Here is a 72,089-nt window from a genome sequence, read left to right as displayed (position 1 = left end):
TTAACAGTTTTTGGCACTCTTTCCGAATGTCCTTAAAGGCAGCAAGGTTCTCTATATTTCCTTTTCTACGATTCTTCCTATGGTAGTATAGTTTTCGCGGTAGAGTTTTTTAATATTTGCTGAACCAGACCGGGTATGGTGTATTTTTCGTGTTCTTGACAATATCGCTATGTTCATATTGCGCTTTCTTGGACTTGCGCTTTGGAATACAGTTCACTAAGTTAGTTTTTACTCTACGAAAAAAGTAGTAGTATCTATGTCATTAAAATGATGAAGGCGAGACCAATCCGGTGCAATCAGACACGTATAAAGCTTATGGTAGTCACCTTTTTAAAGTCATAGTTCAGACCAGAGCCGCAGATACTGGGACGAGTTGTTGAGGCATTCATGGCGAATTCTATTTCAATAGAAATAATAATAAAATGTTATGAAAAAGTGGTTTATTGTGCATTAAAACAATACAAGGGCGTATCAGCGAGTTAACAGTTTTTAAATAGCATACATTATTTAAAAGGTTCAACAGTTTTTACAAAAAGGCGGTGCATATTGGGGAAAATAAAACACATTGTTAAATGAAAGAATTTATACAATTAAAAAAATTCCAGGGAATTACAAATATAATTGATAGTTTTAACATTGCATTTGTTTTAAAATAGAAACTGAGTAATTGTAAATATCGATTTTTCGCTATATATATTTGCAGTGTTTAAGGCCCTTTTAATGGGGTTTAATTGGTTCTTTTCGGTTTTATAACGATTAAAATTTCTTGTTTGATAATTAGGCACACAAAGTAACATTGGGTAAAAGATTTGGACAGGAGGTTCTATTGTTTACTAATTTATATAGGAAAATTAGTTCGTTTTATTTTCGAAAATTCGATTAAGTGTCTAATTTTAAGTGTTTAAGAATAGTTAGATAGTTATTCCTGCAATGTTTGTTTTAAAAAGTATTGATACAGGTGATTAACAAATTTTCTTTGAATATTTTCTATTATTGATTGTAAATAATTATCGCAGCCGCCCAAGGCTAATGAACCGTACATTGCTTTGGATCTAATTAAGGCAATAAAAAGTAAAACAAAATGGCGGCTGGAATTAATATTTCTGCTAATTTTAAAAGTCACGCCTAATAACCTAATACATGAAATATAGGTGCTTTGGATATGTTCTCTGAAGTATAGTTTTTTGTCGAAAATTACTCCTTAGATTTTAGTGCTAGTTTTCCTAATGGTTTCGCCATTTAAATTTTGTAATTATATTGAATTAAATTAGTTTTTCTAGTTAATGAAATAACAACTGACTTTGCGGGATTTATAGGTAACTTATTACTGTTACACCATGAGTTAATTTTAAGTAAGTCATTTTGAAGAGCGTCGCAATAACTAACCTCACTCACTACTCGACATAACTTATCGTCGTCGGCGAATTGGTATAATTGGGTCTAGAGGCCTGCGCCGATCTGATATGTGTCGGCGGCGGCGTTTGACCCAAAATATAACGGCGGCGGCGGCTTACGCCGGCGTTTAGGCCTACGGCGGCGTCTTCGGCGTGGCCAAAATGGCAGGCGGCGGCGGCGTACGCCGGCGTTTGTATAAATTTTAGAGCTATTTCTTGTAGCGACAGTTTAAAAAACACGCGACCAGAAATACCAACTCGTACTAGTCCTTCGCACAGGGACGCCCCATTCCGGAATATTTGCTTCGGGCGATTGTTAAATGTGCGCTCTGACGGCGGAGTTAGGAACTAACTAACTAATGATAACCATATAGTATATGTGATAACCGAAGAAGGAGGAAAAGGGGTGAGGGGAGTGGAAATACAAATGTATAGCTCAGCAGCTGGAAAACACGTGGGACTGGCTCAATTTGTAAAACGTTTGTTTTAATGTGCGAAGTACATTAATTAGTCCCTGGTCCTTCCGAGGTAGGCCACTGGCCTGACGTCAAACAACATCCAAAATTATTTGCAGTTATCCCGGGTCGAAATTCGGATTAAGGCTCGATATTGGCTTTTTATTTTTTTTGTCGTGCTACACGATAACGCTCTGCAGTGGCGTAGACAAGGAGGGTTGAAATTTAACCCCCTGGACTGACCTTGACTTTACTAAATTGACACCTCCTTTAATATTAACATTCTTGGACCCCCTTTGACGAAATTCTGGCTACGCCACTGACGCCCTGAGCTTTCCAATCAGAAATAAATCCGAGTTACGAATAATATCATTTTTTTCTGCCGAAGGTTATCATCGCACGGGGAACATAGATATTGCTATTTGATATGTTATTTTCCATTTAAATATAATTTATGGTATCATGATGTGATTTTATAAACGTATTGGACGTCTAAAATGCTTCATTTAATGAATTTAAAGTAAAAAATTATTATAAGTCTCGGATTGGCCATAGAGGTAACCTGCCCGATGGCGTGGATCCCATGGACCGTTCATGAAGTGGGCCTCCGTAAACATGGTAGCGTTATAGGTGTTAAAGCTGGGGCAATTAATCACCTAGCAACCAAAAATATTAGACCCAGTCCGCCACTGATTATTATAATGCGATTTTAGAAAAGATATCGATAAACCAAGCAACATTTAAATTTAAAGATAATTAAAATGTGGATAAGCCTTGGTTATATTAGTGACTCTCTCTATAGCCAAAATAGCAATGATGGTTTCTATTGACGCTAAGTGAAAATTCTATTACTCTGCGTCGAGCGAAATCCGAAAACCAAAATTGGACGTTCGACGTCGTGATCAAATATAGTTATTTTCACGTAAATGAAAACCAAAAAAAAATATAAAGAAAAAAGAAACGGCGGCGCGCCGTTCTTTGTATCGGCGGCGGCGGTGGCGTGCGCCAATTTTAGAGCAATCGGCGGCGGCGCGATCGGCGCGTTTAAAATTATCGGCGGCGGCGGCGTTTAGCGGCGGCGCAAGCCTCTAGCTCTACTCTCTACTTCTAATACCCGAGCTCGAAGACCCGTCAGATGACCACTAACGTTGCTAGCTCCATCATAACACTGCCCGCGGCAGTTAGTGATATCGAGGTCGCAACGTATCAGTACATCGTTAAGAATAGGAAATAATGTTTCAGCTGATGTTGACGGTGTCTCGTAGAAGCCTACAAAAAATTCTTGAACATCAAAATTTTCATGAACGATACGAAAACAGAAAGCCACTTGCTCTTTTACTGATAAATCAGTTGTTTCGTCCATTGAAATACTGAAATAGTAGAGATAAAATCTCGTTGACCACATCGTGTGATGTCCACTTCGTTTTACGTTCTAGCCATTGCTTTAGATTTGGATCATCTTCCGACCGTATAAGTAGAAGTAGGTATAAATTAGAATTTTGCTCCGTATGTCCTCTTAAGGCTATACCTTGCTTAGACAAATACAGTATAGAAGTAAAAAATTTCATCAAGGATTCACGAGCTTGTTTCATGTGTTTAAGTTTCGTGGCTGATAACGCGGTAGAAACATTTACATTCTTGTTAGTCAAAGCGGTACTTGTAGCAGCAGCTTTCTGAAACGTACTGCTTTCGTGTATTTTGATCTTTTCGATGGCTTTCTTCCAATTGCAAAATCCACCCTTAACAAATGTATTGATAGTTTATATTACCGTAGAAGAATTGCTACCTACAACAACCATTTCAGTTTCAGCAGATTGACAAATTTTACAAAAAACTTTATCGAAGTTTTTTTTGGTAAGAAAGCAATGGGAATGTTTTAATCCACTGAGTTTGGAACTTTCGGTTTTTCGTACACGCATTTAAATTAGTTGAGTTGCCTTCATTTGAAACAGTAGAAGAGCACGAGGTGATTGAGCTCGTCGTATATATAGTTGGTTCAATAAGATTCTGAGGTTCTTCAATATTAGCTGCTGTTTCATCTTTCGACTCTATTCGAGGAGTTAACCTCCATTTTTTTATATATTTTTCCATTTTATGTAACACGGCAAATCAAAATGATTTTTCTTAACCAAAAGTTAAGAGTAGACATTAAAAATATACAAATAAAATTTTAAAAAGTTAGTTATGCTTGAACTCCTATTGCGATATTTTTTCTCGTCGCGTATTCATTATATCGCACCTATGTTTTAGTCCTGTTCAAACACTTTTATATTTTCGTCGTGTACCCTGCTTTAGTTAAATGTATTAAAACTGTATCGGAAAATTTTCGTTAGCCCTCGAAATGAAAGCGAGCTTAACAGATTTTTCTCTATTAAGCTACCAAGGAGGATAGGAAGGGAGGCGAAGTAGTTGGGATGAAGGCGCCAGCATCCTTGTAAGAAGCTTAGTGCGCACTCGGCGGGAAAATTTCAGAAAAATGGCGGCAACACGTGGCGTAGCGGCCGCAATCTTGCCGCCATTTTTCCGAAATTTTCCCGCCGAGCGTGCGCTAACTTCGCTAAGCCACTGCCTACTAAATACTAGGCCTGGATATGCCGCCCATGGGTATTTTTAAATTGACATTCTCAACCTGCGCCTATTCACCGTCAGGTGTCACTTTCCTGAGGTGACGACGTAGATAAAATCATAGAGAATGATAAAATCGTAATCGTGGCTCGGTGCACGGTGTGACCTCAAGTATTTATGATTTTTTTAAATTATTTAAACAAAATAAGTAAAACTCTCAAATATAAATAGTTATATGAACAGTATTACTCAATATTATTAATTAACTGATGTTGTTTCCCCAAGAATTGTAGTCTAGGCACAATTATTTCCCTTAAGCCTTGCCAATAGATTTAATGTCATTTTTATTTTAAGGAATACCTCTGATGACTTGTCCGAAATTGATCGTTCCTATTTTAAAATGTTTTTAAAAAGTTCCTAATTTTATTACTTAAAATGGTAAACTCCTGTATCATTAAGAATTGTTCCTCTAAAGGCTGTAGTAGTAACTTGGAAAGTACAAATACGACATCACACATATTAAGTTATCATTGTGCCAAAAAAAAGCAGTTGCGTGATAAGTGGGAGGCTGTTCTTTCTAGAAAACTTCCTGAATATGCCAAAATCTGCAGTAAACATTTTAAAGACTGATTTTAAAATCTCGACAAATAAAAAGAGAAGACTATTACCAAATGCAATACCATCAGTATTAGATGGCGAACCACTCGTTAAGAAGTCAAAACTAGCGAAAGAATCTCGAGTTGCAATTTTTGGAATGCACAAGTTAACAACTCCCGTGAAATGTACAAACACCAATACAAATCAGTCACCACAATTAATCAAAACTCCACTTAAGATTAGGTCGCCTATGACCCAAGTACAAATATCCACTTCAGTTGTTACTAGCAAAGAGGCCACCAATACTTTCTCTCGTAAGAAAATCTTCCATGAAAACCTAATTGAAGCTGCGAATATCAATCTAAGTCCTACAACGATAAAAAAATCCAAGACCATTCTAGCTTTCTTGTCACCAGAAAATCAAAAGAGGAAAATTCCAAATATAACAAGAGAGTTTCAAAAAGTTCACTTATGTCCAGATCTCATAACTGAGGGCAAAGAGAACTTCAGTGATATTACTAGTTTATTTAATGTTGATTGTAATGAACAACTTCCTATTTTCAAAAATGTATCGCACACTCCTAAAACTGTCAATGTAGGTATTCAAGTTTCAAGCTTCGTAAGAAGATCCAGAAATCTAACGAAAACATCATCTCGTAAACAGGGGGCGAATGGTGGAAAAACTAAAAAAATAACAGAGGCCAGAGCTGAGAAACTTGAATTAAAAATTAAATCATTGCAAAACAAAACCACGATTTAAGGTAATAGCGTAATACCGCAATTAGTTAAAATTAACAATGCTGTTAATGAAGGAAATTTAAAAGCAAACTTTTCAATTGAGCAAGTCTTTTGCTTTGGAAAAAAGAAAGACAAATTCCAAGAATTAACACTGAAAGTCAGCGTGCTGTGGAATCAGAAGTCTCCAGCTGCGTATCGTTATGTCAGGGAGTTAGGCATTTTACATTTACCCCACCCACGTACCATAAAACACTACCTTGGTTCAACAACAGGAGAAACCGGTGTAACTTAACTTGTGAAATTTCGTCTTAAGGAAGAATATAAACGTTTAGAAAGCCCACATCAACACAGAAATGCCTACACAGAACCAGAGAAAATAGATAAATTTACAACCAAGATTAAGACATCAAAAGAATCAGTACCATCAAAACAAAATATTACCTCAATGCCAATTGAAAACCAAATTAAATCATTGCCAGAATGTGTACTGAATATCCTTAAACGCATTAGTACAATTTCACCACAAGATTATGTAATGCTCTCCTTAAGAAACACAGCAGTTGCATTAGTAGGCGGTTACATTGTTCGAGTCACGGAGGAAAACAGCAAATGTGAGATGTGCCTGGAAAGAGTTTCTCAACCAAGATCTAGTTCAAAAGCTCTAAGTCTAATAAACTTTTTGGATCGTGGTGGATATAGATATCCCAGCAATTTTTAAATTAATGTTTTGAGTGTAATTGCAGATTTTGTAAAGGAAGTTATGCCTTTTTTTTTAAATGGTTCTTTGATGATTCTTATCCATATCATCAAACCTTACTTTTCAAAAGCTTTAAAGTGTAGCTGTGATACATATCTTACACTAAGTGATATATTGTTAACCAAATTTGTAAGACCATTGCTAGATAACTATGCAAAAGACGTCAGAGATCAAAAAGAAAAATACAAAAAACTTTACTCAAAACCTCTTTCACGCAAAACAGTAAAACTGTAACTGTGATGTTTTAGTCAAATAAACCTTTATTGAATTTTAATATTTCTCGTTATTTGAATTTTAATATTTCTCGTTATTTGAATTTTAAGGTTCGGTTTTACACTCAGGCTTTCCCCTCTTTTTCGCTTCCATACATGTAGGAATTAGAAAAATGTACTCTACCTTTAATAAGAAATTCAAAATTCCCGCTTTTAGTTTCCGCAGAAAGGCGACACCTAGGGACGTTCTGGAAATCTATGGTTCCACCCCCTCTATTTCCAGGCCTAGTATTTTGTAAGCAGTGGCTAAGCTTCTTACCAGGATGCTGGCGCGTTCATCCCTCCTACTTCGCCTCCCTTCCTATCCTCCTTGAAGCAACTGATATTAATGTAAAACCCTAACTCTATTGCAAATAAGCTTTTCCAATGTAATTAGGCCTATATTATAATATTTTGTACGTGTTTAACTAAAAATTACTTACACCTCTCGTGAATCTGTGATATCACAAAGCGGGAAAGGGCTAAAAATCGATTCTCAACAATACATGTCTGTAAAGCATAGAGTCCTGTAGACTGTCATTGTACATATATTAAATAAAATACTCCTAAACTTAGTTTAAGAACATCTAATGTTTACTTAACAAACGAATAAAAGAGGTTAAAGAGCCACGAGCGCCAAAAATCCGGACGACGATACGCAATCGCGGATTCAACCATTGAACTGGGAAGGGTTGTCACTGGCGAACCTTCGTCACCGGCTGCGTACCTTCGTACGAAAAAACTACGAGCTCCTTAGAAAATGTAAAGCAAAGTCAAATCGCACTATTGCTTAAATATGCGACAAAAGCTTTGTCCGTCAGTCTCACTAAACAATTTTAAATATACTTACACATTTTTTTACAGCTTAGTAAGTAAATAATCACCTGAAGCCTTAGGATTGACGTGTTCCCAGGGGGCTCAGCCCCCCTGGTTTTTTATAATTAATTTATAGGAATAATAGGATTACTTGAGAAACTACACTTTTTATATGCAAATTGTTTACGCTTCAAACAATCTATAGAATGACTTGAAATTATCACAAGCCGTCTGAAATAAAATGTTGATGCCCCAATTCTGTCGGCAAATACATGTTACTAGATGTCAGATCAAACATTTATCTTGGTGGTTCAAAATTTGAACAATTACCTTTTATCGCTTGACTACAAGTCGATTTCTTGTTTTTGTTTTGATCAGGTTAATTTTACTAAACACCCTTTCACAATCTGCATTGGCATGGGGTAATGACAAAACGCGAAATACAAATTCTGTTAGGACGTCAAACTCCTTAAACCCATTTTCATCACATGTCTGGGAAATCTTGCACCAAAAATAATCCAAAGATTTTTCAATTTTAACATCTTCTGGCAGTCCATATACCATAAGGTATCTCTTTTGATTATCAAGTTTCTGCTAGTTTTCTTTATTGATTAATCTTGGTTAAGCTTGTGCTAATGGAAGAAATGATTGCACATTTCCATTTAACACAGATTCGGGTTTCGAAATACTAATTCTTGATAAAACTTGATCAGCAAAATCATATCGTTTCTGGATTTTTTTACAACCAACAAATAAAATGTTTTGGCATGTAGTTAGAAAATCGTCTTTGAGTTCATTATAGTCCGGTCGTTTGAGTTATGTGGAAACCTTTACACCTAGGTAAATTTGATTTAGTGGAATTGCCTTAATATTTAAAGAAATATCGATGAGATATGCTGGTGTTCTTAAAATATAAATTCTTTCCATTACAGATAATAGTAGATCTTTAAAAGCAGTCTCAATTTTTTCTTGGAGATCTGTGATGACTACTTTTTTAGATTAGAAATAATCGTTTATTGGCATAAACAACTTCACAATTGCATCATTCAAGCTCTTCTGAATTTCTTCAGCTGCTACCAGTAGTTCACGGTTCCATATATTGTTGAAAAACATTTGCAACGGTAACCAGTGCTCAATAATTCTATTCACAACTGCAGTCAATGATAGCCAACTAGTTTGAGACGGATGTAACATTGTGTTAATTTTTAAACCCAAGATACTCTGAAACTGTTCCAGTTCAGCTTGTCTCTTGTAACTTCCTTTAAGAAAATTGTAAAAATTTCCTGCCAAATCTTCGCATCTTGGAAGCTGCTTACAGGCTTCACTAGCACAGAGGTGTAGTGAGTGACAAACACACTTCATAATAAATATTCCAGGACATGTTTCTTTAAATCGACTAGAAACGGAATTGGTTGATCCCATCATTACGTTGCAACCATCAGAACCAAATCCAATAATGTTTTCAAAATAGACTTTACAATCGCACTGAAGAGGTTTTCTGCAATGCCACTTTTCCCTTTATCTAGCTGAACTAGCTCCTAACATGTCCCTCAGACTTATCAAAAACCTTACTACAACACATGAGCTTTTCACTGCTGAAATATCTCTGGATTCATCCGTTAAAATGCTAAACTGTACACTCCTTAAAATTTTCACCAGCTCATTGAAATGAACTTGTCCGATAACGTTAGTTGATATTGCAGTAGCTTTGGTACGCTTAAATTTAACTTCCTTAACAATTTTGGAATCGGGAACTCATTCCTTGGCCATTTCTGTTAAGTGATCGGCTGCTTTAAAAGCAATATTATGTACTATTAGAAAGCCACACATTTTAAGTTTTGCTCTTTTTACATCATTTGAAACTTTAGGTTTTTCTATAGATAAAAAGCTTTTGAGAGATGATGACGTTGTATCATTAATTTTTGCAACATGCTTCTTGCTTTTGCTGCGTAGTTTTATGATATGAAGCTCCGATAACATTGAGATATTGCAAAACGTACAGGTTGTTTGATTTTAATCAGAGTGAGGTTTTAACTCTAGAGAAAACTCGGGGATGGTTTCCCAATGCTTCCTATATTTTTGAATTCTTCGCTTCCTCTTTTTGGCATTAGTGGTTGTGCTTTGGCTCGGAGATAAATAGTCATCTGATTCACTAGAATGACTTGATATTTCTAAAAGAAATGGCAATTAAAAAAAATCCGGCACTTGTCATAAAAATGTAATAATTTACCCATTTTCTGCACTTCGTATTCCAAGCGGCAGCACAGCTAACAGCGACTTCCCGCCAACCGCAGGCACGTGATGACCAAAGACTATAGAAATTTTAATGTAGTCTTTGGTGAGGACAGAGTCAGACAGTGGACTGACAAACTGACAGAGACAGTGACTCACTGTCAGTCTCACGGAGAGGTCAACGTTCCAAAGACCACACATAAGCCTTCCCTATATTATACACGTTTGGACTAGAAGTCAACAGCGTAATGAAATATTTTTTTAGTAAAAAAATTGTAAATATAAAAATAGTACCATTATAGTAAACTAGGTTGGAATAATTTTACATTTTGGTACTATATAGTACGCTCTCAAAATAATAGTACCATTTATAATATGATGCAAAATTATAGTATTTGTGCTATAATTATAGTACGAATGGCAACGCTAGACTGCGACTCCTCGGGTGTTCTTTTTCGAGATTACGCTGTAGTCGCGAAAAGGTTAATTTTTGTTTAGACGATACTAGACGTACTAAGTGAGCGCTATTTTTCTGTGCTCTCTCCACCATGGCTACATACTCTGAGTCTCTCACCCCAACAGGGGCTTACCCTTAAATGCTAAATACTCAATAATAATATCAAGATGAATATTCCAAGTTTTTAAACCATTTAAATACCAGAAATATTAACTACAATCACCCCCGATATTACTCAAATTATAACCAAACCGCTCCACATACCAAGAACTCGCTAAGACCTGAAAACCCTCGACTAACAAACAAGCGAATCAACCCACAACCATCGATTCCTCAACCCCAACCAATACCAAGAATACACGCTTTCGTATTGGAAGGTATTCCCCAATTGGCAGTCTAGACTATAAGAGCGCTATTGATACAGCCCTTGGACAATATCAACAATAAATTTAATTTATAAGAAAGGTGATCCCCATAATTTACAAAACTGATTTTAAACTACTTTCAAAATGCTTCTGTTAAAATTAGGCCGAAACTAACTCGCTACCCAACAGGACTATATATAGCAACATAAACACCGTAAGAGACGTACTAGGTTATATATCCGACTTCCCTGATGAAGAACTAGCCATTGTATCCCTCGATCAGTCGAAAGCCTTCGATAGAGTGGATCACGAATACCTACTAAACATTCTCTCGCAGAAGGGAATTTCCGGTCATCTGTTCAAATATATTCATTCCCCGGAGTTACAATAACGCTGCAGCGCGTTTTAAAGTTAACGGTACTCTAACCTCCAAAATTACAGTTAAATCCGGTTTCAGACATTGTGATCCACTATCAAGTCTTTTATTCAATTTATCGCTCGAACCATTTCTATGAATCTGAAGCAAATCCGTTGCGAAACTAAGCTTTAAACCACCTCTACTTACTAAAGAACTAGTATACTTATGCTTTGCTGATGACTTTAATTTACTCATAAAAGCAAACGAGGGCTTCATTGCGCTTAATAAAGAAATCTCCCGTTAGTGCGCGGCACAGCACCGTCCCTTGGGTGGGGCAGCGGCCCAGGGCGCAAAAATTGTAGGGGCGCAAAATCCAAGATTTTCATTTTAATTACATATTGAAAAATTAAAAAAATTATTAAAAATAAATTGAAAATATTTCACTAAAACTCGAAAATAATAATATATCTGTATTAGAATTGTCCAAATATGAATTAGTATAGTTATAGCCGTGAGATAGAAGTCCGCCCGACTCCGTCGAAGGCCTTGTCGATCGTGTTCGCTCGTAACGGTAACGGATAGTTGGATACTCTGTAGATCACTTATTTGACGGTACTGTTGACACTGAATTGTGACTGACATTTAAATTTGTAAGTTCTTTTTGTTTTATGTATTTTTTAATTTTTAATACATCATTGGTTTTGCATTAATTTGATAATAAATATAGTAATTGGTTTACAAAGTTTAATAATCCTTAATTAACTGTTTAAAATCGAAAGAACCAACCGGGGTGATCCGTGTGAAAGTGAAACTAAACCTTTATCGTTCCCTCATACGTTCCATTTTTTTGTGATGTAGTAGGTTGCACGACCACACAAGACTAAATAATAATTTATTTAGTTAATACTAATATACCGTTATATATAATCCGTTTTAGTTTTTAGTAATTCTAAGTTTCTACGTAGGCTATGATGGAAAAATAAAATTTTAAAACCTATAATAGTTATATAGGTAATAAGGTTTAAAAAAAGAACTGTTACTTCACGGAATTCAAAATATTTAATCTAATTAAAAGCCGCTACATATTTAACGGCTGACGAAGGACTACGGTCCGAAAGCTTCCAAATAATTTAATTAGATTACATATTTTTAAGTCCATGAAGTAACAGTTCTTTTTTTAATAAACCTTTTTACCTATTTAAATTGAACCGTAGATTAGAACTTTAAAATTCAATACTATATAGTTATTCCCTATGCCGAAACTTCAAACGTGTGCGAACAATGTTAGTAAGTTAGATAACGTTATCACATGTGCCCCTTGTTATTTGCACTTTTAACGAGTTCTACTCTACTTCACTTTAACTTTGATGAATCGAAGTGGATTTTAACCTTCTGAGATACGTACAGTAGATGAAATAAGATGCCACCAAAAAGAAGTCAGGTCATGAATTTAGGAAGATAAGAGAGGTCAAAGAAGCGGAAAGAAATTTACTTTCAAATAAATTGAGTTCCTGGTTTTCAAATACTACCAAATCAAAATGAAGTTGACCTAGAACAAAAAGACGTACCAAAAGATGTAGATGTGGAAGAAGAAGATGGACATCAAAAAGAAGTCGACCAGGAACCAGTGGATGAATACATAAAGTAGACAAAATATGTGTTGTAAAAGAAAGTATCATAGACTTTATACACACTAATGCAAGCAGACGATCTAAATATCTTCGATTGTCGTAGACAATGTTACGATAATGGTAGTAACATGGCAGGAAAATATCGCGGAGTGCAGTCCAGAATTTTACAACAAAATTCATTAGCTCGATTTTTACCATGCGCGGCGCATTCCCTAAATTTTATTGGTGTCGATGCAGCTAAAGTCAGTGTAGATATGCTGACTTTTTTTCCTCATCACTTGGGCGATGGGATATTTTGAAACAAAACGTTAAATTATCAATTAAGGGACAATCCGACACTCGCTGGTCTTCAAAATACCAAGCAGTAAAATGTTTACATATTCAAATAGAAGATATTCGAAATGCTCTGATGAAAATTGGCAATGGAGAATATAATTCCGATTCGGTTTCTCGGACAAAATTATTTCGGGAACTTATCGATTTTACCTTTATTTCCAATTTAATATCGTGGCATAGAATTTCAAATGTTGTAGATCGCGTTAACGTTATATTACAGAGTTCGACTTTGTCTGTTAGAGAATCTACGCTACATATAAAATGACTTTCAGAAGCTATTCAAACTATGAGAGATTTGGGAACTCAGAGTAGTTTAAAAGAAGCGTCGGAATTAGCAGTAAAAATGAACCTTCGAGGCTCATTTCCTGAAAAACGGAAACAAAAAGTTAAAAAGTTGTCTTCAGAAATTGCTGATGATGAAAGTCCTCTCCTCCCAGGAGAAAAGAAATTTGAAGTGCAAAACAATTTAATTTTAGATACTTTTTTTAACTCAATTGAAATGGGGATTTAAAGCAATGACTGAATTATATTCTGATTTTGAATTTTTAGAAGGATATTCACTATGTACCTTTCCAGTTGAAGATTTAAAAACGAGTAGTCAAATTAGGCGAAAAATATCCAGGTGACATAGATCTAATAGAAATATCAGCAGAAATTGAAAGTTTCAAATTTGAATTTAGTTCTTTAATGAATAATCTTGAAAGCGCAAATTATTTATATTTATTAAAAACCATATTGGAACACTCGCTGACAAATGTATATCCAAATATAACAATTGCCATTCGAATTTTTCTAACCCTGCCAGTGACGTCTGCTACTTGTGAAAGAAGCTTTAGTAAAATGAAAATAATCAAGAACGTTTTACGGTCCGTAATGGGACAAGATAGATTTACAAATCTCTCATTTTTATCGATAGAATACGAAATTTAAAAAAAAAACTAATTTCGATATGGTCATCGACGAGTTTGCGGCAATAAAGGCCAGAAAAATAAAAATTTTAAATTTTTAAAAAAAATGTTATTTTAAATTAAATATTTTTCTGAGCATTAGTTTTTCGTAATATATTTCTACCTACGGTTAGGAGGGCGGCATTTTGATGTTTTGCCCAGGGCGCCCTTCGGTCTAGGTACGGCTCTGGCGCGGTAATCAACGCTAGGTGCGTGGTCAAATAGAAGAGACTCACACGTCTCTCTTTCTTGGTCCAGTGAAAAAATTAAAATTCTAGGAATAGAATTCCCAACCATTGAAAAACTACAAACAAATTTATTATCAAAAACATCTTTCGTTGAAAATCGTTCCTATTAAAGCATAGCTTTATTATGTAACAATGAGCTATCCACATTATGATATCTTTTACCCTGCCTTAACCTTTCGGAATCGACAATAAAAAATTAACTCTGCGTACAGTCGATTCGTATGGAACGACAAAAAACACTGGTTAGCTCTAAATATCATTACTGGACCTAGTAAAGACGGTGGTATTGGCTTAACCGATCCACTTACTCAATCTAAAAAATTCCATATAATAAAACGAAATGTCAAAAAGGTAACGAATACTCTTACGGAGTAGAGGCTCTCACGTATAAACTAAATTACTCAATGAAAAACACGCAGAAATTTTACTAATCGATCATCAATACGTAGAATAATTCAGGCCCGGACATTGGCCCCCCAAACAATTTTAGCGAGATTTTCAGCGAACCTCTACACTGTAATCCCTTTTTTAAAAAACGCCTTACATACTACAAAATATAATACAAAACCTATACATTTCACAACAATATCAAAAACACAAATTTCTAAAATCTAGCCAAATCGTGCCAATTCTCGAAAAAGAAGACGATATAATCCAATGGCATCACTCCTGGTCAAACTCATACATTGCCCAAGAAAACAACCGACTTTACTGTGGAAAAATCTTGACCCCTCAAGCTAGAAGTCACTTTATTCCCAACTTCCCTAACCTATATCCATTCTGTAACACTGAAAAGCCACTCTAAAACACATTGACTTTAATTGTAACATAACCACAGAATTTTTAGACTTTGTTACCAAATTTATTTAATCATTTGACGACAACTTAGAAATAAATCCGAAATTTTACTGGCTTCTCAGCAAACTTAAAGAACCAAATACCTCCGAAAAATGTTTAATATTTACCCTAGCCAAATTAACTATCTATTTATTATCTCTTTGCAATAATACACTCATCAACCCGTTTTCATTTTTAAAAAATCGCTTCAAAGAAAAATTGTATAGTCATATCATATTGAAAAACAAAAGATAAATCTTAATTTAAAAAACTTCTGTAAGGAACTGGAAAATCTTATGAACATCGATCCGGTTAGAAAAAAATTAACTTTGTAATTCAAGAAATTCGCCACCGAAAACTACAGCTGCGCCACCTAGTCACACTGCCTAGAACTATATTTGGGTGATACGGGTAATGGCGTTATGCGAAAATGCGCGTTTTATAACATCAATTAAAACATTTTACTAACGATATTAGCATATTTTTTAAAGCGTGTTCGAATGTTTTGTATTAACAAAGGTGTATTTACGACATTTATTTATTAATTTTGAACTGTCAATAGGTATTGAATTAGTAAATATAAGTATAAATATTCGAGTTTAATAACACTATGAGTAGGCCTTGGAGAATTCATACACGGGTCCTCACGGGATCAGTTTCAAAGTTTTAAAGGTATGTAGGAAATTTATTATTATCTTCACATTAGATCAAGCCCAGATTGTTCTAATTTCATAGACTAGTATCTTCAGCATTTTGTATAATGTATAATGTATTTTAAATAATTTTATTTGGTATATTAGTGAATCGCTCCATGCTTGAAATTTTTAAGTATATTGGAGAGTAGTCTTGATCCATAGAATAAGGTGCGAGGATGCTTAAAACAAAAGTTAAAATTTGAAGTTGGTGATGGAAAACACAGCATTGAAAGTGTCCATTGTTCATGCAATAGTGGGTAAATATATTTTTTAATAAAACCCAATTCTTTAATGTAACCTGTTTTACTTATTTTTCTAGAAATTCAGGCTTTTGCAAACATGCAGTAAATTGCTGGTCTATTTTATATATAAAGATACTGAGAGCTATCCCAACTTTCTGACTTTAGAAGTGGGGTAAAATGAAGGAAAAGAACTAACTGTGCCTTCGGTATTGTACGGTAATAAAATGGTTAGAGTTGCGAGGGTTAAATTTGCCTGGCTCAAAAAGGTTTATGTACTCTTATTTGGTCACTTAGTTAGTCTCAAAAATTTATTTCTAGCTTTTAGAGGGGATGAAATATTTGTGGAGAGTCCATTTGTAGCGAAGATAATACTAATTGAAGAGGCAGTGGCACAAAATAACTAAGTTGGAAAGGAAGGAATCTACTGGCTAACGACGGTAGAGACTACTATGGAAAAATTCAGCTAGGCATTTTCATTTTTTTGTCTATTCTCTCAAGGGCTATTTTTAATTGATATTAAGAGAGACTGACAATATTTGAAGAAAAACGTTGTCCAAATATATAATTTTTATTTTAGTTTTAATTAAAGAAAAGTTATAATTAAATTTACACTTCTAGTCAAGGAAAGTTATATGTTCCTATTTTAAATTTTGACCAATTAGTATTTGTAGATAACAAATGAACTGAACTATTTATGTTATGAATTTTCTACTCAAAGCCATGTTAACTAAAAAGGCAAAAACAAATGTATTATAGAATGAATTCAAAGTTAAATGCAATTAAATTCATTGAAGAAACCACTTAATTAGAAATTACAATAGAAGTGAATAAAATGTTAAGATATGCAAATAAGTATTAAAAATAAAACCATTTGAATTTACAGTATTATTTTTAATCATATTGGGATCTGCGGCAATAGCTCGAAATGTTATTAATCAACTCAAAAACTCATACCGAACCATCAGGGTGGCAAAGATAGGAAAATTGGGGTCCAATACAAAATAGAAAAATTTGCCCTTTTAACGCATAATTTTGTGGGCCTCAATGTAATATTTTCCAGCGATAATGACAATCGAACGGCTTGACCTAAAATTAATTTAATTCATTAGCATTTCCTTATTTTGCAGTATATAATAAAACAGATCACCTTTAAAACGATTCACAAAACGTAGGGTCCTCTCTTTTCATTTTTTTACAGTGGATTTGTAATAAGTCTACATGGTAAATTATTGCTTGGAATGGCACTGCATTTCATGCGTCTCTTGAATTATCTTCATCTAAATGACAGTTATTATGATATATATTTAATAATATTAACTTTAAAATCAGTAATAACAAGTAAAATTTGTGTCTCACCATTTCTTTCTAAAAAGTCTTTATCTTTAAAATGGGCGCTGCAAATTTGTGCCCACTAACTAGACATCTTCCCTGATTTTATATTAGTTAACCACACATTAAAAAGATTTTTGCATTTCGGAAAATTGTGAAACGATAACTCCAACGTTCTTTTCTCACCATTTACTCGAATTGTAATATTTTTAAAGGCAGTATTACTACAAAAAGGCAATTTATGCCACCTCTGCGCCTACAATCCGCCATATTAATCGTTTGTTTTGATCAACAAAGTACGCAGACAAACCAAGCTGCAGGGGTAGCGACAGTGGCGCCGCCTATACCCGTTTCGCTAGCGAATTAAATATTTTAAAATGGTTTTATTCTTTTCAAAAGGCATTGTGCGCCAAACACCAAAGTAAAAATAGCTATTCCCAGATGTACCTGACCTGATTGTAAATATCCTAATGTAACAATGTATAATTTCCTTTGTATCGCTTCAAGTTGAAATTAAAGACGTCTGAAAAAATAATTATGAAAATGATAATAATTATGAAAATAATAAGTAAATGAAATTAAATGTTTTTTTAAAGTGCATTACAACAGTACAAAAAGTACCTACAAGGCCACACACTGCAAGGATGTTTTGAAATAAACAATAATTTGCGAAGCAAAGGTATATAATGTAGCTATGGTATATAAGGGTGCAGTTTAAGAAAGCTTAAGAGAACACAATGTTTAAAATATACATAAGAACAAATAGATAGATAACTAAACAACCAAGATGACAAACATGAGCGTTATACAAATTATAACAGATCAAGTAGAAATCGCATTGCAGTTAGTTGTCTTAAATGTAGGTAGATGATAGGTACAGTTACAATAGCATACAAATATTACAAAAGTGAAGGCTTTACAATGGAGCAAGGCACTTATATTTGGTAAAAGCAAAATTAGGTTAAGCAAATATAACAACAATGAATAGAGAGGCTAATTTTTGTCATGGTAGTATAATTTGAAGTAAATAACTTGATTACGGAATACTCATGAGTATTCCGTAATCAAGTTATTTACTTCAAATTAGTTACTTCAAATAACAACAATGAAATGCATATGAGGACATTTACATAGTCACGGACATATGAGTTAAAGTAGTATCGACAAGTTAGTGGAGGATATATTTACAATGAATTGCATATAAGCTAGATGTATTTACAAAGAATTGTAAGCAGGAGATAAATTTCCATTAATTACGTTAATTCCAGGATAGCAGGAAATTGACATGTGAATATATAAATTTCGTTATCGTATTTATTGGAAGTAACTTGCATACGCAAGATAGGGGAAAGTATTTTAGCCTTATGAAACGTAATTGTTTGACATGTGGTATGGTTCGGCACGTGAAAACTTAAATATGGGGTTTAATCAGATGAAGAAGTTTCTAAATAAAAGTAATCTCACGTTTTTCTTTATATAGTGTGATAGTATCAAGGCTTTGAAAATAACTGTCATTCTCTGAGACGTTCGTTACGTCCCCTACCGACAAAACTTTTTCGGTACGACCAAATATTTTCGTTAGAGCGCAAAGTAGCGATTCTAAGAAGTTCGGTAGATATTTTTTTAGGTGAGGGCGATCGAAAATGTTATTTACCCTAACGAAATGGTTTTCCCTGTCGGTACCGAACTGCTTGTACCGAACATTTTGACCGCATTGAAGAAAGTACTTTTTAAAATGGCGAACGATTTGATAAAACGTGAAAATTAACCATCAGCGTTAATTGCAGACGGACTACCTCAAAGATATTTTAGACGACAAAGAATTCTTAGAGATCGTGCGTACACGTTTGAGCTTGACGAAGTTCGGTTTTAAAAGCTTTTTAGAATTAAAAAGCCCAAGCTTTTCTTCTTTGTTATAGGCTTGAGGAGAGGCTCTCGTCTCAAAATTCTTTGGGGATACCCAGAAATATTAAAGTAAGTAAACTGTAGATTTAAATGGAATTAAACTAAATTATAGATATGATGGAACACAAATTGTGTTTGTTGCTCCATCAGTCAACGATAAATATTTAAGAAAGTACCTTTACGTTAATCGTTAAGGGTTTCATGGCCTAAATGTTCAGATTGTAAGATTATTTATAAATTTATTTACTCAGAGATGCTTTAAATATTAAAAAAATTCTAATTTAGATTTGCGATGCCAAAATGCAAATAATCAATTGCAACGCCAAGTTTCCTGGGTCAGCGCACGATTCCCATGATTTTAAAATGTCAGAAATCTCAAGTCATTTAGAAAGATCTTACATTAATGGGAAAAAGGATTGCTGGCTAATAGGTAAGCTTAGTTCAATTATATTAAATTTAATTATACATCAAATTCAACCTTATTTTCTCAGGAGATAGTGCTTATCTTTAACCCCTGTTATGTACTAGATTACGATGCAGGGGTATACAAAAACACTAACGACTGTAGCCGTGGCTTATTACGCCAACTACACACATCGAGGATCTCCAGAGGAAAGATTTGACAAGGTCCTTACTCAAACAAGGCAACTTGTGGAATGCACCATTGGTGTTTTGAAGCAAGTTTTTCGTTGCGTACTTCTTCATCGGACGCTCCATTACCATTCATCTGCTGCTGCAAAAATAGTTTACGCTTGTTGTACGCTTCACAACATGCGCAGAGATTAAGAAAATCGAGAAGCTGATAATGTCTTTACGAAACATAGTCACCTGAGGACAGTGGCAAGGCGTTAAAACCGAGGAGGAGGCAAGTGAGAAGAGAAAGGAGAACCTTGGCTTCGAAGTTTTCGTTTATCTCAGTTCTTTGGTTCATTTCTATTAAGAAATATATATATAGTTACTAGTACTTAGAGAATACTAAAAAAATTACATATTTTCTAAGTTTGCCTAATTGAATCATTTGCACCATTTTCACTTGGGTTTTCTTGAACATCACCTGTGAACGATATTTGATACTGATAAATGATACTCAAAACTAATATCCAAGGAAGAATTATCATGTATCATATTAATTATCTTTGAATAATCACATACCATTGTTTCCTGAGGTGCAACCACTATAAACCATACCGACTGTTGAACTTGTATTTGCTGTAGCTTCGTTGATCCTTAAAATGTCTTCTCCTAAATCTGCGTCAGTTGAAGATGAGGGCAAATTCATTTGAAAGCTGGGGTTTGCTGCAATTAAATAAGCCATTGAATGGGCATATTTTTTTTTAAATAGAGCTAATACCCAAGGCACCACCTTCGACCACATAAGCAATGTTGCTTGTGCGTGGCAAGCCCTTCATGCCACGCGAGCCAACAGCTCCCTACACTTACTATTACCGTTAACCACAGCAAGTTTTTATGGGCCAACTAGAGTTATTTGCAGTAGAGCGGCTGAAATATCTGGAAGGTCCCGCTACCTGTTGAAGGGGCTTCAATTGTGAAATTTTATTGAGTGTTTATCTTCTCGTAATGTTTTAACTGTTATGTAAATAATAAAGATATATAAAACCTCACCTCTTGAACATTTTCTAAGTTTAACCCTAATTCTGTTACCTCGGAATTTCCCTCCACACACATATCTCCTATGATACTAAGTAAACGCTTTCCCATCTCCGTTAACTTAGTAGGACTTTTGCTTCCACCACCAGTGCTACGAGCGTAATTTTTAATTGATTTAGTGTCCGATTTCCAATCAGCCCGAGACTGAAAATAACCACTTATGAAACCACCATATAATTATTATATAAAAACAACGTTACCAACCTTCTTACACTTTTTGAAGTCTTTCACCACAGCTAGTCCATCAGAATTTAATATCTCCGTTAATACTGCCCACAGACGGCCTTGGGCCACTTTGGTAAAAGAGGCAGTTAATTTCCCAGAAACTAATTCAGGGTGCGATTCAAAAAAGTCAAGTAAACTTATTCGCTGCCTCTCCGAAATTTTGGTTCCACGGGGAGCCATTATTTCACTATGCTCCTTCGGAAATTCAACTAAAATCTTCAATTAAATAATTAATATCAACGAAGCATTATATTAAAAACAATCATGATATTGAAAACTTACCAACAAAATAAATATAAATCACTTGAAATATCTTGGATACTTAAATTGAATAGCGAAAAATATTCGAAACTTTACGAAAGCGTGGTCTTGGAGAAAAATATTGCGAAATACTTCGTCCTCATGATCAGCCACATGCTCAAAAACCCGAGTTTCGTGTAGAGGAAAAATAACCATATCACCTCATACCGCAAAGTGCGATTCATTCGTCACCGATAGGAGAGGTAACGAACGGCGCAAGCTGTGCGTTTAGAATTGCTCCTTTTTCGACCGGATAAATATTTTCGTTACCGGCTTTTCGGTAGACCATTCGTTACGATTTTTTCGTAAGCTTGAACGAACTTCTCAGAATAGCGCCCCTGTACCACTTCTCCTACCGATAACGACAACCCTATCTCCACTGCAGAGGCGTAGTGAGGTTATTTGGCGCCCAGGGCCGAACTCCAAAATTGCGCCCCCCACCTACGCTGAAAGGGTGATGAGTCGCAGATTATTGGTGAAAATATTAAGTATTTTCGATTAGTTTTTCCTTATTTTACCTGAACTTTTTGTTAGTTGAGGTATCTTACAGTGCCGGGAACGGTTTTAGGGATAGATTTTCTACCTAAAGTGGTAATATTTTCCACTTCGAGACTTTTCGAGTTTTGTTATGGACTAATCTACTTTTTCGCGTATTTTATCATCCTTCTCACAGTCCATAGGTGGTTTCTTCTAACTTAACTTATCGTATATACTTTTCCCCACCACACTCCCCTCCCCTTTCGGCTTTCCTTTGCTATATGCAATGCGTTTTGAAATTTTTAATGTTTAGGCTTAGTTTATCTTTTAGATTTGTACGTCGCCAGCCAGATTTCCCGCACGGTACTGATGAGTTCCAAATAGAACGAAACCGGTCTACCTTTGGAATTTCTGGCTATTTTTATTACTCGAAGATCTATTTGATCAGAGTTTTGCATTTTTTGCTCGAAGATCTATTTGGTTCGAGTTATTAGTAAGTTTTTTAATTTCTTCAAATTTGTTTAGGATTTATCTGTATTATCCGTTTTAATTATGGACAAATCTACCTTTTCGCGTATTTTATCAATGTTTTTTGGGGAAGGACTTTAAAACAGAGTATGAGGTAATCTTAGAAAATATTAACGAAGTAAGAAAATAATTGAACAATGAGTTGACGTTTTAGCATTTCAGAAGGCTTTAAAAGATTTTGAGAATTAATTGGTTGAACCCGATTTGACTAATATTCAACCAGAATTAGAACACCAAAATGAAGTGGATAAATTAGTGGTCGGGGTTGATCTCGATTTCCTAGTGAATACGGAGCAAGATGCAGTAGGTGACATCAATAGGGAGGTTGTTGATGGTAATACTGACAGAACCGTTTCACCCTCAGTTACTTTAGTGGACGATTCAGAATATTTTGATATTCTTCGTAAGTTAAATTCCAAGCAAAGGGAGATTTTTTACCACGTCCTGTTCCATGTAAAAACGAAGGAAACTCCATTACGTCTGTTTGTAACGGGAGGTGCCGGTGTTGGGAAAAGCCTTTTGATAAGTGCAATTTACGAATCAGTTACTAGATTTTATAACAAATAACCAGGGTCTTATCCATTAGAAGCAAACGTTATTAGATGCGCTCCTACGGGTAAAGCTGCTTTTAATATTGGTGGTTCAACTTTACATAGTACATTTAGCCTACCTGTTAGTTTATTTGCAGGAAATATCTCAAGGTTAGAAAGTGAAACTCTGCACAAGTGTAGGTTACTTTATGGGCAATTAAAATTATTAATAATAGATGAAATATCAATGGTTGGGTCGAAAGTCTTTCATCGAGTCAACGCTAGGTTGCAGGAAATTATGGGGTGTCCCGACTATTTTGGTGGCGTGTCTGTTTTACTTGTTGGCGATTTTAATCAACTTCGCCCGGTGTGTGATTCTTTTGAATTTCAAAATCAGAATGAGTTTGATAATGTTAACACTTCACTGATCGATAATCCTATTTGGGTCTAATTCCAATTTTCTGAATTAGATGAAATTATGAGACAGAAAGACGATAAGATTTTCGCAGAAGCGTTAAACAGAATGGCAGTTGGTCCAATGTCTGCGGACGATGTACAACTTTTGGATAGTTTGGAGGTATGTGCTGAACGTGCACCTCCAGTTGATGCGATCCATCTTTTCGCCACTAATGTTGAAGTTAATCGGTTCAACTCGGAGAAACTTTCTAGGATGGAAACTGAAAAGGCTTCTGCGTTTGCAGTCGATGTGTTCAACGGATATTTGAGTCCTAGGGTAAAAAGTGATATTTTAACCCAAGTTGCTACACTGGCGACGTCCGATACATACGGCCTTCCGAAGGACTTAACATTAGCTTGCGATGTAAGATATATGATGACTAACAACGTTGACACCTCGGACGGACTGACGAATGGTGCAACGGGCTGGTTAAGGAAAATTGAGTATGGCAGAAATAGAAACGAAATTGAATTTCCGTTTAGGGTTTGGTTGGAATTTGATGACAAAGATGTTGGTAAAAAACTAAGTTATGGGTTGTATAAAGTTAATGATTTAAGCTGGTTATGGACACCCGTTGAGAAAGTTACTAAAACGTTTTCGAGGAAATGGAAGCAACAAAACATTTCGGTGACTAGGAAACAATTTCCTCTCGTTATTTCCTAAGCCATTACTATACACAAAAGCCAAGGTGATACGTACACGTCGGTTGAAGTGCACTGTAAGCCATCGAAAAAGTTACAAAAGTCTCACTTGTACGTGGCTTGTAGTAGAGCAAAATCAGCTTCTGGTTTGTATATTCATGGTAAGTTTCAAGTTCCAAATGCCCCTAAAAACGATGTTGTTGAATTGGAACTCAAAAGGTTATGTGAAACTAAACGTATTGCTTTGCCTTTTTAGAAAGGAAGATGTGTATTTATATTCATAATGTACAGTCGTTAAATGCTCATTTAGCTGATATTTTAGCCGACAATGTAATATTAGGGAGTTAATTATTATATTTCGTTGAGACATGGAAAAAAGAGACAGATAGCATGAGTGTGCCGTCCTTTAGGGAAGTCGGTGCTATATCTTTAGCAAGAACGGCGTGCAGAAAGGCTTTTGGATCGTCTATTTATTTAAAGGAAAGGGCTAAAAACATTTTAAATGAGTTTTATGGCCGAGTTTTCCTTTTTATATTTGTGTTTAAACGTCGAATTATATTTTACTTTTCTCATTTTCATGCAGGTCTAGACGGATCAGGGCTGCCTTGGCGTATTTTTTAAGGCACGGTTTTTCCGTTTTGTCTGGTGCGTCCTAGCTTTTTTCGTTTTCAAGTCGCGCCTCGGTTTTATTTTAACAAATTGGTTCGTTTATGATGTTTATTTTCAAAGACAGTGTTTTTTTTGTATATTTTAATCTTCAAGTTGTTTACTTTAGTGGCAGCCTTCATGTAGCTCCTGTGACTTGCAAGAGCAAAAAATTCGCAGTACCTGAAGCCAGAAATAACTCGGAAGGGTAATTAGTGGGATGGAAGGGGCGGGAGTGGAAAATTCGTACAGTCAAAGCTACGCCAAGTAAGAGGGTTTTGTGAATACATCTACAAATTATTTTTTAATCAACACGTTCAATCGTAAATGATGTTCTAGTGATTTTCGGTTTAAAACGACGTGTTGATTTGGACATGTACTTACTTCGACACCGGACTTTCGATAATGATGGCGCATTTTACCAACGCGGAATACGCCGACATGCAATTGATGTACGGACGAGCCGAAGGAAGAGGAGATGAAGCCCGACGATTGTACCAAGAAACTTTCCGTAACAGAAGACTACCGAATAGACGAACTTTCGAAAGTGTGGACCGGCGTTTACGAGAACCTGGTCAACTTCAACCCTCTCGAGAAGGAGTGCGAGACGTTCCACTCGACGTAGAAGAACAGGTAATTATTTGAAATCTAATTGAGCGATGTAGTTTATAACATAGTATTTTCACTGAAAAAACCATCTTGAATGTTTCAGGTACTGACAATTTTCGATGATGACCCCTGCGCAAGTACCCGACAAGCTGGACGACAGCTGGGTGTAAATCACGTGATGGTCTGGAGAATTCTTCATGGTCATCGTTATCACCCTTACCACTTACAGAAAGTTCAAGCCTTAAGCGAAGGCGACTATCCACACCGCCGCAACTTCTGTCAGTGGATTGTGGACAGAGTGCAAGAAGATCCGCAGTTCCCAAGTGTCATCTTAGCATGCGATGAGGCCAATTTCTCATGAAATGGTATTCTCAACTTACAGAATACCCATCAGTGAAGCCAAAACCACCCTCACGGAACTGTGGTCGTAGCTCACCAAGAAAAATTCTGCCTAAACGTCTGGTGTGGCATTGTTGGAGACAACTTAGTGGGACCCTATTTCCTTCCGCCAAGATTGAATGGAGTGTCGTAGCTGGTATTTCTGCAACGAGCCCTACCAGAGCTTCTGGAAGATGTTCTGTTAGCGACTAGACAGCGGATGTGGTTCTTGCGCCACCACATTTCAGCCGTGCCGTGAGAGACCACAATCTGGAGGTGCATACTTCCGGACGATATTGGAATGATCTTTTGATATTCGGCGATTTTTTTATCACTTTATCTCTAAAAAACAACCGATCATTTTAAGCCAACAATTGTGATCAAGGCATAATAAGTATTTCACATTTGCGTGAATTACGGTGTTTTTAGGTCAAATTTTGAAAGCTTGTATCTCTTAAACGGTACATATTTTAGGACCATGGTTCATTACACATTTTCAACTCGAATTGACCCATAGAACACATTATAAAAGTTTCGGTACTTTTATCCGTAAAACCCTGTAGAAAGGCCAATTGGGATAATATATCCCTCGAAAACGGATTTTTTTGTGTTACCCTGCTTTAAATGTTGCGTTTACTATAGAAAATTAGCGTTGATAATTTTAAACAGTTTTATTCATTAATTTTTTTAACAAATAATTTATTATATCCTTCTTCGAGTACTGTTTCCACGTCCATCTCTTCATTTGTTTGTTCTGGAAATAATTATTGGATGCACATATATTACTATAGGGAACCATACTTGTTAAAAATGTATTTGGTGTATCCGAATTACCAACAATGTAGGCTAAAAAGTGACTAAATGAAATATATGCTTCTTATAAAACAGCTTTATTTTATGCTTAATAAAATGGAATAAACTTTACCATTAAAAACTTTTGACGCTATTTTAAACGTTTAGAAATAGTTTCAAAGCGGTTTTATGTGGGAAGGCATTTATTTTTGGAAAATGTAACTTATGTGAAATTTCCTGAGGCTGTGGTAGTGGTTCGAGATTTTCTCGTCGTCCTTTGGTTGTTTGTATGGGCAATTATTCTGTAAATGGCCGGGTCGATGGCAGAAATAACACCTTTTCACGTTCATACCTCTTCTGCCCCCTTTAACTATATTAATTACAGATTTTTCAATGAAAAAGTTGTCCATGGTTGTTTGACGTTATAATTTTATTTTACGTATTTTTTGATGTTATATAGTTTTCGGATAAAACCAAAAAAAACGTCTGGGGGTTGAAAAGTGGAAAGAAATGAAAGGCCATATTGGAGATAATATTTGAACGTTATCAAATATTTTATTTGCGTTGGGTAATAGCATAAGTTTATAATATTAATATAAGTATGACACTTCTTATTCTTAAAATGTAAAACATTTACTGAGATCTAGTCGCAAGAGAGACTATACAACGGGCTTGGTCGCCGTTTTGCGTCCGCTCACTCTTCTGTGGGGTAGCCGTTAACGGCGCCTCGCTTGGTGATCGTTTTTTTCGTGATGACGTCACTCCGTGAATAACTCAGTAAAATATTTCCCTAAGATACATACTTATTTAAAATATTATAAACTTATGGTAATAAAGTATGTACCATTTTCGTTTAATTGCGAATGCGTGGGCTGCAGTATGATTCATTACCAGTACTAGGCACGGCGCTTTTTATTTAAAAATGGCCGAAATAATAGTTCTAGCAAAGAACCACTGATAGATACAACGGTTCAGTTAAAATTAGGAACTCGCCTTAGGCGGAAGAGATAAGATAGTGTTATGTTTTCTTGGAATTAGGGTGTATTGGCCAGTGATGGTCATTTTTGAGCAGTTTTTCAGCGCTAATGTAAAAAAAGCCATTTAAAAGAAACGTTTCTTTTAAATGGCTTTTTTACATTAGCGCTCAAAAACCGCTCAAAAAAGACCATCACTGGTATTGGCAGGGTAAACGATGAAATATTAAAAAATTGTAGATTAGATTTGGGTAATATAATTTTTTCATTAACATAGATTTTTTAAATGTTTTTTTTTTTAACTGTCGGAGTTGACAGTAGTGCCAGTTTTCTAGGTAGTACATTTTCATTTAGCCATTTAATAGTAAATAGGTTTTTAAATTAAGTTATTCTAGTCACGGTTTAGACGTTATGCTCGAATCTCGGTATTTAAATCGCCTAAAAAATTCCATTTTATCACTCTTTTACTGCTTTTAGGAAACTCGTCTCCCCCCTTCCCTCTAGTTTGCTTTGGGTTCCGTGGAGGGTTCGACCTTTGGCTTATGGCGTTTCGAAAGGAACATTCGAATTCGTAGTGGCCACGTTTAATTTTTGCTATGGTAATGTGGTCCGAATTGAAGCTGGTGGTTTAGGCAGTATCGCCAAATTACACAGTTGCTTTTTATTTTTTAAACATAGAAGTAAATACGTGGGTATTTTAAGTTTTTGAGTTCTTTTTATAAGTTATAATTGTCCGCCTATTATTAACAGTAGCTTGTTAATTGTGGTTTATTTCTGGGTTTTGGTATGTTGTAGGTTTTCTTACCGAAATGGTTGTTTTTTCTATTTAAAAGGACATATGTTTAGGTAAAATGTGTTAACGGTTTTTGGAGTTTTGTTTAGTTTTAATGCTTTATAACGAATCAGTAACTTTTTCCGATTTAGTTTTGTCTTTTTTTGTGCACAGTAAAATCTGTCGCTAACCTTTAATGAAAGCCAAATTCAAGTTGAATTTTGGCGCCGAAACTTTAATAATTCCAATTTTACGAACTCCAGCGCCACCTAAAGTTAAACCCATAAACAAAAAAAACTTAAAATAAACAAACCGGCCTCCTAATCTAATTACCCCTAACAGTGCAGATGCTGTATTTTTAACTATATAAACCCATGATAGCCAGCTAGAAGGTATTCAATATTTTTGTAACTTAACTTATGTGAAGTTAGGGAGACTCTTCGGAACGCGCGGATGGTGCGTAATTAGCTTAGGAAAAGTTAACACGTCCAATCGGGAGAAGTAGTCAGGTGTGTTTGTGACTCGATGAACTTAACTGATTGTTTTGGTACGGCAATTGTGCGAGGGTGTAGTAATTGTGCGTGCAGAAGCCAAGTAATTGGAAGAAGGACATGGACGGTGATCGTTAATATTTAAAACCATTTTTCGGAACTCTATTGTACTATTTATTGAATTTAAATGCCTTATTATTTCATGTCTTATGTCTTGCCCCTTTAAAACTCAATAACAGACGACTGTTACCCATGATACCACTAGTGAAACCCCTTTGTGGTTTACAGCAATCCACTCGGTAGTTATTAGGGGTGTGCGAGTATCACTTTTTGGCTATCGAGTCGAGTTCGAGTTTAAAAAATGTTTCTTTCCGAGTTCGAGTTTGAGCTTGAAAAACTAAGCGAGCTTAAGAGTTTTAATTTAACCCTTTTTTTAAGAACCGAGTTACTAACAAGTTTGAAAAACCCTAACGAGCTTGAAAATTTTAGGCGAGTTTTGAATTTTGAGCGATTTTATAATTTTTACCCCCAAAAAGTTGTTTTAAAGGATAAAACTTTTAAATATTTTCACGTTAAGCTAATATTTGAGTAATATGAAAAAAACAGGAATATTAAATGAACTTTCAAAATATTTATTAGGATGCTATTTGTTTATTTCTTAAAATTTGCATTTTTTAAAAGATTTTGATGGATAACAGTTAATTTTTCTACATGCTCTGGTTGGACAATGTATAACCACTGGCTGAGAATAGGCGCTCGCTGGGTGTAGAAGAAGCAGGCGCAGCTAACAACAATCGAGCCACCTCAGCCACATTAGGATACTTATTTTCGTACTGTTTCCACCATTCAAAAACACTCAACACTAAATTGCAATTTCATCACTCACTGCGTTCCTTATTGAGTTCTTTGTTTTGGCATCCAGAACACTCCATAATGTTTGGGTTTCGTCATTGTCGAGATCATCTGGACTTTCCTCGCCATCACTATCATCAGTTTGAGTTTTTTCGCTTATTACAAGTCTTTCAATTTCATTTTGCAGTAGCATAACTCCCTTCTTTTTTTCATGGCTCTGCATTAAAACTGCCTTGTATCTGGGATCAACTAACATACTGAGGATGAAATATTTATCATTCCGGAAGTCCTTGAATCTTAATCGCAAGGCCTTGGAAAATATTTCCGCAATGTTTTCTGCAAGATCTTGTGGTAAGGAGCTTTGTCTCATTAATTCCGCTTGCAAGCAATGCAGAACTGGGAAAACCATGGACAATGTTGGGTAATCTTCAGCACTCAAATGCCTAGTTGCCTCCTCAAATGGTTTTAAAACTCTTATCAAGTTTTCAATGATTTTCCATTCCATTGTCGTTAACACATCATGCTCGAGATCAGTCAGAGCTTGAGATACTGGAGCTTTGAGTTCCAGAAGTCTTTCTAGCATGTAATATATACTGTTCCAGCGTGTATCTATATCCTGAATAAGTTTCTTATTCTTCTGCTCTTCACTACAAGTTGCTTGTTTTAATTTAAGCATGTTCGGCGCTATCGTACTGCGATTGAAATATCCTATAATTCCTCTACATTTAGCAAGGATGGCCCCAATTTGTAGAGATCCAGTGTCCCCTTGTAGGTTGTTCCAACAGTCTTTAATGGCTAGCTGCAACGTATGGCAGAAGCAAGGAATATGTATCCAGCTGGTATTTCTTATAGCAGCTACAATATTCAGTCCATTATCACTCACCACAAAACTACTTGTAATATCATCAAGTCTGCCAATTTCGAACGATTCCATTATGTTAGTTATAGCACTGCGAATGTTAACGGCTGTATGTTTTTCAGAAAATGGCATGACAGCAAGAGTGAAATAATTTCCTTTAAAATCCTTTCCAATGAAATGGCACGTAAGGCTTATGTAAGAGTCTCCAGTTTTGGATTTCCAAAAATCAGTTGTAAATGCTATTCCGTATATTCCATTTCTTGATTCTTCTTTCAGTTGAGTTTTAATATCATTTATCAATTCATTATATAAACCTGGTATGTGAGTTCTTTTAAACGAGGAACGACTAGGAATTTTATACCTTGGTTCAAGCTTTTCTATTAATCTTTTAAATCCAACATCCTCTACAACGGAATATGGTTGAAAGTCAATAGCGATCATCTCAGAAATGGATCTTCTTAAACTCAAGGCCTTTGGATGATCATTGGGAAATTGTTCTTTTTGCTGAGTAAAAGCTACAAGCGAAATTTGTTTTAACATTGGTTTTGTCTTAACTTCTTCGTTACACAGTTCTTTATACTTATCATGATGTTTAGTCTTTAAATGATTTCTCATACTGGAGGTATTTAGAGCTTTACAATTAATATTTCGCTGACATTAACTGCATTGTGCTGGTTAAGTATGTTAGCTTACCAGTAGTTGGTAATCATTGGCCCCTAATTCTAAAAACTCCCGAGTATTTAATGGTCTCCCAGTACCTTAATTAATCACATTGCTTGGACTTCCAGTACCAGCATGTTTTTCCCTAACTTAAGTTAAGGCGTGTCGGCGTCCACCAAAACCAGCTTGGTTTAACACGTAGCCCCTCTATTGTCCCCCTGAATATTTAAAACACCAAGACATTGCGTATAAGGTATTGTTTATTATTTTTCTAAAGTGTATTATTAGCTAAAAATGTGTTAGGGTCCATAATTGCTTTTCGTAGTTGCTTTATTTTGTTAAAGAATTTATTGGTGATTTAAGTAACTTAGCATTCATTTTTGTGATTTCATTTATTCACATATCTTTGGTTAATCTAAAAACAACTCAGGCATGCCGATCCAAAATCGACGCAAGGATAGTCAGTTTCACTGACTATTCCTTTAACACTATAGTGCGGGAAAAGCTGATATAAATTCCCATTTCGTGACTTTTTGAGTTACTGCGCTACACAAATTATTGAATTTTCCCCCGGAAAGTTTAAGCGTCGTTATAGCACTTTTTATTTCTGCTGATTAACTTTTTTATAGGGATGTCTAAAGGAAAACTAAAGTTCGACCTAGTTAATAACCCGTGGGCGGTTTTACCAAGAGTTGGGTCAGCGTTCTAATGATTGGCATTTTCCTTTGGCCTCATTATTTTTCAAGAAATCATTAGAATTTCCCAATCAAATTAATATGATTGAGGCGTTCGGCTATTTAAATGGAGTTCCAAGTGATATGATAGTTAACGCTTTGAAATTCAATTGTGGTGTTCTTCCTTACCGTGATCCTCTTCAAACAATAGAATATTTATGTAAATTGTGGGAGGAATGTCCGGAAACCACGACTTTAATTGGTAGTTTTTCATTGGAGCAAAATGCATACTGTTTTGTCGATGGAAATAAGTAATAATATGGGTGATACTTTTTAAATGTTTATTTTTAGTTTATTTTATTTAAAGTGCCATACTAATCGATTTTTTTTATGCTAAAACTACTATATGAAATTTAAAATATTTCCTTATTTAGGAGTGTCTGTTTCAACGTAAATAGTTCGGTATTTTGAAATGTTATCCATGGGTATTATCTTAAAAAATACGTGGAGTAGATAATTTTTTTCGGTTTAGAAATCTTGTATTTGGTTTTCCTAAATAGGCTCACGTTTTACATTTAATACAGTAGGTGCAGTATTTGGTTAGTTGGTTTATGTGTTTTGATAGCCTGGTGTGCCTTTTGACAGTTTTCTAATCACAAAAGTCAATTTGTTCTATTTTTTTATAATATCATTCGTAATTATTTTCTCGTTCATTACTACGATTTGATTTATGAAGGCGGTTCTTTTAGATTAATTTTATAATTTATATATTTAGGATGACACCTCTTCAAATTTACGAAATGAAAGCGTTATTAGGGATAAGGGCGCAAATTCCCAATTCTTCCCCAAAAAAGTAACTGTTAAATGCTATATTCACCTCGATTTTAACCTCGACGACCTTTATAAAAAATTCTCAAAGTGTGGTATCAATTTGGTACTTATATTTTTGTTTTTTATAATGTAGTAATTGATATTACTGACGACGGTGAATATGTTAGGTCAGCCGATGACGAAATGTTGTCACAGAGTCTTGAGGTTTTCGAGCAAGACGAACTAATAAAAAACCTTCTTGCGGAACTAGTGTAAGTGCTTTCTAGATTTAATTGCATTGGCTATAATTTCATTAGTCAAAAATCTCTTTTCGGGAGGAAGTGTTTGGTTTCTGGTTTTTCTAATGTTAAGAATTAGATCACCAAGCTTGCGTTTACTAATTGGTTTTATTTTCCATCTCCGTGTTTGTAGTTTGAAAGTTGGCAAAACCACGGTGAGCGTTAACGGACGAATTTGCGGTTGGGTTGGTTTTGGTTGTTCTTTACGTTAACGCTCATCGTCACGACGGTTTCAACTCAGTTTTATTGGAAATTTTGTTATTGTAATGTCGGAATGTTGAGTTTGTGTTATGGCGGTTGTAGGTGTTGAGTTTTTTGTTTGCGTTTTGTATGTATGGGTGCTTTCTCTCATACTTCGTTCTACCACAGAATCACCGACACTTATTACGCTTCAACGAAAATTAGACCTTCAGTTTTATCGGAAGCGTATATTTTTAATTAAGAGTATTACATTTTGGCTTTTATTTCAATAGAACAAGATTACGTGTGCAATTTAAATTATTGCATTGAATAAATTTCAATGTAGCGTCTTCTCTATTGATTATAAACAATAGGTTTCGAACTTGGGCCGTTCTGTTTGGCGAAATAATATTCTACCAAAGATATTTTCGTTAGAGGGTTTTTTAATCTTATCCAGCGGGTTTTTTTTATCAGTCGTATACTTTTATGATTTTATCTATTGTGCGTTTAGCGTATTTGAATTCTGGCGTAATGGTTTATTTATAACGATAATTTCGAGTTGTATACATCGGGCTCTTACATGTAATTTAATCTGGTTTTAACTGGGTTTTTACTATTTCGTAATTTATTTGAAACGTTTTCTTGACGGATTAAAATGTTTGATGCAGTTCATCAATTGGGTTTGTTTGTTTTTATTTTTAAAGAGCCCTAACTATTCCGTCTACTGTGTTTTGTTTTTCATTACACATGTTTTCAACTTTGGGTTTATTTATTTTGATTTAAATTTTACCCTTTGTCTTTCGAATTGTATTGTGTATCAGTCATGGCCTTTTATAGTTTTGTTTTTGTTTTTAGGGATATCGTTGAAAAAGAAGTTGACCAATGTACAGTAGTGATGGACCTGACACAAAATATTTTGAGAATTATATTAATGAATAAAGATGTTTGTTAATTGCTTTTGTAGAATATCTTTCACGAAATGGTTTATTTTTGGAGAAAATTTAGTAATAATTTGTTCCTTGATTGCGTTATAATATTTGTCTATTCGTTAATGTGACTATGAGGCCTGTTCGATTAGGTTATTATCATAAATGTTTTCGTTAACGCCTACCGTGGCGCCGGTTAAGTGTGTGTTTTGTATGTATGGGTGCTTTCTCTCCAACTGATCCTTCTTACTGACTTTTGGGACCGCCCGAAAAAATAAATTTCGATATAACGACAGGGAATTGAAAGATCGATTCCTTGTATTTATCGTGCGGGAAGAGGGAAATTATTTACTTCAATTCGGCCCAATTTGGACATAATTTTCACCCCCAAAGGAAAATATCGTCGTTTTAGCGCGTAGGGAATGAACTTATACCCCTCCGAGGAGAGGTAATATTACGGGCTTGACCGACTTGTTTTCATGTAAAATTATTCTAATCCGCTCGTTCTAATCAAGCACAATTGTAAACATTCCATTCACCAATATAATCATTCTGATTCTCCTTCAAATTTCTAATCTCGATTTAATCATACTAATCATTATAAAATCTTTTCAATCGGGATTTAATTAATTTAATCATGATTAAATCAGATAACCAATACATATTCTTAAAGAATTAATGAATACTAAGATAATTATATAACTGACTTCATCTAAATCAGTGGGAATCTTAATTTTTCAACAGCCCCTTTCTGAACCGCTAACCAGGCTGAAACGAAGAAGAGATCCAAATACTCGGCGCTTGAGTAAAATTATATGTTTAAAGCAATGGCCATCAAAACTCTTGGCTCCTTCGGTTTGGAACTGACCAACGCTATAGGTCGTAGGATTCGATCCGTCATTCAGTTTCCTACTTAATCTAGCACTTCGCCGTCGCGGTTCAACGAGGTAATGCCTCTTCGACACTGCACACCTTGCCACCGGGAACTTCCATGGATGACTATTAGGTCCATCTTCAGTTTTATTTTTTTTTTGGAAATTGTAAATTTGTCAGTAGTTCACAATTAAAACTCTCAAAATAATAACTACTTGGACTTAAAAAGCTAGAGAAGCACTGATTCTATGATCTGTATAAATTATATTTAATTCTTATGTATCGCACAAAATATATTTGAAAATAAGTTAATGTTAATTTTAAATACTTTTAAATAACGTGGGCTAGTTTTTATCTATGATATCAACACTATTACCAAAAGTATACAAGAAATCAAAAAAATAATTACAACGAGTTCTGTCGTCGTGGTACGTCCCTGTCTTTAGATTTATAAAAGAAATATTATTTGGGAGGGAGAATGAGTTCGACTTCGAGTCTAATAAGCCGCTTCTACAACAAGTTCTGACGCCGCCAGCCATTCCCGTCCAGCCGCAACCGCAGCCCGCCGTTCTGCCCAGTCGCAGCCGCCAGCAGCCGTTCCATCCATCCGCAGCCGCCGCTAGCCGTTCCATCCAGTCGCAGCAAGACCTTCCATCCAGCCGCAGCAAGCCGTTGCCGTCCAGCTGCAGCCATGTGGTTTGAATTTATATACCGGTGCTCCCAGCCGCAGCCATGTGATCAGAATTTATATACCGGTGCTCTAAACCGCCGCAGCTAGCCGTTTCATTATTTATAATTCCCTTGACCGCTGGGTGGTCCTCCCGTGGGTCACCTGAGTAGAGGTAGATCAGCCAACTTCAATCACGCGCGACCCCGAAAATCGCTCACTGGACAGAGAGAAGGATTATAACCTGGAGGACGAGATAATCAGTCTGATATCTTATCTCGTCCTCCAGGTCACAATCCCTAGAATCTCTCTCTGTTCCCCCCCTCAAATGATACATTCACTAAGCCTACATGCTAAACCTAAATTTATCACTAAGCCTACTAAACCAAATTTTCTCAATATGGTTAAATAAATTCTCAATATAAACGCTTTTTCAATATGCAAATTGTTTGGAAAATTGTTTAAAATATATATATATATATATATATATATATATATATATATATATATATATAGTTTACTACAAAATTAAAATAGTAACTTACTTTCTACGCTAATCTTACCCCATACAGGACCTAATTTAGGCTTAAATTTCTGTCTAATATAAAAGAACACCTAAAAATTTCATTTTCATTTTAAATATAGTAAAATAATGTATGAAAATAGAAACTTACTATTTTCTCTTTGACGGTCGGAAATCCTTAAGCCTATGCCGTAAAATAGAGTTGACGAACGGCTGAAAACGGAGCAAAAACTGCGTGACCTTTAATGACAATTCCCTAGGACTGAAAGAAAGAACGCTATGGGACGTGAAGATAAGACTCTTAAGATTAAAAGTTATTGAGATATCGAAACTGCAGCTAAGAAATGATCCCCATTGGTTGATGACTACACTGACGTCATGTGTTGAAAAACCCCCCTATTGTTTTAAATATAGTAAAATAATGTATGAAAATAGAAACTTACTATTTTCTCTTTGACGGTCGGAAATCCTTAAGCCTATGCCGTAAAATACATCCGACGAACAGCTGAAAACGGAGCAAAAAACTGCGTAACCTTCCTCGACAATTCCCCAGGACTGAAAGAAAGAACGCTATGTGACGTGTAGATAAGGCTCTTGAGATTATTCCCCATTGCTAAAAGTTCAGTTATCAATCGTACGCGCACACAGAAAAATGAAAGTCACGTGAGAATCGGTACGTCACGGGAAATAGGGGAAGTGTCCTCACTTGAGTCCTTTTATCAATAGATTTAATTACTGATTATTTCAAAGTTTAGATGGCGCCATGGTTCTAAATACAGTAAGTCCTAAATAAAATATGGTAATGGTATGCAATAAAGAACGCAAAATCGAATTTAAAGGTTAATTATAGTAGTAGGATTTTTTTTCGAATGCGTTGGTTCATTTTCCTCAGTTCTACTACGTTTTTCAGTAGGAGAAGTAAACGCTACGATGTTGTTAGACTCGAGTTGTGACGAAGAACACCAGATAATACAGCAAGAATTTCTTCTACTTCAGTATCTCCCTCTTTTCGATCTACAAAGTAAAAGTAAATAGAAATGAAATATAAGGTTTCTTAGGAGAGTGATTAAATATTAATAGCAATAATAATAATAAATGGACTTACATTGATGTAGTCTTTAGAAATAGTACCAAGCTTTAAGAAAATATTTCCAATAGACGCTTGATTTGCTAAAAAACATCTAAATAACCTTTCCCAGGGTTGGGAACAATTTTCTGTTTAAACCAATTTTTATAATTACTAATAATTATAAGTGATGTCCTAAAGAAAAATGTTTTTCCTTTGACAATACTATTTTTAACTGAAAACCTAAGAATAGTTTTAGTTACAAACATTTCAATTTTGGCTTCCATTTTTTATAAAAATATAGAAAAACTACAGCTGATCAAAATAAAAAGTCCTAGACGATGTTCAACGTTTTACTTTTCAGAGAGGGAAAGATAAGAGAAGAGTGAATAAATTTACAAAGGACACTAGCATTTTTTACTAGAATCAGAAATCACTTGAGATAATAAATTCGGGAATTTTCTACTCGGAACATGTCAAATTGTCGTGAAATCGTAGAATAAGAGGACTTATAATCAGAGAAAAAGTATAGTTAGAAATACGTTGGTATAGATAATTAATTGTTTGGTAGAGTTTTCAACACAGTACTTTAAGTCGATGATTAAACATATCCTTTCCGGCCAAATACCGAAATTGTGTACGTCATTCAGAAAAAAGGACCAGATAAAATGTTCCATATACGTAGCGAAATACACTTTAGAAATGCATATGCGTGGAATGAAATTAATTAATTTTTCGCCATTTTAATAAATAAGATAACAGTGATAAATAGTTTGCGGGTATAAAAAGGGGTTTATTATTAAAAATGTGACACAGTATTTAGAAAGTTTCCCATTCGGATTGTTTTCGATGAACTAGTTACTTGAGAATCGGTACGTCACGAGCCCCTATCGAGAATTTTTGGTACTATGAAATAAATATTACAATGAAATTTATTTTATCTTATTCTTATCATAACTACTAACGATAAAGTTCATTACCAATAAATTGCTAAACTAGTATTTCATTTCATAATAATATACCAGCTAAAATTAAAAGGTCTTAACTAATTTGGAAAATGAATACATTCATATGCTACTGATGATAAATACGAGCTTGACTAATCGACACACCGACACACCGTACACACCCGTCACACTTTTTTCCCCTCAACTCCCAGACTAAAAAACACACCTTACACACCGTACACACCCGACACACCGGTTTTCTCTCTCGTTCGTAACGACTTATTTCCCAACACAGACAATGGTTCACAGTGTTTCAACAACATACTCGCATTCCTTCGTTGTTAAGCGATTCGATCTACCAATTGAAAAAAGGTGTGTACGGTGTGTATCGGAAAATAATACACACCTTTTCTAAGCGACTAAACGACACACCGACACACCCGACACACTTTTTTGTTTCCGTCTTCGTAGAGACCGACGAATTGGAAAAAGGTGTGTACGGTGTGTATCGAAAATAACACACCTTTTCCCAATAGCCTAAAGCTGTGTTACGTACAATCGTAAGTAATTATCTCCATAAGTATGACACAGATTGAAGCTGTGAAACATACATTCATAAGTAAGAATATCCATAAGTATGACACTGAATAAAGCTGTGAAACGTACAATCATAAGTAATTATATCTATAGGTAGACACTAAATGGAGTTAAGAATGGTGTGTTGAACGTACAATCATAAAAACAATGTCCAATAAGTATGATACTTAGTGAAATTTAATATCAATTAGCGATGGTTATAAATGACGCTGTACGAGTCTTTGTCTTCGGTAGAGATCGACGAATTGGAAAAAGGTGTGTACGGTGTATCGCAAAATACACACCTTTTCTAATTGACTAAACGACACACCGACACACCGTACACACCCGACACACTTTTTGGTTTCCGTCTTCGGTAGAGATCGGCGAATTTGAAAAAGGTGGGTACACACCTTTTCCCAATAGCCTAAAGCTGTGTTACGTACAATCATAAGTAATTTACTCCATAAGGATAACTCTGAATGAAGCTGTGAAACGTACAATCATAAGTAACAATGTCCATAAGTATGATACTAACTGAAGCTGGGTAATGTACAATCATAAATAACATCAAATCATTTAGCGATGGTATTAAATGACGTTGTAAGAGTTTTGGTTAAATATAATTATTATTTAAATTGCTTAATGTATTAATAAAGGTCATTCAACAATCTGACTTTTACTTTATTCAGAGGGATAATAATCATATCAGAGCTAGCGTTGACATATCCTTAAAATAAAATTATCCTTCCATGGATAAAACCATTATTGAAATTCATTTGATTACCTATATAAACTCATTTCTAGCGAGAAACGCACCCTACTGGAAAACTATAAATTTTCTTCTTCTGAAAAATCTGAAAAACGTTGATCCACCATAATTATGTTCATACACCCATTAATCGCAATTATCCGAATTTAAAATTTCGTGTTTCACCGAGACAGATATAGAATAAATTTGTATTATCTCATTTAGGTGTTCATTCCATATGTCGGTAATGAACTGTTGTTAGCGTAGTAGAGGGATTTTGTTTTAATCAACATCGGGACCAATAACGCACGATTTAAAAATGGTGGGATAATTCTTCGAATTTAAATCACAAACTTTGTATGTTATCTGGCTATCCAACGTCATATGGTTCACTAATTACCTTGATAGATATGCTTCCTCCATAATAAAACCCAGTCATACCTTTTCTCCGTCTTAATTTACGCCTTCGAAAGCCGACGAGTGTGAGACCACAAGGTTTGGGTGTGTAAATCCATCAGGTGAATACCTCTACATTGACTAAAAGACACACCACACACTCGTCGCCTGAAAGCAAAAACGACGTAACTTGGCGGAGAAAAATGATTTAAATGTTTTTATGCATCTGTCAAATCAAATAATAACATTTGGTCCTTGGAAGTTGGTATTTAATTAATATAGTTTCCTAAGAACATGTAGACCAATTTTAAAAATCTTTGGAGCATTAGTATAGTTTTAATCGAATTACTTTTTAACGCAAATCCACGTAACTGGGTTTTGTTACATTTAACTATCATAGATTATTAGTAATAAAGTGGTAACTCCTAGATTAATAGTTAAAAAGGCAGGACTGGAAGGTAATTTTTCCACAGTATCGTTAACTTCATTTCTCATAAAAATTTCAATACTTTTCCGTTGCTTTTTGTAAACAATACATTTATCCATCATTGTTTTACGAAACCGTTCCATTTCAAGTCAGCTAATAGACATTTCCCGCTTCCTCTAATTCATTAATATCTGCTAAATGAAACTGTTGGTCTTGTTCCATCTCCTCTGTACCGATATCAGTTAAACAATAAAAGTTGAACAACTATATGTCTTAAAGCAGAAAAGAAGAAACCCAAATGAAATATATACCTCGAGCACAAGATGGAATAGGGCCCCACTGGCTTCTCATTCTTCAATTTCATAGTCATCTTCCCAGTCTTGAGAACCTGAACCTAAAGAAATTATTCATTACTTAAAAAAACGCATTGTTTAATTTATAACATTAATTATATTACTTATTTCATCTTTCCGATTATTTTTTTGACAATAAAGAGTGATTCATTTTCAAAACGAATTCACAACACTGTTCCGCCTCGAATTCCGACCTGAAAACAAGCTGTGATGGAAAGTTAGCGGTCGACGCATAAAATTAATTGTTTATGCATTGAAAGGGCAAGACATATTTAGTTACGAGTTTCTGTAAAAGCTAATTTATATTAATTAATATTAATGATTAAAGAGTTCGACTTTCACCTCCGACAGACTATACACACCCGCCATACCGACACACTATACACACTGGTCATAACTTTTCTCCGCGCGTATTTTACGGCTTCGTAAACCCGCGAGGGAAAGCCGCTAATCTGGCGGTGTGAGACCCTGAGGTTTTGGTGTGTAAATCAATCGGGCCGAATTTGTCATACCTCTACATTGACTAAAAGACACACCACACACTCGTCGCCTGAAAGCAAAAACGACGTAACTTGGCGGAGGTCATTTTGAGAAAAAAATTAAATGTTTAGATTCATCTGTCAAATCAAATAATAACATTTGGTCCTTGGAAGTTGGTATTTAATTAACATAGACGTGTCCTAAGAACATGTAGACTAATTCTAAAAACCTTTCGAGCATTTTTATAGTTTTAAATCGAATTACTTTTAAAAGAAAAATCCACGTAACTAAAGTTATATGGGTTTTATTACAATAAACTATCATAGATTATTAGTAATAAAGTGGTAACTCCTAGAATAATAGTTAAAAAGGCAGGACTGTGGTCGTTAAAAAAATTTGCATAAAAAATTCAAAACTGATCAAATACCAGAATGATTTATTTATTTTCATTAAAATAACTTTTTTATAACGAGTTTAAGATACAATCAAAATAAATATTTATGTAGTTACATTTTTATCAACGTGACTTAAATAAATATGCTACAGCGACTTATTCTTTCCGAAGTTCTCGATCTTCCAATGTTCCTAAACTGAGATAAAATTGAGCTACACAGTTCTAAGAGATCTTTTACCTTTCCACGGTCAACTTTGTACCGAGACGTTAGCTTGTGAGTGCAACTGTCTGGAAGGTAATTCCTTTTTTAAGAATGGACACTACATTTGGTTCCACATCATCGTTAATTTCATTGCTCATGAAAATTTCAATACTTTTCCGTTGCTTTTTGTAAACAATACATTTATCCATCATTGTTTTACGAAACCGTTCCATTTCAAGTCAGCTAATAGACATTTCCCGCTTCCTCTAATTCATTAATATCTGCTAGATGAAACTGTTGGTCTTGTTCCATCTCCTCTGTACCGATATCAGTTAAACAATAAAAGTTGAACAACTATATGTCTTAAAGCAGAAAAGAAGAAACCCAAATGAAATATATACCTCGAGCACAAGATGGAATAGGGCCCCACTGGCTTCTCATTCTTCAATTTCATAGTCATCTTCCCAGTCTTGAGAACCTGAACCTAAAGAAATTATTCATTACTTAAAAAAACGCATTGTTTAATTTATAACATTAATTATATTACTTATTTCATCTTTCCGATTATTTTTTTGACAATAAAGAGTGATTCATTTTCAAAACGAATTCACAACACTGTTCCGCCTCGAATTCCGACCTGAAAACAAGCTGTGATGGAAAGTTAGCGGTCGACGCATAAAATTAATTGTTTATGCATTGAAAGGGCATGACATATTTAGTTACGAGTTTCTGTAAAAGCTAATTTATATTAATTAATATTAATGATTAAAGAGTTCGACTATCACCTCCGACACACTATACACACCGGTGATAACTTTTCTCTGCGCGGATTTTATGGCTTCGTAAACCCACGAGGGAATGCCCGCGCTGCCGCGAATCTGGCGGTGTGACCAAAGACTATGAAACCTTTCATAGTCTTTGGTGTGACCGTGTGAGATCGCGAGGTTTGGGTGTGTAAGTCCAGCGGGCGAATTTGACATACCTCTACATTGACTAAAAGACACACCACTCACTCGTCGCCTGAAAGCAAAAACGACGTAACTTGGCGGAGGTCATTTTGTGACAATATTAAATGTTTAGATGCATCAGTTCTGTCAAATCAAATAATAACATTTGGGCCTTGAAGTTGGTATTTAATTAATATAGACGTGTCCTAAGAACATGTAGACTAATTCTAAAAACCTTTCGAGCATTTGTATAGTTTTAAATCGAATTACTTTTAAAAGAAAAATCCACGTAAGTAAAGTTATATGGGTTTTGTTACATTAAACTATCATAGATTATTAATAATAAAGTTGTAACTCCTAGATTAATGGTTAAAAAGGCAGGACTGTGGTAGTTAAAAAAATTAGCTTAAAATCTTCAAAACTGATCAAATACCAGAATGATTTATTTATTTATTTTAATTAAAAGAACATTTTTATAACGATTGAGTTTAAAATTCAATCAAAATAAATATTTATGTAGTTACATTTTAATCAACGTGACTTTAATGAATATACTATAGCGACTTATTCTTAACGATGTACTCGATCTTTAAAATGTTCTTAAACCGAGATAAAATTAGTCCATGGCGTTGGCATGTAACGACACAGTTCTAAGAGATCTTTTACCTTTCCACGGTCAACTTTGTACCGAGACGTTAGCTTGTGAGTGCAACTTTCTGGAAGGTAATTCCTTTTTTTAAGAAAGGACACTACGTTTGGTGAAAATTTCAATTCTTTTCCGTTGCTTTTTGTAAACAATCCATTTAGAATTTGATATTCCTCGAAACGCGTTCCCCTTGAGATTTTTCCTGAAAGTTAAAAAAATCCTGGTTTTTTGGGGTTTCTCCAAGGATTTTATATTTTTCTAAAAATATAGAATCCTTGATTTCTCATTCTCTTACGAGACCGTGTAGACTTTTGGTCTTCGGTAGAGATCGGCAAATTCGAAAAAGGTGTGTACGGTGTGTATTGCAAAATATACACCTTTACTAATTGTCTAAACTATACAGTGAGAGACCTTACACACTTTTTGGTTTCCGTCTTCGTTGATAAAACTAATGTTAATGACTCACAGTGCCGTAACTAGCTTTTCTTGGGCCCTGTGCAAAGGTCAATTTTTGGGCCCCTTATTTCTTGGGTAAATTACTAAGACCATCACAAAACGAATTGTGAAGGGAAAATAATTAAGATCTGAAATTTTATGGCAGAAGTTTGTGGGCGTGATGTTCGATGGTGAGAATAATGGTGGCTCTATGCATACACATTTTAAAATGTAATGCCATTTTTAACATAGCTCCAAGTCAAATTATAGAGGGTAATATTTCTATTTTATAATTTCATGGCCCTTTTTCGATATTTCCCACCAAAATTATATCTGATTTAAATTATTTGAACTAAATAATTTAAATATTGATGCTTGCTCGTAGTGTCGTAGGCATTATGTCGTAGCTAAGCTCCGCCTTGATTAAAGGGAAACACTTGTTGTACTTTCCAATATTTCAACAAGCACTATATAAACAAACATGCAGGTCCTGGGCTCTTGGGAATATTACTTATTTATAAATGACAATGGTCTGCCAAGCCGTGACGACTTATGCACAGACACGTAGGTACAAGGATGTTTACTGAGTACAATAGGTGGTTTTTTTTCGCCTGTTCTGGGTTTTTTGAGCAGGTTAAAAAGTGTAGCCATATGACGTCATTTTACTACAATTCTGTCTTGACGAAAAAAACGAATTGGAGTAGAAAGGGAGTAGTTAAAAGTTAAAGGTTATTTATAAAAAGTTTCCTATCATATTTTCGTGAAACGAAATTTAAGCAGACGACAAAACTAGATTACTCCCTCTACACCTCCTTTCAAGGAGGAGTAAAAAGTGTAACCCTAATACTCCGGAACAAGCGAACAAAATTCGGGACAGGGTAAATCTTACCCCGAGAACAGGCGAATAAAACGTTTTAGGGTAAAAACTTTACACTTTTTGTCCCCGGACAAGCGAAAAAAAACCACCTAATGAATTAAAATCAACAAAAAACAAAAACAAAAAAACAAGGATACAAAACAAGTGAAATAAGAAAAAAAAACAAAAGCAAGAGAAAAATACACAATAATGGGCCGAATATAGTCAAACAGGGGGGGTGTCACGAAGAGGTTAGTAAATGGTCACTTAAAGAGGAATGACATTGCAAATAGTCGGTAATCGAAACAATAGATTGTGGGAGAGCGTTCCAATCATTAACAACTGAGTGGGAGAAAAAATGTAACCGGCGAGTGGTTCTCGCCCGTGGTTTGACTAGTTTGAGGGAGTGGCTCCTGGTTCGAGAACCAGAGTCAAGGGAAAAATAGTCCGAAAAGCCCAGAACCAGATTCTTGTGGAAAAATTTGTGAAGTAAGCATAAATTGTTGAGTTTATGTCGAATCATGACTTGTTGAATATTTAGAGCCTTTGCTCGAGCGGGGGCGGAGTGGGCCGAGACTTTGTTAGCCAATTTAGTAAATTGGTTCTGGGCTTTTTGGAGCGAATGTTGGTCAGTCTCCAAGTATGGAGACCATACTGGAGAACAATAATCGAAAATGGGAAGTGCCAGGGAGTTGTAGAGAGATTTTACCAACAGGAGAGTGGAAGCACAAAATACGGCGGATCAGCCCAGCCACAGCTCGGACACGTTTGGCGACCTTGTTAGTGTGGATGGAAAATTTCAATGAGGGGTCAACTTGAATACCTAGGTCCCGTTCAGACAGAGTGGTATTGAGCGGTGTGCCATTGATATGGTAAACAAAGTGGGGGTTCTTATGCCCTAGGTGGAGGACAAGCATTTAGTCTCATTAAAGGCAAGTCCACGCGATTTTGCCCAGTGGTAAGCCCTGTCCAAATCAGCTTGGAGCTCCTGACAGTGGGACACGCTCCGAAGTTTCTGGAAGAGTTTGGAGTCGTCCGCAATTTCCTTGAAGATTTTCCATTGAAGCTTCTATTAAACTATAGTTGAAGTAAGTTAATAAACTATATAAAAATATACTTTAATGTCTACTTTATTTATTGTATTGTTTGTAGAATAACCCCTAGTTATTTATCGATGGTTGGAGCACGGACTTGGAGTTACTGGTGTGTAAGTATAGTTTGCACCTTGTTTGCACCCACCAAATAAATTTCGTATATAAAAAATAAAATATATTGCTACCAGTTTTCCAAAGACTATATAAGCTATGTAAGAATTAATTAGTCTTGGCAGTTTTCTTGTTGCTTGCTGGCTTGCCTCGCTCATTTAGCTTGTCATCTTATCAAGTTTATTTAGTTTCTTCCTTGGACAAAAATTGCATTTTCAACTTTAAAATCTGGGTAAGCTTTGAATAAAATTAGTGACGAAGTTTTCGTGTTATTGAATAAATTTAACAACAAATTTTATTATTTGTAAGTTGAAACTATCTAAGCCTTTGTCGCAAAATTTCGGCGGCAAATGGCAACTTTGATAAAGGAATATAATACTAGTATATTCCTTTATCCAAGATGGCAAATGCTTCGTTACGACGATAGTCACACCATAATAGTCTTAAGTCGAAAATTAATTAAGTCTTAATTTTTTCGCCTTGAAGGCCTATCGGTCGAAGTACCGCCCCTTTTCCCACATTAAATCTTAGTCCCCCCCCCCTTCTTGGTCTCATTACTGTTTCGCGTTTTTACTGTTAAGTCACTGATCAGCTTCAGAAATTTCTGATCAACAAAATACACAGGCTAAAACTAATCATGTTGTTTTGAAATACACTGAAAATGGCCAACTTTCGTTTTCCCGCCAAAACAGTAAATTAACATTTATGAATTTTTTGGAAAATAGCTGCAGCCTACATTGCTGCTCCTGGAAATTGCTTCGTATTTTCGGTAACAGTCACTAAGCTTTTAATTTCATAAGAATTGTACTATGAAAGGCTGGATGGTTTTATTAATCTGTTGCCATCCTGAAGTATTATGGCCTATAGTTTTCTAGTCAAACTTATAAAATCTTAATTAAAATTCGCAACACCATTTATTCAAAATTTTTATAACTCCTTAGTTCTCCCCCTAGTTGGTTTACGCTTCTCTAATGGAAACCTCATAGAGAGGAGTATGTCCATCCGGTGATTGAGAATTTCATTCTCAATCACCGGAAGGACACAAAGAGCTTGGCTCCCGCCGTTCACCCGCGCCTCTCCCGTTCCTCCCCCACCCGCGCCTCTCTCTCTCAATCACCAGAATTTCTAATCACCAGATTCTCCTTCACGGGTTGCTTTCCCCCATCTCAATCACCAGAATTTCTAATCACCAGATTCTCCCGTTCACGGGTTGCTTTCCCCCAACCCCCCATTCACTGGATACTTTATCTCTCGTTCACCAGCTCCTTTCCCCCATTGCGTTCACCCCTTCTAATCACCAGTTGCTTTCCCCCATCCTCATTCTCCAGAATTTGTTTTCCTCGTGCAGATATCTGGAGATTAGATTTTTACCCGTTTGCTTATCGCTTCAGAACCCCTTAATTTCTAATCTCTAGGCAATAATAATAACAAGTTATTTTCAATTTAATTAATTTTTTATTTTATTTTAGAACTTTGTTTACATGTTAGTAGGTACTATCAGATATTCCATTAGATGGTTATCTTGTGCATTACACAATGAAAACAAATTAAAGTAGCTAAGTTTACAGGTTAATTGATTATCTACGAGTAAATTAGTAAAATCTTGTAGTACTTCCGAGGGTGATTTAAAACAGCCAAAATAAGATTTTACTTGATGGTACGAATTAAATTGATCTGGGTACAAAAATAAACCCTCGAAAGGTTTTCCATATAATAATTCGTGAATTTTTTTAAGGTTTTTAACAATAGCTAAGTACATGCATTCGATAACATTTTTATGTTCGTTTAAAAGATTTATTTGAAACCGAATAAAATCAATTTTTTTTTGGAACTCACCGATTTCGCGAGCTCCCAGATCCAGAACATGACCGTAGGCAGAGTTCAATTTGATGTTGTTGGTAGTGGCGACGACGGATACGTTGTTGTCGTGATAGTCGATGATGTTGTGGGTTAGAGACGATGCTCCGGTTTGCGTAGCGGCGAAAAGCTCTCCCCAAAGAGAGAGTAGATTGGTGAAAGCTTCGGAGGTCAGGAACAGAATATTTTCGTTCGATTTTTTGAAGAAGAGAACTTGTAATTTTGATCCGTCGAAACCAAAAGAAATGTAGACTGATCCTCCTAACGTGATTTTTATGTTGATACGTCTTTCTTGGCCCCTGCGTTTGGATACGGTATGCGTCTCGGCTATAGAAAATTAAAATGTTAAGCCTTTGTCTATTGAAATAGTAATAGTATTAATAAAATAATGCTTACCAATAGATCGTTTTTCCATGTTTACGGTAGATGAGGAGAGCAAAGCGTATGCACTTCTTTTCAGTTCAGCGTCTCAGAGAGAAATGACGCATGGGAGATTAATCAGTTCCTATCTTGTTGAGATTAATTCATCACGTGATCTAAACTTCAAATAACCCTCAAATTCTATCGGCTCTCTCTCTCTCTCTCTGAGATAACAGTTCTAGACACTCGAAATTAAACCGTCCCGTGCTCGAAACTGCCTCTAATTATTCCCATTGACGTCACATATTAATCCACTTGGAAGAAGAAAAAAAACCCATTGTAGTTTCCTCTCGAGAGCTTGTGATGCAATCATATCCTAGAAAACAATACAATTAATAGAAATTAACATAAAATTAGTATACTTTTAATACCATTTTGTGAACTACAGTGAAAAAAGTTACAATTTTACGGTAGAAACGTTTTCAAAATACCACAAAATGAACTCAAATAAGAAAATTGTAATTAAAATAATCACTACGGCTATAATTTTAGAAGGTTGTTTCAGGACGGTGATTATGGCAGATGTTTGTACTTCAGTGTCCATATCGGAAATGAAGTTAAATGGAATATTTTGCGTAAATAAGTATAAATTTTAGCATAACCCTAATATATTCTCGAGAACTGAACAAGTTCTTTGGGAATAAGAGATAAGCTTACTATCTTCCCCTAGGCCCTATATAAGGGGGGTGCCTGAACCGGGGGAACGTCACTCTATTGTTGTTCTTTGTGCGTCTAGTACCAGGATTTTTGAAGCGCGCTCTCTCTCTCTACGTAAGTTTATTTTGATTTTTTTTTATCGTAATTTTTTTGAATAAGGTTTAAGTAAATCGGCATTAAAATGAAAGGTGTACAATACCCAGAAATTAATTTAGTTGATACCCCGGAAATGATTATAATCGACTCCCCTGAATTGATTGATATAACTGATAACGAGCTCCCGGAAGTACCCATAGTAACTTTACCCGATTCTCCAGAAATGGAAATAATAGATTTAACTGATACCCAAGACCCTACCCTTTCCTTAACTACAGTAACTGATTCGCAATTGGAACGTTTAAAAGAAATGACAATGGTACGAGATTATCTTAGAGAATATCAACTAACCCATCAAATCTGTTCGCCCCCTATCGATAATTTACCTTCACCCCTTTTAAGACCTAGTTCTATTCCACCTGACGAAGTACGTTTTTCGCCCTCGTATACGCCTATGGTTGCTCCCTCACCCTTTCTAGAATCAGATGACACATGCCACTCTTTATCTTTGGAAGATAATTTTATCATGTCGTCCCTCAGTACGGACAGCATTCAGCGCTTAGCTGAGAACGTACAAGTTGCCCGACGGGACGCTGAGGAACTTGCAGCCGCAGCCGCAAGGGCAGCCGAAATGTTCGAGGAAGCTAAAGCGTTGTTAGCTGCTCGTACGGCTAGTAGTAGTAGTAGTAGTAGGCCACCTCATAATATTTCCCCTCAGCGTAATAATGACCCTATAGCGGTCGCAGGCCCCTCACGAGCTCCGCAGTATTCACCTCCATCGTCTCAGACTGCTGAGAAAAACGCGAACCCCGAGAACGCAAATTTGGCTGCCCCCACTTCGTCTCCTCCTCCTCAAGTTGGAGGTGGGTTGGTTGACGTTCCAATAACGCCTCCGTCCTTTCCTAATTTACCAGGTTCTGTTAAAATATTGAATAATAATATCCAAAATTTCCCAAATTTTGGACTAATGGGACGGACTTTAAATGTCCGGTTAGAAAATAATATAGAAAATGGTATTTATATATTGATGGAAACCCTATTGGAGGACTGTTTGCCTTCAGATATGGTTTCGGTTTCATTCGTGAACGTCACTAACCCCGGTTTTCAAATTAACGTCAGTTTCCGGCGTCGGGATCAATTAGACTTGCAATGGTTGATGACGTATATCGATGAAAAAAGCTATAGATCCGAGAACGATGGTAGTTTTTTTGAAGGAATAGTTACGGTTACGTTTAATCGAGTCAGATTACCGCAAGGAGGAACTAGATCAGTTAGCTTAGGGATTTCCCTTGAAAAAGAGTTTTCTTTTTATAAACATTGCACGATAACGATAAATAACCAGGATAAAATTTGTTTAGCACGCGCTCTTGTAGTAGCCATAGCTCATAGAGAATACATGGAAAATAAAAATGATGGAGAACTTAAAAGAAAATATACTACTATAAGACAGTGTAGAGGAAAAAATATTGAAATGTTATTACAGACCCGCGAAGCTAGGACCCTTTTGGCATATTCTGCATTAACAGACGAAGAATGCGCGGGTCCGGACGCTTTAACTCGTTTCCAAGAAATCTTGCCCGAATACAGTATTATCGTTTTTCGATTACGCGATCCCGTACCCTTAGTTATTTTCGGCGACGTCAAAGAAGAGAGGGAACTAGAAGGGCCTCTCCGCAAACGTCTTTATCTTCTAAATATTGACACACATTTCAACGTAATTACTAACCCTAAACCCCTTTTCGCGTTTAATTACTTTTGCGAAAAATGTTTAGTAGGTTTTAATAATCTCAGTGAACATAAATGCCTTCTTTTCTGTCACGCTTGTTGTAGAAAACAAGTTTGCAGGAAGGACGTAGATAAAATAACTTGCCAAACATGTTTAAGAGTTTTCCCTAATCAAAATTGTTACGATTACCATTTATCAGGACCCGACCCCTTATGTAATAAAATTTACGTTTGTGATCTTTGCGGAAAATTTATCAGTATGTTTAAGCGTAAGGCAGTACACGTTTGTGGAGAGATCTATTGTCTTTCGTGTAGTGATTTTAACCCCGCAGGTCATCTATGTTACATGCAACCTTTAAAGACCGTCCGTAAAGATTCTGCCGATAAAACTACTCGTTCTCGAATAAATAGCAATAATAAACGGGTCCACGACTCCGACAATGAACAATCACCACTGACCAAGAGAAGTACTCCAAAAACGGAAGTCTTTGTTTTTTATGACTTGGAATGTAAACAAACAAATCGTACTGACGCCAATGCTTTGATTCACGAACCAATTTTATGCGTTTCGCAAAAAGCGTGTAAATTCTGTTTCGAAGAAAAAGATAGTCAGTACGCATGCGCTAAATGCGGTAGTGGTCCTCGGGAGAAAATATTTCTCTCAAAAGACCCCGTCGGCGACTTTCTAGAGTATCTTCGTACGCTTAACAGAGTGGCTGATAAGATAATATGTATTGCCCATAACGCTAAAGGTTACGACGCGCAATTTATAGTACGTAAAATGATCGATTTAAAGTGGACCCCTAAAGTCTTGACAGACGGGACCAAATTCATGTATGTACAGTATAAAAAATTAAAATTCTTAGATTCCTTAAATTTTATGCCCTTTGCCCTTTCTCAATTCGTTTCCACATTTGGTTTAGATAATAATTTAAATAAGGGACATTTCCCGCATTTACTGTTTAATACCGTAGACCATGAATTTGATCCAGCCCGTTCGAACGAAACCAATTACGTACTACATAATGACATGCCTCCGATGGACGCGTACGACCCTAATCGTTTAAGCGGTAAGGCCTACGATGAATTTATCCAGTGGTATAACGATTCCCGGTCCGAAACTTGCGGAAATTCGGACCCCAACTTTAATTATTTTGATTATAAAAGAGATTTAATCCAGTACTGTCGCCAGGACGTAAACATTCTTTTGCAAGGCTGTTTATCATATCGTTCTATTTTCATGGATAAATTCGAAATAGACCCGTTCTTAACTGCGATAACGATTGCGGGAGTATGCAGTTTTATCTTTAGGAAACACTTTTTACAGTCCGATACGATTGGTGTAGTGCCCCCTTTCGGCTATCGTATGAACTGCAACCAGAGTTTTGTAGCGATCGAATGGCTTGAATGGATGTCTCACTTACGAGGGAAGGAAATTCAGTCTGCTTTTAATGGATTTGAACCTAGAATTCTTAACATTAACGTGGACGGACTTCTCGATAACGAAGTGTTTCAATATCACGGATGTTATTTTCACGGGTGTAAAAAGTGTTTTCCTATCAATAGAAACTTAGCGTTATACGGCGACCACACTCAGACCCATAATTCGCGATACGCGTCAACCATTGCTACCACTAACCGCTTGAAACAATTGGGATACACTGTCCATGAAAAATGGGAATGTACCTTCAAAGCTGAGCGGAGTACTAACCCTGCCATCAACGCATATCTTTCTACCGAAAATTTAAAATTAAAAATTAAAGAACCAATCCGACCCCGCGAAGCCTTTTTCGGAGGACGTACGTCAGCCTTGAAATTACATCACAAGTGTAAAGAGGGGGAGGAAATTAAATACATTGATATTTGTTCACTCTATCCGTGGTGTAACAAGTATTGCAAGTTACCCGTGGGACACCCTAAAATACATGTAAAAGCTCCTTTCCCTGACATTTCTACCGTAAACGGATTAATAAAAGCCACAATGTTACCGCCTCAAGCTCTCTACCATCCCGTTTTACCCCAAAGAATAGGATCGAAACTAGTGTTTGCCAACTGCCAAAAATGTAGTGAGTCTCGAAACCAGCAGGATTGTCCCCACGAAGACTCAGAGCGACAAATAACAGGTACTTGGGTTGCAGACGAGGTACAGTTGGCAATCGAAATGGGTTACAAGGTAATTTCTATTCACGAAATTTGGGAATACGAGGTAGTAAAATACGACCCGATATCGAAAGAGGGCGGTCTTTTCTCCGAGTACGTCAACGCGTTTCTTAAACTCAAACAGGAATCCAGCCGCTTACCCGCGGGAATAGAGACCGATGAAGAGATTAAGAAATACGTTGACGAATATTACGAAAAGGAAGGAGTAAAACTTGATCCTACCAATATTAAAAAGAACCCTGGTCTTCGTACCATCGCGAAGCTTTGTCTTAACTCTTTTTGGGGTCGTTTTGGTTTAAACCCTCGCAAAGACCAATCGGCTATTATTAGCGATCCCAAAAAGTTTTTCGATTTATTCTTAGACCCAGACATAGAAGTTAAATCGGTTATTCCCTTAAGTCAAACGCATTGCGTGATCAAGTGGGCGTTTTTGAAAGATATTGATCTTGTTTACCCAAACACGAACGTAGTAATTGCTGCCTATACGACCGCAATGGCTAGGATCAAGTTATACTCTTATTTAAGGAGATTAGGCCAGCTTACGTATTATTATGATACGGATAGTTGCATTTATCTAAAAGAACGAGATGGAATAGAGATTTATACGGGCAACTATCTCGGAGACATGACCGATGAGTTGGCAAAGTACGGAAAAGGCTCGTACATCCAAGAATTGGCAACAGGTGGCGCAAAAAATTACGCCTTTAAAGTACTGAACCCTACGACCGGTAAAGTATCCTACGAAATGAAAGTCAAAGGGTTCCGTATAAATCAAGGCATTAAAGATTTGGTTAATATGGACACGCTTAAAAGATTAATAGGTGTCGACAGAGAAACGAACGAGCCAGTAACCGTACCCCAGCCGAGGCAGATTTTGCGTCTACCCGATCATACGGTCGTTTCCGTCGACCGTACTAAAATCTATAGACCCGTCGTAGACAAGGTACGGTTACTGGACGACTTCACTACGGTACCCTACGGCTATAAAGCGAATCTAATTGGTCCTGAGGACGGGGACGTAGAGCCCTCCAATCGCTAATTCTCGTTTAAAATTAGTCTCACCACTCTAAAGTGAATATAGGTTTCAGTCTTACGACTCTAAAGTAAATATAGTCTTGCGACTCTAATGTGAATATCAAACCTATACGGGGTAAGGGACGCAATAGGTTATTCGATTATATTTTTCCTCCGCTGAAGAGCCCCATAAATTTAACCGAATTTTAATTTACATTTTCATTTGTACGCTAGTACTCGAAGGGAGATAACCATGCAATTTATTCATCCGTTTAATTGCGTAACGGCAGGCCCGAGTCAGAGTGGTAAAAGCTATTTATTTGAATCTATAATTAATCACGAAGAGGAAATGTTTGTTCCGGGTTTCAAAGAAATACATTGGTATTACGGAGAATGGCAAGCTCTATACGATAAAATGAAGCACAGGGTAGTTTTTAAAGAAGGATTGCCTGTTTTATCTGATTATGACGGAAAAGATCCTATATTATTAGTTATCGACGACCAGATGAGCGAGAGTAAAGGTCAAATTGGTGATTTATTCGTGAAAGGGACCCATCACCGTTCTCTAAGCGTTATTTTTTATTACACAGAACTTATTCCATCAATCAAAAGATAGCAGATCCATATCCCTGAATTCGCATTACATAATTTTATTGAAAAGTCCCCGAGACCGTCAGCAAGTGGCTTATCTCGCTAGACAAATGTTCCCTGATAAGTGGCGTTTTGTAGTTGACGCTTACGAAGACGCGACTTCGAGACCTCACGGTTACCTAGTATTCAATTTAACTCAAACTTGTCCCGAAGATCAAAGAGTCTTGACTAATATTTTACCGGGAGAAACGTGCTACGGTTATCTCCCTAAATAAATAAATAAATAGAACTTACATTTCGTAACTTCAATCAGTTATGAATCATGTCTCGTAGAGTACGTATCGAGAGAGACGCTCTCCGATATCTCGGTCGTTGCAAACCCGTTCAAAGAAAAGCCATTTTAGCTAAAGCCGACAAATCCCTCATAGACGCTATCAGTGAATGTATTCATAACACTTTAATTGGTAACGTAAAACTATCAAATACCCAAAAAACCAGGTTATCTCGTCATAAAAATACCCTTCGAAAACTAGCTAGTAAGCGGGTAGCTTGGAAAAGTAAAATGAAATTGTTAGTTCAGTCTGGGGGCGGATTTTTCTCGTTTCTTCTACCCGTCGTTTCAACCCTTCTTGGTTCTATATTTGGTAGTAAACAATGAAACACGCCAGAAAAATGATTCTCGTCCCTAGCGGCGTTTTAAAGCCAGACCCGTTCCCGCACCCCCTCGCTCTGACAGTCTCTGAATTAGACGTTAAGATGGACCAAATATTAAATATGAAAGATTTAGACGACGCCTCGAAATGGATTTTATACGAACAAGCTTTAATGACACACGGAAATCTACGTAAGCAAGCCTCGGCTCCTAAAGAAATCGAAATTGCCCCCGCATTCGACTCGCTAAGTAGGGACTGGATAGACGATTTGCCTTTGATATATTACCAAAAAGCGCAAAGCATGGTGGATCAGTTGGAAACTGTACCCGAAAGAATACGGTGGGATGAAAACGGGGAGCTCGTAATAAACGGTCGACCTATTAAAGGTTCCAATATTAGCGAAATTACCAAAGCGTATTTAAATCCTAAAACCCACCCAAAACCTATCGGATATTTCGCGTTTATTTCCAATTTAACCCAATTTAACTCTTCACCGGCTATCCAAGGCTTTCCCTCCCCGCTAGCTCCGAGAACCCGACAACGACGTTCTCCCGTTAAGCGCGAGTATCCGGTTCCTCAAAGTGGGCGTGCGCGCAGGAGAGATAAGCCCCGTCCCACTCGTAGCCTCGACCGAGATCACTCCTCCACGTCTGACTCTTCTCTTCACTCTTATAAACAAACAAGGAGTCGCGCGCAAAAGTCTAAAGTATGGGCGAAGCTATTTTAGAAAAAATATATTTTAACCCGAAGCATCCGGCTTCTTTCGGAGGCGCTGAAAGGTTATTCCAGTCCGTAAAGTCTCACGGCTTAAGTAGGGAAACTGTAGAAAAATGGTTAAGAGGAATCGACGCTTTTACGATGCATAGGCCGAAATATAAAAAGTTTCAACGAAATAAAATAGTAATTAGTAATATAAGGGAACAATACCAGGCTGATATTAACGATATGCGCTCGTTAGAGGCAGATAATGACGGATACAAATACATTTTAACAATTATAGACTGTTTTAGTAGAAAAGCGTGGGGGTTACCTCTTAAAACTAAATCGGGGAAAGAGGTTTTGAAAAATATAAAAATTGTTTTTAAAGACGGAATTCCAGATAAATTTCAATCGGACAAGGGCACGGAATTTAGGAATAAAGAAGTACAAGGATATTTCAAAAAGAATAAAGTTAAATTTTTTAGTACCGAAAATGACGAAATAAAAGCCTCTATCGTAGAAAGGTTTAATAGAACGTTAAAAACAAAAATGTATAGATATTTTACCCATTACTCCACAAATAGATATTTGGAAGTCTTACAGGACTTGGTCGAAGCGTACAATTCCTCTTATCATAGCTCAATTAAAATGGCCCCTAATGACGTTTCGGAAAATAACGTATTACGTGTGTACAATAATATCTACTCTAAATATTATGCCGAGAAACTGAAAATGAAACCGCAATTCCAAGTAGGGGATTTGGTTAGAATAAATACAACTAAAATGATATTTCAAAAGGGTTTCGAAGCTAATTATACCGAAGAAATATTTAAAGTCGTAGCTATAGTTAAAAGACATCCCCCGTTTATAAAATAAAAGACTTGGCAGAAACCGATATAAAAGGAACGTTCTATTTTCGAGAGCTTCAAAAGGTCAGTGCGCCTCGTTCGTTCAAGTTAAACAAGATTTTACGTCAGAGAACTAAAAACGGAGTAAAACAATTGTACGTTAGTTGGCTAGGATATCCTCCATCGTTTAATAGTTGGGTTAATCAAGATGACGTCTGGGATTTACATAACTCTTCCTAGTAATACTAGAGATAAGAATAAGAATAATTCAGAAAATACTCTAGCCTCGTATTCTACAACGTTGGCCAAACCCATTAGTTTACGCGGAGATTGGGAAATTGCTCTGGTAGAAATTATTTATCCTTTATCTTTTTATAACGTAAGCGAGCCAATGGGATGTGGAATAGAAATTAAGGAATTACTATCGAAACCTCCAGCCCACATAGTAGATTACAAATATACCTACGACTTCCGCGAGATACCTCAGGGCTACTACAAAAATCCTCATGAACTTTTGGCAGTACTTAATGAAAGTATTAAAAGTTTGAACCTTGATTTAAAGGAAAGCGCTAATTCAGAGTTCGATAATGATTCATTAGGAAAATTTGAATATAGTTTAGAAAGTGGACACGTACAATACACTTCCTATAGTAAACATTATTATCAACTCGAGTTAACGCCAAAGTTGAGGAAAATTTTAGGATTTAGAGATAATGTTACTGATATTTCACCTAAGGTAGCATTCAGATCAGATTCCCCTATGCAATTAAACTTATTCATCCCCGATCTTATGTTCGTGTATTCCGATTTGGTAGGAAATGAAATGGTTGGGGATACATTAGCCCCCCTTTTGCGAACAATTGTTGTAGACCAAAACGCCCCCAATGGATCAACCGTTTCAAAAACTTTCGATTCTCCGCATTACCTTAAACTGAGTAGAAATTATTTTGACTGTATCGACATTAATATAAGAACTAGTTTAGGTGAATTCGTGCCATTTCAGTTTGGTTCAGTCACGTGTAAAGTACATTTACGACGAGCTCAGTAAAAAAAAAAGAATGGCTTATCAGTACGTTGATAGAAATTGTCCCTACATGCAATATTATTTAAATCAGGCGGGGGGAGGAGTAGATTTACCTTATTTCTCTGGGTTTGCGGGACAAAAAGGACACGGAATTGGTAGCTTTTTTTCAGGGCTAGCTAGGTTTGTATTCCCATTCCTAAAACAGTCTGCCATATACGTGGGAAAAAGGGCTCTTTCTACAGGAAAGAAAGTACTCGGAGACGTCTTGCAAGGTCAGGACTTAAAAACGTCAGCCAATAAACGAATGACAGAAACTGTGGACGAAATGGCAGCGCAAGAAGGTTCGGGTCGTCGCAAGAGAAGAAAAACTACTAAGAAACCATTGAAGAAGAAAAAGAGTTCAGTTAAACGCCGCAAGTTCACGCGTACGGTTCGCGATATTTTTGCTCTCTAAAAAAAATGGAAGTACTTAAAAGCGAATTAAATATTTTCAACGAACTACCAACTCAACTCAGCGTTGAAAAAGGTCAAACGGTATGGTGTAAGCCAATTTCATCTATCGACAGCAGTTCTATCATCGAATTCGTGGTACCGGGTACGGGAGACTCTTACACAGATTTGGCAATGACAATGATATATTGTAAAGTAAAAATCGTCAAAACCAACGGTGACAACTTGGATGCAGGGTCTAACGTTTCGCTCGTGAACAATACTCTGCATTCGCTATTCAAACAATGCGAAGTGAAACTCAATGATACGACGGTTTCACCATCGGCCTCAAATTACCCCTATAGGGCCTATATCGAAACCTTGCTCAACTTTGGGTACGATGCAAAAAACACTCACCTTGCGACATCTGGATGGTACGATGACACGGCTGGAAGTATGGATCTGATAACAAACGCCGGATTCATAAAACGTCAGGTTCTAGCTGCTGAATCAAAAGAAATTGAACTTTACGGGAACATTTTTTGTGACATTTTTAATTTCAACAAATATTTAATTAATGGCGTACAACTTAAGGTTTCACTCACTAGAAATAGCGATAATTTTACCCTTTTTAGCGACACTGTCGACGCGTATAAAGTCGAATTTATAGACGCTGCTCTAATTGTACGTAAAGTTAAAATTATGCCTAAAATTTTATTAGCCCATCAGCAAGGATTATTACGTAGCAATGCCAAATACCCCTTTACTCGTACTGAAATTAAAGTTAAAACATTAGCTAGTTCTATTCAGAACGATAGTTTTGACAATATATTCTTAGGTCCGATGCCCAACAGAGTCATTATTGGTTTAGCCACCAACAAAGCGTATAAGGGCTCCGTTAAGTCTAATCCTTATAATTTTGAAAATTTCGACCTAAATTATCTGGCTCTATACGTTGATAACGAACAAATCCCTTCGAAAGCGTTGACCCCTAATTTTAATAGTAAACAATTTACGCTGGCCTATCATTCGCTATTCTCGGGATCTGGGATACTCTACCAAGACGAGGGAAATCACATCGCGTTGGCTCACTTTCCTCTAGGCTTTGCCCTATATGCTTTTGATTTAACCCCCGACAATTCGGCCAGTGACGTCACGTTTTGGAACCCCGTAAAGAGAGGGCAACTACGTTTAGATTTAGGATTTGGTACCCCTTTAAAAGATTCTACGGTCGTTATCGTGTACGCTGAATTTCAATCTTGTTTACAGATAGATAAAAATAGGAACATTATTCGAGACTATTAAAATGACTACGACAAACGTGGACTTATCTCAGGCACTGTATAAAACACCGAACTTTTTAGGCGTGTTTTCTTCAGATAATTTAAAACCCATGGTGAAATATCCGCAATCGCTTATCATTAATTTTGATAAAAGGGGATAAACAGGTTCTCATTGGATTTGCGTCTACGTCGATGGCCGAAAACGGGGATTCTATTTTGATTCAATGGGGCTTCCCCCATTTTTACCCACAATCAGAAAATATTTAAATTCAATGTGTAAGACGTGGACATTTAGCAAAAGACGATTGCAAGGACTAACTAGTAACGTTTGCGGCGAATATTGCGTAATGTATATTTTGCATAGAACTAAAGGACAGAGTACAAAAACGTACTACCAAAAGTTTTCCAAAAATTGGGAAAAAAACGACAGCAAGATATTTTTATCTTTCGCAAATCATGCTAGAAAAATCATCACATCGAATTTAGCGAATCCATTAGCTAGAGAGAGAGGTATGGTGACTGACTGGAAAAAATCCGGTTCCAGAGGATAAAACAATATATTCCCACGCTATCTGGTATCTTTTAGAGATATGACCCGTCCTCTCTCGAAAACATGCGAGCGCTTCTATGGGCGCCAAACTATTTACTTTCGAATAAAATAAACCATCCAAAAACAAAAAAATTAAAATAGAATCAGAAAGTATTGGTAAACTAGTTAGGACAACGTGGGTGGTTTACGCAATCTAGCATGAAAACAAAACATTGGTAGAAATATATTATTGCATTATTCCTGTACGTTCTATTTAAAGTACTTTCTAAAAGTCATTGAAATCTGTTACCGTCTTGAACCATTGAAATATGTTTTCTACCCGTCATTAACAAAATATCTTTAGTACACGCAAAATAAGATTGGTGAAAAAAACATTGCCTTAGATAATTTAACAGGGATTTAGTTAGCTTTGGGTCTTGTAATGATAAAAAAAAAGATTGAAATTTGACTCTGCCATTTTATTTAATAATATAAACTCATGTACGCGAAAAAAAACAATTGTAAACAATTTTTCCTATGTAACTTTTTTCACTCTTAATAAATACTTTAAAAAACGTAACAAAAAAAGACTCTTTATTGAAAATCGCTTACCCTTTTTTTTTCCAGAATTTCGTTAAGTCAACCAGTCCAATGCAAGAACGTACTACAATGCGGACTCTTATCTGTAAATTTGTTAGACTTTGCACGAACCTAAACCATCTTCTCGTGACGTACGCTAAGAGGAAGATGGTGGAAATTCCCAGTCTCACGAAATTAATTATCTACGAACACTATTTAACCAATGGAAAAATTTACCGACTTTACCCACACTGAATAGATTCCACACTCAATCACTAACTTAGATTTCATCACGGAAAAGAAGGAGATAGGATATAGGGGCTAGGAAATGGTGGGGATGGAAAATGGTATAAAAAGGGAGTAAATCAATTAGAACAAATTATTCTGATCTGGACCGATGAAAAAGAAATCAAAATGCGGTAAATATTATTTTAACATTTAAATAACTTTTGGGACAAAAAAAATTAAAGATTTTAATTTTCTTCATGTAGAATTGAAGAGATTATAAATAGAGTTTTATGGACGAGCCGAAATGACGATACTATAAAATATGAGCTTAGAATAAGGTAATAAATTAAATTTCACGAATTATATATGCTGTACTAAAGTTAAAATTTTATGTATTGTTCTGTTAGGATTGAGGAGAGAGAGGACGTAGCAGGAAATCGGATGTTCCTACAATTTGTAGAATATCAATTATACTGGGATGATAGGAGCTCCGTCCATAGTAGTAGGATTCTACTATCCATACCAATTAATATGGAATAAAAAAATTAACTTTTATCACGATTCTTTTATTTTCCTATCCAACAATAATCATTTCAGTATATATCAAACATTACAATAACAAGGATTATATGCAATTGCAATTGCTAAAATAGTGTATTCTACCGAGTTAATAGTCTCTAAGATTTCCTCCTGGGGGTTCCCCCCGAAACAGGATTAATTTTTATCAAAGTTGTATCAGAAGTAAATTAGGGGGAAGTAAGCGCAATGTATTTTCAGCTATTCTAATCTGCCTAATTTAACACGTGACGAATTTTTTATCGCTAACCGATGAGCAGTAACCTCTATTTTTGGTTACATTTTACATTCTCCCGTGACATCAATTGGTTTCAACCAATGAGAAATCAGGATTTACTTGAAGTTTCGAGTGTTATTTGATCTCTAGATATACGACTCAGCGTTCTTTTAGTTCCTGGACCTCATCGAGAAGAGACACGTAGATTTTCGCGCTCCGTACCCCGCCTTCTCGACTCTATTTACAGGCAAAGGCTAAAGGATTTCCGTAAAAGTAAGTGACTTTATTATTTTACTGTAGAGGGAAATTAGGCCTTGTTTAAATTGAAGTAAATAGACTTAGATTCTAGTCAAATAGTCTTAGAGTCTAACCAAAATAAATAGAAAAAACATTTATTGAAATTTAGGCTTAACCAATTAGGCTTAAGAATGTTGACAATAGCTTATAGAAACTATCAGTTTACAGTATGGACATCGAAGCGTATCGACTTGAAACTTTTCGTCACTGGAGAAACCCCCACGTTACTAAGGAACAACTAGCGAAGGCTGGATTCTACTATATTCAGCGGGGCGATGAAGTACGATGTTACAAGTGCCATGGCGTATTAGAAGGATGGGAATCAGGAGACGTACCAGAATGGGAACATGCTAGATTCTTTCCACACTGTCCGTCGAGGGATAATTCACCATCGGAAAAAAGTACCTTTCGCAAGAATGGGAGATCCCGGCACCACCAAGGGCAGCGGCACTGGAGGATGACGATTTCATATCTATTCCGGTCAGACGTGGTGAGGTAGAACTTTTATTAAAATTATTTATACAATCCGCACTTGCAGAAGGTAGTTCGTTTCAGCCCATTAAATGAAATTGTACATATTCCTTACGAAGATCGAGTTAATTTTTTTTATATTGATAAAATGCGATTTAAACGCGTTATTTATAATGTCGGTCTAATATTAGAACCTGTTTTACGCAATCATGTAATTAAAAGTAAAATAAAATTGGAAATGTATATTTCTTGTTTTTATTGCCTAGAGATTAGAAATTAAGGGGTTCTGAAGCGATAAGCAAACGGGTAAAAATCTAATCTCCAGATATCTGCACGAGGAAAACAAATTCTGGAGAATGGGGATGGGGGGAAAGCAGCTGGTGAACGGGAGAGATAATCTAGTGATTATAAATTCTGGTGATTAAGGGAGGAACGCAATGGGGGAAAGGAGCGGGTGAACGAGAGAGAGAGATAAAGTATCCAGTGAATGGGGATAGCAATGGGGAAAAGGAGCTGGTGAACGAGAGATAAAGTATCCAGTGAATGGGGATGGGGGAAAGCAGGGATGTACCCAAAAATGGACCAAAATGGACCAAATGTACCCCAAAAACGACCAAAGTCACCATTTTCGGCCCTATGTACCCCATTTCGGACCAAATGTACCCCAAACTGGACCTTTTAGCTTTATTGTAATGTTAAACTCCCATAGAGATTCCCCTAAAAAGAATAATAAACTGGCTGTCCAATTTTGGGTACATTAATTATTTCGGAGACATAAAACTGCTGCGGCAATCTGGTGATTAGAAATTCTGGTGATTGGAAATTCTGGTGATTGAGAGAGAGAGAGGCGCGGGTGGGGGAGGAACGGGAGAGGCGCGGGTGAACGGCGGGAGCCAAGCTCTTTGTGTCCTTCCGGTGATTGAGAATGAAATTCTCAATCACCGGATGGACATACTCCTCTCTCCTCATGTCCATTTTTATATTCTTCCCCTTCAAAATGCCTTCACTAAACTCCGCTTAAACTTTCCAGCTCGTACCTGCTTGCGTTAAAATAATAAATATGGATGCACTGATATATTGGCCTGTATTTCTAATATCGGAATTGGCTTAAGCAAAGCCGATATTGGTCGATTCCGGTAGTAGAAAAATATTTTCAAGAAAAACTTTCATAAATAAGAAAATTCTCGATTAACTAACTTAGAATAATATTTTATTTGATTGGCGACGCCACGTACGACAGACTTAAGAAGCTAGATCGTATCTTTTTTTAGATATAGGGGATTATGAGTGTAAACAAGTAAGAACCAAGGTATTCAATTTGTGATAGAAAATATGTATCAAGTAAAATGAAAAAAATTGAATAAAATGGTACACTAAACCCTCCTTTACAATGATTTTTATCATATACACTACTATTATGATAGATAACTTGGTTAATATTGGTTTATATTATTGGCTCTACCCCATATTAGTGCATCCCTATTAGTAAAAGGCCTTTGTTGGATAACTCTTTCAGACAAGTCTGATTTACAAAGAGGTCCATATACACTTAATTAAATTTAAAATTATGACTTAAATTATTTCAGATAAATTTAATTGACCCTGCCCACCTTTGTCACTGAACTAATTAGTTAACAGTTAATATGGTGAAGATTTTGTGTTGAAATACATTTTTTTTGCAGGTTATTGAAATGGCTGAACAACTCTATGTAATACCAAAATATTTTGATCTTGAAAACCCGGTAATATTCCACATACCTGAAAACATTAAAGATGCTTTCCTAGATTATTTGAGTAAATTGGATATTGATTCTTTTCTAAAAGGTCACGCTCAAGATCTATTTGATCTTATTACTAAGTTCGGGAACTTGCCTATTTTTAATTCACGTGGAGCAACAAAAGAATATAATCTTAGGTTCTTTTTACTAACCCAAGTCATTGACAATTTCAATGACAGTAATAGTAGTAATCAACTAGACGGTGAATATTGTAATAATTTTATTTCACATCCAAAAGTAGTAGGCTTGATGAATGCTTTTCTAATTGAATCGGAAAATCTGGTATATAGTGATTTTGGGTTTGCACAAATAGAAACTAAATTAAGTAAGATATTACCACCCTCACCTGTAAATATATCTCCAATTCTTATAGAAACTGGAGAACAAATTAAAGAACGCGCAAATTTTAAGGAAAAGCTAGAAACATTTTTGCAATTGTTTTATCAGCCAGAGAGAATCAATAATGATGTTTCAAATTTTGGAGAAAATATAATTAATTATGGTGTCTCAAAACAATCTCCAGGGACAGGCAACAATGCCGTCTCTAAACCATCTCCAGGGACAGGCAACAATGCCGTCTCTAAACCATCTCCGGGGACAGGCAACAATGCCGTCTCTAAACCATCTTCAGGGACAGGCAACAATGCCGTCTCTAAACCATCTTCAGGGACAGGCAACAATGCCGTCTCTAAACCATCTTCAGGGACAGGCAACAATGCCGTCTCTAAACCATCTTCAGGGACAGGCAACAATGCTGTCTCTAAACCATGCCCAATGGTAGTTAATGATGGAATCACATATTCAATCTCCAAGATACGTAACAATGGTGTCTCCAGTTCATCAAAAGCAACGCCCAAACAAACCCATAAAACTAAAAATGATATATCTGAAACAACCAGTGATGGTGACAGTGTTAGTGACGAAGAAAAGACAAATATTTCCATTGGTAAAAAGGGAAAGCCCTTTCGAACTGGAGTGCAGAACTCCTTGCCAACTAAAGAAATAGAGATGCTGTTGGTCTCGATAGAAAATAATTAATTTGATGGGCCATTATTCCGCACACCGCTACCCATGAATATTAAAGTACGTGGAGGCGACATGTATGCTTTTTGTGTCCCCAGAGATGAAATTAATGATGTAAAATGTGACAGAATAAAATTTATACCTACAAAAGGAAATCTGAAAAAGGAAGATCCGGGGAAAGATAACTCTGGGAAAAAGGTGAAACAAGTGAAGCAACAATATTTTTATCTGAAAAAAGTGCAAGGTTTTAAGAAGATTATGTATGTGCTTTCCCATCCAGAAAATGAATCTAAAATTGGAGTCATTGCTCATTATTTTGGTAACGAAAAAATAGTGCCACGTGAACCTCATGGAAATGCCAAAACAACTAAACGGCCATTTTGCAGGACTATGTCCACAGTCAAAGATTAAGTCAAAGCACAAGTTAGAAATGAACGACCTTTAAAAGTTTATTCTGCGGCTCAAACGGAAACTTGTAACAAACTTAATCAATTACAGTTCAAAGAAAAAGAAGTTAAGGTGAAATACAACCACGTTGAAGACATTTCAGTTAGAAATGTTAAGCAAGCTCGAAATTTCAAGTTTAATTTTGAAAAAAGTTTGAGATTGAGTGAAGATTCTATTTCTAATATCATAGCATTACAAAAAGGGCCACTTAAAGAAGTCATTAGATACATTTCACTTTCTGGTCGAGTAACAGTCATTTGTACGGTTCCTGAAGCCTTAACTTTAGGCAAACGCTTACTGAAAGATTCTTTTGAGAATGAAACCTTGAAACAAATCATTACCTATGACACAACTTTTGATGTTGGAGACTATTTTTTGTCCATAGTAGTAATGAGAAACACTGACCTCTGTGGAAATCCTATTTTTCCAGTTTTATTTAATCTGCATGAAAAAAGGTACAAGGTTGATCATTCCTTTTTCTGGAAGCGATTCGTTGTTCCATTGCTAGAGTATGACAAATGGGGAGAAAATATTCCAATTGTGACAGATAGAGAGAAAGGAATTGTTGATGCAATTTGAAATAGTTGTGAAAATGCGGAGAAAAATTTACGTTTTTGCCATAATCACATTCGACAAAATGTAAAACTTTATCTTGGAAAGCTTAAAGCTAATGTAAGGGAGAAGATTGTCTACGATGAGTTCCTTAGAGATATAATTAAGTGTGAAACTGATGAAGAGTTTGAGAATATGTATGCTGGCTTTAAAAGAAATTGGTCGAAAGACTTTGCGGACTACATGGATTCGCATCTCAAGAATGACTTAAGAACTAGAACAATCAGGAAAACTACAAAACAATTTGCCGCTTTTGACAATAAAATAATGTCAGTAACCAGCAATCAGGCTGAGAGTTACAACAGCCAGCTTAAAAGGCGCTTACTTCCTACTAAGAACGGAATAAAAAAAGACGTGATTGTGACTCGTACAATCTACGAGACCTATACATTCCTTAAAGAAAGTAATCGAAGCCATGAGCATTTGGGAACTTACACCCCAAAAATTAAAGTTCAAAAAGCTCAATTAAAATTGCAACTTCCTTCTTACGCTTATTTGTCTTATGAAGAATTTGTGGGTGAAATACTTAGAGAGTGTTCGCCTAATGTTGTCTCTGATAAGCCTTTAGATTCTGTTCAGTTTTTGGCTTCTTTAATAGTTCATAACAAATATATCAGTTATATGCCAAAAATGCAAGTGTATGTTGTTAAAAATGCGTTGGATGATAAGAAACACGTCGTAAATGTACGCGAAAATAGATGTTCATGTAATTTAGTACAATGCGAACATCTAGTAGCTGTTCAAATGCAAATATTGGATGATGAAAAGAAATCTAAGATTAAAAAAAATGGTCGCAGTATGAGATTTCTACTCAAAGAAACTCATCGTTCAGGCCGACGCAAGCCAAGAAGGGATGAAGTAGACTACAATTTAACAGGTGTAAATCAACAAAATGAAATTTCCGTAATAAAAAGAGATGGAAAGGTTATTTTCTTGGATGAGAAGTCTGACTCGCCAGAAATGATGAATCAAAAAGATAAATGGTTTGATAATAGCTCGAGTGACTTTGATGATGATTTTGGAATGATTAATACTGACAAAAACTTTAACACGCCAGAGAAGTCTAACAATGAATAAAATATCAACATCAACCGCCATTTCTACCAAAAGACTTAGTGAGAGTGACGAGAAAGTTCCCAATCCCAAAAAGACCAAGTACGATAATGAAGAAAATGCAACCACATCCAGAGACGAGGATATTCAATGGAGAGTAGATTTTGATGGCTCTAATTTAGTTGCAAATGAAGATTTTGAAAAAGACTTCACTACGAAAACGTTAAAGAATAATCAACATATAAGTAATATTGCCATTGAATTCGCAATGGATATTCTAATTTGTAGATTTGGTTTTAAGGATAGGATTCTCCAGGTACATTATGAAACATTTCTAAGGCTGCTTTCAGCAATAAGAGCAGTTGAATCTAAGGTGCAATATAAAAGCACACAAATACTGAGTAACAAATACTTTTATTGTTATAATTACCTTAGAGATAATCAAGTGGCAAATAAGGATCTTTTAGTTGCCTTTATCTCCTGGAGATGGTTTACACGCAGTGCATTGGTTGCTTGGTTTAATTTATTTCAAAGATAAGAAAATTTTTATTATGGATGGAATGCGAATGGATCCAAACAGTTTAAAGAATCATTTTAAAACTCTGATGTGTTTGACAATGCTTTCTTGTGATATAGCCAAAATACCATTTGAAGCGAGTGAATGGACATGCGCCTCTAGTAATGACAGCCCAAAGCAATTAAGGAACTCAAATGATTGTGGCCTATTTGTAATATATTATTTATTGGGTATTTTAAGATTCCAAAGAACTGAAATTGCTATGACCTCTTCAATTGGTAGAAAGTGGCTGCTGTATATCTTGAACCACTTATCTGGAAGAAATGATGAAGAAATTTATCCAATCCAATTCAAGTACAGTAGGAGTAAACCGCATCAATATATCACTGAAGTTAATAAAAGGGTTTTTGAACTTACAGAAATGAAAAATATCACGTACAATTATCTCCCCATTGAAAGCCAAACAAGCAAATGGATGGATCCTAACGACAAACCAAAACAATAGCATCATTGGGGGCCATAGGTAAAAACAAAATGTCTTTGGAATAAAACTTCTAAACCATATTATTTATTTATTTACGTGTAGAAATTGGTAGCATCATTTATGCAGAAAAATATAGACAAGAAACACAATATTCTTGACGTAAGTGATTTCAAATTTATTTTATAAATTGCCTTGTCTTACAATTCCCTAAATGGTTTGAAAATCGACTAGAGTGGGAGAGCAATCTATTTGTTACAGAAGCCTTCAAATTAGTAATCCCTTTACCTTTTTCTTCAGTCTCGTTTTCCCAGTACCCATTTCCCCTATTTAATTAGTTTATATTGTATATTTTATCGAAAAACGTTTCCCTTATTCCTTATGCAGTTTTTAATTAGTATTTTAAATGCCCTTGTAGATTAAAGTCGATAAAAAACGTGAATTTTTAATATTAGGAATTCATTAAGCCCCATAACCAATTTAAAACAAAAACTTTGAATAATAATAATTACAAAATGGATGGTTGATCTTCTCCCACATATATAAACGTTAAATGACACCATAAAAGATAATATAAAAATGTGCGATTATAAATTTTACATTGTAGTTATTTGTTACGTTAGTGTGCTTTTAAATTTTGTGCTTTTGTAAAGATGGGTCTCCGCAGGCTAGCAATATTTCATTTCTTTGGTTAAAAATTGGGAACTTATATTTTATAGCTATTTGAATATGTAGAATGTATTTTTATTTTGTTATCTGCACTAATGGAACATGATTTTTATAGAAAAAAATCTAGAACTCTGCCGAGATCATAAGTGTTGTTCAAAATTTAATGAAGACTATTCAAATACATTTTTTTAAACTAGAAAATCATTAAAGCCATTCTATGAAATCTCTCGACCTCCAAACTTTACAGAGTTGATAAGGTATGCTTTACTTACTAGTCTCAAACTTTCAATGGTTTAATTTAATTTATTTCAAATTATTCTTCAACAGTTTGTTTTTGGGAAATATGATAGCGCCTTGTTGTCTGCTTCAACAGTTCAATTACGAATACTGTCAATGCTGATAGAATAAAAATCGACTACGAAAGTGTTGAAACTACTGCAGAGGGAGGATTAGAAAGAAAACCCTGAAATAATTTCCTTTGCAAGCTGCACTTTCTCCAGCTATCCAGTGTCAAAAATCATGATGGTTTAACGCCTGGATTTACGAATGACATTAAAAAGGTCCCTGGATTTCCAATATGCAGTTATACAAGTGTTGAGAAATTTTTGACAGCAAAAACTGAACGTAGGCTAAAAAAACGACTGAGGTATCTAAGGCACATTTTGCATGGTTCAACAGTTGAGTTCCTCAAGATAATAATCATAGAAGCAATTAAATCCTAACCATACGAAACCTAAATAATAGATAAGTTGGAACTGAAAACTGGTTTATTTTTACACGAAATGTATAGGTTACACATAATTGTTTAAACAAGAGTTGTAACCCAATAACTTTGTTATTTACAGTGATGTTTTTTAGGTTTCTGAAATAGCTAATTGAGATGTTAAAAGGTTTTTTGAAAACTGTTAAGGGAGAAACACCCATTACCCTCTGGTCTGTCTGAATTTAGTTATGTTTAACATCAGCTGCAACCAGATCAATTTATCATGTTTTTGGGAGGGGGAGGACAGATGTTACTCTCCTTATGAGGCTGATGGATAGTTTTAACGCTTCCGATGCTTGACCTCTCTAATGCTGTAAAAATATTAACACCTAAATTTAAAAGCACAAAAGCAGTGGTTGAAATGGTATGACAATTTGTAATATCTTAGAAATCTGTTAAACAAACCAACTGAACAATATCCTTATAGAATGTGATGTACAAAGCTAAATAAAAAGTAGAAAGGTTAGGGCAACTCCAAAAAAAATCATTTTAATCCTGTAATTTTTTAAATAAATCAAACCTCAAATTTCATCCCATTTCCACCATTATGAAAAAGCACACAAATTTTAAATTTATATTTATGTAACTATAAATTAGTTTTGTAAAAGCAGGTTACTTATTTATATAAATGATCAATCTCTAAACGTAATGTTAAATTTCCCTAAATATCAATGACAGTTAAAAATACTATCTAACGTAACATAATGACTCATAAGTATGCCTCTGTTGTATAACATTTAAATAGAGAAAATTTCAATGAGAACGGTTTTCAATTAGAATATAAAATTTTCAAACTGCTTCTCTAATTTACATTTACCATCGATAGAGTTTATAATGCATATTTACTCAAGGAGTTGTGACGTAATTTGTCATACACCATGAAATAATTTTATGGCATGCTTGTATGTTATTATATTACGTATGATATCTTGTACCTGCTATTATATAATATGCTAGTATTTTGTTAGGTTAATCATTATGCTATTTTCAAATCCAATAAAATTCCAGAGTCATGTATATGAAAATTTACAGTTTAATAATTGTTTCCTTTTTGCACCTTGTTTTCTTAAACTTTTAATCTACACAATATATACAACAAAAATATTAAACGAGTAGATACTTATTTAACATATTTTTTATTAATTTTAATTATTACACTCATCCTTGGATTTTAAGGCTTATGATTTTAGAAAAGTTGATATAATTTTTTTTAATTCTTAATATATTGGCATTGGTTATTTGTGTTATATATTTTGGTCAAGGCATCACTTATAGGTCAAATTTGTTTAATTCATTGGTTTAATAAATTTCATAGAAAAAGCGATTTTATTGGTTACTCATCTTACTAAATCTACTTCTAAATTTGAAAATTACTAATTAACTCTATTATTATAAATCATCATAACAATTGTAACTCTTTATTAGATGGGTAAATATGAATCTGAAAGGGGTGGTGGAATTATTTCTTAAAGCATTAGCATCTTTGTCTAGCATATGTAGGATAGGTTTTCCTCCTTTTGAGAACCTTCTCATACAGTTCAAAATACACTAAAACAATTGAAATATGAAGTATGGTTATAAAATTTAAGTAAATGAGCTCGCCATAGGCTGAAGCCTCTTTTCGAAATATAATAATTATGTCTTTATTTGCCTTGGCAAAAGTTATGATGAGGTCCTGTATTTACTAAATTACATGAAATGGGCAATTCAATTATTGCTGTTGTTGCAGAATCATATTTACTTTTATGTAAAATTATTTTGGCACACAGGTTTTGAAAAATGTTGAAGTTTTTTTAAGTGGCTATCCTTACACATTTTAAAGGATTCGCCTATAGTAAAAAAATGGTTGAAATAACACATTATATACTTGAATAGCTGACTTGTTTAAGTTTGCGCAGCAGTTGGTATGATTACCAGATTCTTTTGTTCAATTTCGCGATAGTATATTCTACATGGGGTTTCCAATTCCTTTTATCCGAAATAAAGTTAATAAAAATATTTAATGAAGGTCCTCATTATTTTCAAATTAATTAAAAAACTAAATATTTTCTATTGTATGTATTTTAAATTGAAATTCGTAACATTTATATGATAAACTCATTTTTTGCGAGTCATATAAAAACAAAAAAAATATATAAACTGTTGGTTACAGTGACAATTTTTGAACTCTACTAATAACCCTTGAATTCCAAAGATTAGTGCATCTTAGGTGGTTCTGGCTGAGAATGGAACATATATTGCAGTAATTTGAAGGTATTTCATGGTCTCAAATTGTAGATTATTCATTTGTTTAGATTCACTTTTGGGCTTCCCTATTCAACATTCCATATAATTTGACACTGTATTCTAGTCAATCTCTATTCTAGTACAATAAATTTAAAAAATAATCAAATTTCTATTATTTAAATAAAGATTAATAGATGAATAACATTAAACAATTGCTTTTCAATGGTTGAAAATTAGACTTGTTAATGTTACAACTGAAAGTTTGTTGGGATAGTACTTATATCTCTCAACAGGGGCAATGTAAATAGATAATCATATCGTCGTTATTAAAGGTTATAATTATGATAGTACAACTTATAAACAAAAGTTCAACAGGTGCACAACAAGTTGATTCATAAAATGTTTTCACAAGCTAAGATAGATTTCGAGTCTCCAATACACTTCAAATTTATAAATTTTCTATATGGAAGGCGATCACAGAGGAAAAATGTTTTTTTTTTACTGGCTTTGTTTTTACCTTA

At 35.5% G+C, this 72,089-nt stretch overlaps 2 protein-coding genes across 2 annotated transcripts; both read right to left on the bottom strand.

The window, feature by feature from the left end:
* Nucleotides 1-29,504: 29,504 nt before the first annotated feature.
* On the bottom strand, nucleotides 29,505-30,968 carry LOC149933841 (zinc finger BED domain-containing protein 4-like). Its single transcript, XM_090180745.1, has one exon. The coding sequence runs from the start codon at nucleotides 30,966-30,968 to the stop codon at nucleotides 29,505-29,507; it is 1,464 nt and encodes a 487-aa protein (XP_090036871.1).
* A 16,155-nt stretch (nucleotides 30,969-47,123) lies between these two features.
* On the bottom strand, nucleotides 47,124-47,962 carry LOC149933840 (uncharacterized). The gene is made up of 2 exons (XM_090180740.1): nucleotides 47,900-47,962; nucleotides 47,124-47,830 (listed from the first exon to the last, which is right to left on the bottom strand). Exons 1-2 carry the CDS (start codon nucleotides 47,916-47,918, stop codon nucleotides 47,124-47,126), a joined length of 726 nt encoding a protein of 241 aa, XP_090036866.1. The 5' UTR covers nucleotides 47,919-47,962.
* Nucleotides 47,963-72,089: the final 24,127 nt, after the last annotated feature.

The sequence above is a fragment of the Leiobunum rupestre genome, chromosome 7 (genome assembly GCF_980474605.1).
Source record: "Leiobunum rupestre chromosome 7, qqLeiRupe1.1.hap1, whole genome shotgun sequence".
In the NCBI taxonomy this organism is placed as follows: Eukaryota; Metazoa; Arthropoda; class Arachnida; order Opiliones; family Sclerosomatidae; genus Leiobunum; species Leiobunum rupestre.
This window is presented reverse-complemented; position numbering and strand designations above follow the sequence as displayed.

Coding starts and splice junctions, on each gene's coding strand:
- LOC149933841 (XM_090180745.1), bottom strand. CDS start 30,968: ATGAGAAATCATTTAAAGACTAAACATCATGATAAGTATAAAGAACTG.